Source organism: Carassius gibelio, chromosome A4 (assembly GCF_023724105.1).
Source record: "Carassius gibelio isolate Cgi1373 ecotype wild population from Czech Republic chromosome A4, carGib1.2-hapl.c, whole genome shotgun sequence".
Taxonomy (NCBI): Eukaryota; Metazoa; Chordata; class Actinopteri; order Cypriniformes; family Cyprinidae; genus Carassius; species Carassius gibelio.
In genome coordinates this window covers 17,775,947-17,848,035 of record NC_068374.1, presented here as the reverse complement: position 1 = coordinate 17,848,035, position 72,089 = coordinate 17,775,947, and the positions used below count along the sequence as shown (strand labels likewise).

The window sequence follows — 72,089 nt, the reverse complement described above, 5'->3', positions numbered from 1 at the left end:
TTATTGTGTCATGAAATGTAATAAAAAAAAATTCAGGTGAGAATGTAGTTGTTTAAAACTCAAATCTGTGGTTTATTTATAAAGACAGTGCCTATTTAAAAATGTGTTTCGCCGATCTCAGAGACGGTCAGCTCCACGCAATCAGCGGGAGCTCAGTGATCATCTATCCGACGAGAAGCAGCCTCATCTCGGACAGATCTTCTGATATGTGCCGCTGGCTCTGATGTCTCTTTCGTGGTTAAACATAAAATATAATTCAGCTGCGGGGTAAATCTAACAGGTTTTCTTTGGTCTGTATTCAATTTATCTAGATGTTAAAATGAAAATAAAAAAGGCAAATTTATATAATATTTCATTTCATTGCCATGTATATATATATGCACACATATCCCTGAACTAATACATTTCTGCAGCTGTTCTTATGTTAAAATGAAAACGAAAGGAGGCAGTAGTATTTGATATCCTATTTAGTTTAATTGTAAATATACAGAGAGGAAAATTGCAGTAACCAAGACGAGCTGACTGAAGTTATCAAGCACGCTTCTGTTTGCAGATTTACCGGACTTTGACGACGCGGACATCACACTCCCGAGATGAATGCACAAAGTCTGAACTACCGAGGACGTTGCACATCCAAAATCAGCATACTTTGTATTGAGAAACGCGCGCAGACCTACGTCACCAGTCTATTTGCCTAATCTTCCCGGTACTTTACACCACGGTGGAAACGCAGAAAGCAACAGGTCTGGGGGGAAAAAAGTTCCTGGGAAAAAAGTTCCTGGTACAAATGTTCCGGGTAATTTCAGTGGAAACACAGCATCGGTAACCGCACTACAGTGGTTTGAGTCTTATCTATCAGATAGGTCCTTCAAAGTATCTTGGAGAGGTGAGGTGTCCAAGTCGCAACATCTAACTAATGGGCTTAGTTCTTGGACCACTTCTCTTCTATGTCTACATGGCATCATTAGGTTCTGTCATTCAGAAACATGGCTTTTCATACCACTGCTATGCTGATGACACTCAACTCTACTCAACTCTACCTCTCATTCCATCCTAAAGGATCATCACCTTCAACTCAACCTTGCCAAGACAGAACTGCTTGTGGTTCCAGAAAACCATCACAACCATGTGGTTTCATCACAATTGCATCATCCAGTTAAGCACATGAACCATAGCTCCTTCAAAAATAGCCAGAAACCTCTTAGTTATGATTGATGATCAGTTGACCCATACTCAAAATTTGTGGTCTGCATTGAACCCATCCAAAGTGCACGCACACAGAGCAGTGAACACACACACACACTGTGAACACACACCCGGAGCAGTTTATCAATTTGCACTGGCTACCAATAGCTTCTCACATAAAATTTGCAAACAAAACCACCACTGTCTCTGCACCCCTTTATCTACTTCAGACTTATGTGACGTCTAGAAGCTTGCGTTCTGTAACTGAACATTGTCTGATTGTGCCATCCTAAAGAAGAACAAAGTCACTTTTATAGACTTTGAAATTAAATGCTCCCTCCTGGTGGAATGACCTGCCCAACTCAATCCTAGCAGCCTTAGTCCTTAGCCATCTTCATGAATCGCCTAAAAAGATATCTCTTCCATCTTTATTTGACCCTCTAATTTTAGCACTCACTATTCTAATATTATTCTTAAAAATAATAATAATAATAATATCTAACTAGCTTTCCAATGTTTTTGAATTATATCTGTTTTCTTTTCATTTATTATACAATTAACAAAAGCCAAAAAAGACCTCTAACACTAGCATTTTCTATTATTTTTCTATTCTATCTGTTTTATTTTTATTTATTATATTTAAAAGCCCTTGCTATGTGTACTGCATTAAGCTAACTGTGACTTGTTATAGCACTTGTATATCATTGCTCTTATGTTGATTTTGATTGCTTCCATTGTCCTCATTTTTAAGTCGCTTTGGATAAAAGCGTCTGCTAAATGACTAAATGTAAATGTGTATGAAGCACTGATCTACAGTATATAATGACTGGATTGCTAATTGCGTTCTAAACTGCTGTCAAGCAGTGAATCAACTAGAAGTGTTTGAGTGGCCACCTTAGTATTGCCTACCAATAGACAGCATCATTGATCTGATCACTGTCTGATTCATCTTATAACCAACCTACAGGCAGAAACTAAAATCAGCTAAACCTTTAATAAGGACTGTAAAAAGATGGACTAATGAAGCAGAGCAAGATTTACAATCTTGTTTTGACCTCACTCACTGGAGTGTTTTGAAGCTACTGCCACCGTTCTGGATGAACTCACAGAGACTGTAACATCTTATATCAGTTTCTGTGAGGATATGTGTATTCCTACCAGGACTCATCTAACTTACAACAATGACAAACAGTGGTTCACTGCAAAACTCAGACAGCTCCGTCAGGCCAAAGAAGATGCTTACATGAAGGGGGACAATGTCCTGTATAAACAGGCTAAATACACACTGGAAAAGGAGATCTGATTGGCAAAGAGGAATTATTCTGGAAAAATAAGGACTCAGTTCACTTCCAACAACTCAGCATCAGTGTGGAAAAGTCTGAAAGAGATTACCAAATACAAGACACCACCCCTCAGCACTGTGGAGAATGATCTGAACGAGTTTTACTGCAGGTTTGAAAGAACACCCATCACCTGCCCTGAACGCCTCTCCACACAACCGTTCACACCATTAACAACTCCTGCAACCCCCCCAACCCCCCCCCCCTGAACACCTCTCCAATCAAGCACTCTTACCATTCACACCTCCTGCATCCCCTCTCTACCCCAGACTTGCAATTCAGATAAGCGAGGATGCGGTGCGCCAGGTCTTCCGGAAGCAGAAAAGGAAAAAAGCACCAGGCCCAGATTGTGTTACACCAGCCTGTCTGAAATCCTTTGCTGACCAGCTGGCCCCCATCTTCACACGGATCTTAAACAGATCGCTGGAGCTGTGCGAAGTCCCTTCATGCTTCAAACGCTCCACCATCATCCCCATCCAAAAGAAACCCCAAATTACAGGACTAAATGACTACAGGCCTGTGGCTTTAACATCCGTAGTCATGAAGTCATTTGAAAAACCGGTGCTGTCCCACCTAAAAGACATCACTGGACCCTTACTGGATCCTCTTCAGTTCGCCTACAGAGCAAACAGGTCTGTGGACAATGCAGTAAACACTGGACTGCATTATGTTCTGCAACACCTAGACAGACCGGGGACTTATGTGAGGATCCTGTTTGTGGACTTCAGCTCGGCCTTTAACACGATCATCCCAAACCTCCTCCTGCCCAAACTAAATCAGCTCTCCGTGCCCACCTCCGTCTGTCAGTGGATCAACAGCTTCCTGACAGACAGGCAGCAACTAGTGAGGCTGGGAAAATACACATCCAGCACCCGTACAATCAGCACCGGAGCTCCCCAGGGCTGTGTTCTCTCCCCACTGCTCTTCTCCCTGTACACCAACGATTGCACATCTAAGGACCCCTCTGTCAAGCTCCTGAAGTTTGCAGATGACACCACACTTATCGACCTCATTCACGATGGTGACGAGTCTGCTTACTGACAGGAGGTTAAAGAGCTGGCTGCACTCTCAACAGCCTGGAGCTTAACACATTCAACCCTCCCTTCTATTCTAGAACTGTACTTCTCCAGAGTGGGCAAAAGGGCCGGCAAATCACTCTGGACCCCTCACATCCAGCACACTTCCTCTTTGAACTGTTGCCATCTGGTCGACGCTACAGAGCACTGAGCACCAGAACAACCAGACAAAGAAACAGTTTCTTTCCTCAGGCAATCCATCAAATGAACTATTGATAATAACTGTGGAACACACTACACTATTTATATTTACATATACATACACTTATTTATCTAACACACATACTTAGCGTATACTTAAATTTTTTGCACATAATATACCTGTACATATCATAATGCTCATTGTAATATACCTGCCATACATTTTCAATTTGTATATTTTCGTTCCTTATCTACCATTTGTATTTTTTTTTATTACATCTTGTGTTTTTTGTTCTGCCACTGTCATTATGCTGCACTGTGGAGCTTCTGTCCTCGTATGTGTGAACATACCTGGCAATGAAGCTCATTCTGATTCTGATTCTGATTCTGAAATCTACTTTTCCGAACTCCTCCTAGACTGTTAGTCCGATTTTCACCAAATTTGACGCAGATAATTTTTAGACCCCACACAAAAAAATTTAGTGCATCAACGAATTTGCTGGAAGGGTGCCAAAATGCATCTGAGGCTGTATTTCCTCCAAGCTTTGACAATTTGCACCAAACTTGCCACATCATGCCACATCAATTTGGTAATACCACCACCTATTGGTCAAGAGTAATAAACCATTCATTAACCAATAATAATTACATTTGTAAAAAAATTTTTTTTGTATTAGCCTATTGCAATGAAACCAGTCTCAAAATAATGTGTGGTTTATGTCGACAGCAGAGATACCAAATATGCCACAGTAAGCTGAATTTCCTGTCCGACATTTTGATTTATGTTAAAAACCTACTTTTTTGAACTCAACCGTTGGTCCGATTTTCACCACAAGTTCCTGCATGACCAGTTACTGTTGCTGCCTGTTCGTTTTCCCTACATGTCTGCCTTAACTTCATCAGTATCTCTCGGATTATAACTGCCGTCAACTTCCGGATCTTTGCCGTCTTCACTCATCTCTTGGGATCTTCACATCTGGACTGGGCTGTACTACATCGTCCCTGTGTCATTAAGTGTTTGCTTCCCTGGACATTGTTTCATCTCATCATCATAATTTCTGTTCCTGCATTTACCAATAAACTCACTTTTACTTGCAATTGAATCCATCTTATCATTTTATCACAGAACGGTCTGACCAATGCACCATGGATTCAGCAAGCAACACCGATCTCGAGGAGTTTTTTTTATCATGCAGCAGCATCCACATGGAACAACAGAAAGAGAATCTGGCCTTGGTGACACAAGTGTCCGAGCTGACCCAACGGATTCAACACCTCGCTGTTCCCGCTGCACCCAGCCCACCACTGCTACCCCACTCCACCAGCACCCAGCTCCCAGCCTGAACCATGTCTGCCCACTCCTGAGGGTTACTCCGGTGAGCCGAATTACTGCAGAACCTTTTTAACCAAGTGTTCAATGTTTTTTGCCCTCCAGCCACAGGCTCTGAGGAGCTTTCGGGTTTACACTGCTCTCGGGACGAGCGGCACTGTGGGGGACGGCAGTGTGGGAGAACCAACACGAATGCTGTTCCTCTTTCCAGACACTCAAAAGACTCAACTCAAAGCAGACTCGATGGGCACTTTTTTTCAGATGTTTTGACTTCTCTCTCTCGTACCGCCCCGGGTCCAAAAACATCAAACACATTTCTGTATCTTGTATCTTGTATTCTGTATCTGTATCTTCTGTATTTTTGATCCATCCAAAAGCCCGGTTACTCCCGAGTGCATTTTTCCTAAGATAGCTATCTCCACACTCACATGGGAGGTCGAATCGAAGATCAAGTTGACCTTAGAAGGGGTAACGCCTCCACCTGGTAGCCCACCGAGTCAGTTGTTTGTACCGGAGGAGTTACGGTATGAAGTCATTCGATGGGGTCATTGCTCCAACATTGCTTGTCATCCAGAAGTAAATCGGACTAGCTGGTTAGTTAAGCAACAATTCTGGTGGCCATTATTGGCTCGCGACATACGCAGTTTTGCTTTGGCTTTCTCAGTTTGTGCCATCAGTAACACGTCTAACCGACCTCCTGATGGGTTACTTAATCCGCTGTCTATCCCTTCAGACCCTGGTCCCACATTGTGCTAGATTTTGTCAACGTTCTCCCGCCCTCTAATGGCATGATGGTTGTTTTAACCATAGTGGGCCGGTTCTCAAAGGCGGCACATTTTATTCCCTTACCCAAATTACCTTCAGCCAAGGGGATTGCGGTGACTGTTGTAGATCACGTCTTTCGTTTACATGGCCTCCCGATGGACGTGGTCTCCGACAGGGGGTCCCAATTTGTGTCCAAATTTTGGAAAGAGTTCTGTAAATTATTAGGAGCTTCAGTCAGTCTGTCTTCGGGTTACCATCCCCAGATCAATGGTCAGACAGAGCGAGCCAAACAAGATTTGGAGAGAGTGTTGCGATGTTTGATGTCCAAGAATACTTCATCCTGGAGCCAACAACATTCTATTGTTGAGTATGCACATAACTTGTTACCAGTGTCATCCACGGGCCTCTCTCCATTTGAGTGTAGTCGAGGGTACCAGCCACCAATTTTTCCGAGGCTGGATTTCGAAGCCGCGGTCCCCTTTGCTCAAGCCTTCGTCCAGAGGTGTCACTGCACATGGACCAGAGCCCGTGAGACTCTGTTCCAGGTGGGGTCGTGCAAAGTTAAGGCCGATCACCATCAGTCAAAGGCTCCCGTATACGTCGTGGGTCAAAAGGTGTGGCTTTCTACCAAGAATATTCTGCTCCGTGTCTAGTAAGTTAGCTGCCAAATTCATCTTCCCGTTTACTGTCACCAAGATCATTAGCCCGGTGACAGTCTACCTCAAACTTCCTCTGGTGGAAAATTCACCCAACCTTTCATGTCTCCAAATTGAAAATTGTTTTTCTTTCACGCCTTAATCAGCCGGCCCTGGTTCCCCCACCGCCACCACTTGTAGGCACTCTTAGGGGGAGGGGTACTGTCACGGTTCATGAATTTGCCGTCTCTCTCTTGTCTATGTTTGTGTTGGTGTGTGTGTAGGTGGAGCCGCTGATCACTCTGTCCTACCCCCAGGTTCCCGTAGGTCCCCTTCTCCTTTCAATATGAATAAGGCTTTATTAGATACATCTAAGACATATAAACTAATCTAACACATAAGCACACGCACTCGCATATTCACACAAGTTGCAGGAAGATAGAAAGCTAGGAAAGGATGAGTTTAAGAGAATGAGAATGTGGAATCCCAAGTTTACAGTAATATGTGAAATTGCATAGACAGTCTTGCAACAGCCATCAATCACTTAATTAACACTTAAATGAGTTCCTCAATGAGGTTAAAATTATATTAGATACACCCCTACAGATCAGAGTCTGAAGGTTACTTGCGGTGCCTGTGTAAAGGGGTTCCCTTTGTAGTCATTGAAAAGGGGTTTCTCGAGGTTGCTGATTGGCTGGAAGTTCAGTCGTCATTGAAGTGACGTCTTGGGAAGCCCGTGGTTGGGCATCATCTGCAGACGCAGAGTTGTGGGCTGGTTGAAGTTGAACGGGCACTCGAGGTCAGACTCAGAGACATGGCATTACAAAACTTAACTCAAAACACAAAACTCTCAAATGGAAAAGAAACTAAAGTAAAAGAACAGAAGTAAAGTTTGATGAAATTAGATGGTGTTTATTCTCATAGTGACAAAGTAGCAGCAGGAGTGCAGGCCGAAGCATGCTATAACCGCACTCAGAGAACGCTAAAAGTGATGACTTAAAGGATGGCTAAGACCAAAAGCTAAAAGCAAAAGCTAGGAGCAAAAGCTAAAAGCAAGCTAAAAGCAGGCATGACTAATAGCTAAGAAACAAATGCTAAAAGCAAAATTTGATGGTTTCCTGAGTTTTTAAACTGGCCTTTTGGCCACACCTCAAATGTTGTCTTGACCAATTAGATATTGTCTTTGCTCGGGGTATCATAAATCATATGTTATCTAATCAAGCACGTGGTCCGAATTTTCCTGCTCCTGCAGGGTATAATTTTGGACATGATTCCTATAACAAAAATATTATACATTTGACAAATAACTGATGGTGAGAAACGTTTCAAGCAACCAGACTGAAACACATACTTACTAAACATGAATATTCATCCTTAAGCTATTCAATAGTTATTAAAAGGATATACACAATAAGTGATTAGAAACATGTTAGTCAAATGTGTGGGTTACATATAAATTATTATGGAGTTAAGCAATGGAATGATAAAAGTCTTTTTGAGTTCATTTTGGTGCATCTACATCTATAAAAGACAGTTCCTGTGCCATTCTCTGAAATAAGGATGTTCTGTGGAGAACAAAGGTTAAAAGGTCTCCTGAGGAATTTCAGTCTGGTTCTTCAAGGTGGGGGGAAGTCAATCCAACGATCTTGTTTACTCTCATGGGTTTACATCTGATGGCCAGGCTGTGCATCCATTTGACCATCAATCTTGATTACTTGCCACATACTGTAAATTATTGTTTCCCCTCTATGGCCCGGCTTTTTGAAAAACGTATTTTTTTTTCAAAGCTCATCATTCTGAAAAGCATGGTATGCTCTGATTGGCTAAATACCTCAAGTGTGTGACAGAAATGTTATGCCCTTGCCATATTGTGATGTGTGTTCTGGTCAGAAAAATAATAAAACCCATTACAAATTAGCCATTCCTTGCATCCTTTCGGGACATATTTATGAATTATAATGATTTATACTGTGTTTTTACATGTTGCGTTGCTTAGTGTTGCATTTCACTGCTTAAACACAAAAACGTGTTTAAAAGAGGCATTTTAGGAGGCCATGGACAAGTCTTAATTTTTATAAATAATATCTCTTTGGGATTTTATCTATGCATTAACAGCTTGTAACACTCCAAAGAGAAAGGAAAACTTGAAATTGCATCATATGACCCCTTCAAATCTTTTCAAATATCAATATTCAGTAAAAACAGTAAAAGGTGAGTGCATGAGTAATATCAGCAAATATACATAATGGTAGTTCAGACAGGAACCACTTTGGCAAGTTTACTTGAGTTTATTGAACACAATTTATCTTTGGCGGTATGGTTCCTTATGGGGGTTCTTGCTCCCAGAATAATTGAACGTAGAAGAGCTTTAGCATTAACCCCCTGGAACCATGAGTTTAAAAATACATAACAATTAAGACTTTTAATAAAGTCTTTAAAGCAAACAGTGATAATCATGTAGATGTGGCAGTGGGACGTATATCCTGTACCCTGGTTATGAAGATAGGTGTCTCTCAGCAGTGAGGTCCATGCCAGCTAAGATTTATGAAGCCTTTGTGATCTGAAACAAAGAAGACGACAGCCACAAGGTGCGCAGTAATGTGCTCATTCTTATAGTGGGGAGGGAGGGAGGGTTGCGAGCCGTTGAGCATACTTACCGAGCAGTAGTGCCACATATATATATGTCCCGTGTCTAATAGGAGAGAGGTGGTGATTGGAGCGATTTGACAGCTGACCGCATCAGCTGTTCACAGCTTTGCCTCCATGGCCTGACTGAACTAACGTTGCGCTCGATTAACAACAGCAATAACATTACAAATGTTCAATGAAAGGAAACAATTTGAACCAATTGTTCTCTGAGATATATATATAAGTCCACTAGATAGCTGCCTGTATAAAAATCTAATAGCTGAGGGGAAGAAGGAGTTCTTTAATCTGAAAGTCCTGCAATTTACACTTCTATACCTCTGCCCTGAGGGTAGATGTGTGAATAGTCTGTGTTGGTGACATTACTGTTCCAGCAGGGACAAGCTCAAGGTAATTTAAAACATAAAAAACTGCTTTGTGATTTATCACCCTTGTGGTTTGAGCTAAAAAGTTGTTAGTTGATAAAATAAATATTAATTAATGATGAACAACAGTATATTTATAAATTAAATGAATATTGGATGTGTTGTTTATCAAGACAAGCAGTAGTGTTTGCTTGAGAAAGCCAGGCCTGAAAGTTTACAATTATTTTAATATCTTGAAGATGTAATGCTTTATAGCTAAATCCAAGCTACAGCACAGCAGTTCTGACCAAAAGAAGAAGAAGAAGAAAAGGATTAGTATAATGGTACCAGCACATATTCAGAGATCTTCCTGATGTGCCCTCTTTTCTGCCGGCTATGTTTATAAAGCCTCTGTCACAACATGTTACTGTTCGTACCCTGGTGGTCTTGCAATGAATTTCCAGCAGCTGATAAGAGTTATCTGCTGATCATATAATACATTTACACCAAAACACACACAAAGCCTTTTTTGCTTATCTATAGTAAGACTAAATATGACTCCTTGCTTTTCTACAACAACAATTGACTACATGCTGTTAACAAATACAGCTCATGCTCTGCAGTGGCATCAGAAAGTTTTTAGACACATAAATTACACAAAATATCATCCGGATATATCCTTTTGTTTCTGTGCCATATTTTAAACTGATTTTTTGTAAATTATTTCGTTTAAAATAATTTTCACTTTTAAAAATATTTTGTTTTGTAAAGACAACACACTTAAAATAAGATAATGACCACTCAATAGCCAAAATTTCATAGTGCCCATGTAATCAGTCCTGGCTTGAGCCACTAATGCTGTTGTTTTTTACTTACTAGACTGCTGCTAGTTTGCTAATAATGAATGCATAAATACATTAACTGTGATTGCAACACACACTTTCAGCTAATAACCATGAGCTATAGCCAAAACCTATGAGTCACATGTTTGCAATAAAGAAGCTGGACCAAGCATATACTTGATTACATTATTGAAGTGAGACTAAAGAAACACTTCCTAACATCATAAAATGAATGTTAGCACAATCACTTGTGGACCACTTGAAATCCTTCAAGCGCCACCAGTTTAAGAGCCACTGTTGTACGTAGGATAAATATGTGACTATTTAAGATGCCACATATTTGTATAGGCTGCATTTAAAGTCTGAGGAAGTGCAGCATACTCAAAATGTTAATAAAAGTCTGTTAACTGAAGGACTTTAGGTAAGCAGTTCTCTATAATCCCGTTTATTGATGCACAACGGATACTGTTATTTAACTACATACTGACTAGAATTTAGCAATCAGTCTTCAAGTAATCCTTTATAACATATCCTTTGAAATCTTCATACTATCTTCAAGCTGAACTTTAAATAAAGTCTTGCCAACAGGAAGCGAAAGGTCTGTTCACATTTAGTTCATGTTTCATCTGATAGATCTTGTGCAGTCATGCACCACTACAAATTTGTGAAAAAAAAACACCCCTTTGTGTTTTTTGTTACTAGCTTGGTGGTGTTTCTGTGATTGTGATCTTGACATAGGCTATTATTGTGCTAGCAATGTGATTTAACTTCCTCCCTCCCTCTGCCTGCCACTGAACCATTACAGTCAGGGTACCAGCAACTCTGTTAATTACCAGCTCCTATTCACGCGGATGCCATTGACCACGCTTTGTTGACAATCTCATTCCACCTTGACCGGGAGCATCCTTCCAGCCTTTATGGTTCACTGGATTTCCCCTTTGCTGGTTTTCTGTCTCTCAGTGATTTCACATCACTTACTTATTATTATTATTGACACACTGTTTCCTAATGAATGTTGTTCAGTTGCTTTGACGGAATGTATTTTGTTTAAAGCGCTATATAAATAAAGGTGACTACACTTGACTGCAGTTCAGAGTTTGCTGGTACATTAACAAGAAAAGGACATGCATACCACTTGCCTGTAGTTAGTTTATATATATATATATATATATATATATATATATATATATATATATATATATATATATATAATTACCCTTTAATTCAGATTGCTATACTTTAGCTACATTTTGGCTATGCTGAAAATAAAATAAAATAACTTGGCTAGTAAAACTGAGGCTAGTTCTTAACGAACTTGGACCAAACAAATCTGTACCTGATACATGACTGTCAGTTACATTCAGTTACTGTCAGTGAGACAATAGAAACACTTCCTAAAATCATTGTAAAATAAGGATGTATATATCTTTCTTTCTTTAAATAATCAGAAGACGCATTCCACATAATTTTCTCCGATATGCTGTCTGTGCTTTATGCAGCCATTTCAGAAATTAGACAGCTCTGGCCCTGATCCATGCATTTGTGTCTTTTATTGCATTTTTCTAGTTTTAAAAAAAGCAATTAGAGGCAGTGCTGTCTTATGAATGCTAACAATAAAGTCTTAACACTAGGCTACTCTTAAATCATGACTATATTCAAAATATAGCACATCATTTCTTAAATTATTGCTTGTTTTCAAAGACTTCGTAAGTTCAATGTATATTGTGACCATTGGCTTGAGCTTTATCGAAGTAGTAATCTAAAAAGGTGAGCACTTTCTCTTTAATGATTAAATGAATAATTAAACATTAAACATATTATAATTTGTAAAAAATAGCTCTAATCTGCTAAAAGGCATATGGATATCTTTGTTAACATGATTTTGTTCTTTAAAGCTGCTTTGAAAGAGCAATAAAATCAAGTTGAAATCGTCTCAACATACAGCGACATTTAGACTGGTGTACTTTCAAATGTTACTTTCCATCTGTTCAACCGGCTTTTATCAATTAGATTTTCAGCAAAGGAATTCTTAACCTTAGAAAAGTAAAAACTAAAACAATCAAAAGCATTTAGGACCATTTAACCTTTATGTTTCGTTCAGTGGTTAATTGTTTAGTCAGAACAACACTCACATACATTTTACACAAAATTGCACAGAAATGGAAATGTTTCAATTTAGCATTTTTCAGGTTCAAACCCATACGAGGAGCTCTAAGACACCAGTTAAAGATTGCATCATCTGGAAAGCATTATATTTGCGTACAGTCATGTAATAATCAAGTGTCTTCAGCAGTAAAACAATAAGGAATGTAATGGCTAGTAAACAATACTTAGACGCCCAGATCAATGCCCTTCTCTGAAGACAGTCCCGACTTTTCCTGAGGTAGACTGACCTCCAAAAGGTTCTGCAGCTGTTTGATGTAGTTTATGGCAGCGCGCAGTGTCTCTACCTTGCTGAGTCTCTTATCCTCAAATTCCTGAGGCAAATGTTCGCGGAGTCTTGAATATCCCTCATTGACGCATCGAACTCTCTGCCTCTCTCTCTCATTACGTTTGTGGATGAATGCAGGCTCCAAAGAGTAGTTGTGCAGACTGAAGTTCCCGTGGCAGGACAGGCAGGAAAAGGATCCAAAGTACCGTTGACGGTTGACTTGTTCTTGGTAATTCTGGGGAGGATTTTTCAGTGCATCTTTGAAGGGGGAATACTGCTGGTTCAAAGACAAGCCAAATGTCAAGGGTTGAACATATGAGACTCGGTCCACAACCGTATAATCTGATCCCATTTCGCTGGCAATCAAAAGCTAACTTTTCTTCAGTTGATGAAACTATCTTGAATTAGGTCAGATAAGCTGATCCGCACCTTTGCACTGATGTAGTCTCTCTCGGCAGATGACATAAAACATAGACAGTCAGTGCTGAGGTTTTCGCCTTGGGTTCAGTCATCATCATCTTCTTTCTGCAAGTAAAAACATCTTCCTTCTTTCCTTCCTCTCATGAGGGTAGGTAAGTGATGTAAGTAGGAGGATGTCCTCTGTTCCTTTATGAGAATCATCTCATCATCAGCATACTTCTTGCAGAGAACCGTAACTCTTTTGTAGAGCTGTTGTAGCTTCGTGTTGTAATTTTGAAATTCTTATAGAGAACAAATCTCTGGAAAAATAGAGACAAGTCATGTCTGAACAGTGGGAACAGAGGCCCATGCAGTCAGTCTAGTTTTGTATGAACAATCTCATTTACAATAAAAAGAAATATGACACTTCCTACTAGTGAAGAAAAGAAGATAAGTGTCTTTCTTCTAGAAATTGTATTCAAAGAAATTATTTGAACATAAGTCATTTACTTGCATGCATTAAACAAACATTTAGTTTCCATTATTTACTGCTTATATTGTTGCATTGCAGTGATTTCTGGACATAATTTGCCATGATGGATTTACATGGACAATCTAAGACCAGCTATGTCTATAACAACCCGACTACTCACGCACGGATGAAAACCATCCATTTGTTTAAGGGCATAAAACTGAAACTTTCCTCTGTTTTAAGTGCTTTCGTTAACATGCTTTTACAAGGAGCATCAACTTAAAAATTTTATTGTATAATTGTTGGACCACTGAATAACTGGATAATTGCAAGTCTCATGAAATCATGTCTTAATAAATTATTATTATCATTTTTTTAAATGTCTATGCTTGATTGCTACTTTGCCCACAAACATACACACACACACACACAGGTTTGTTTTTGTGAAAAGTGGGTTCATCCCATAGGTGTAATGGTTTTTATACTGTACAAACTGTATATTCTATGGCCCTACACCAACCCTACACCTAACCCTAACCCTCACAGGAAACTTTGTGCATTTTTACTTTCTCAAAAAAAAAAAAAAACTGATTCTGTATGATTTATAAGTGTTTAGAAAAATGGGGACATGGGTTATGTCCTCATAAGTCACCCTCTCCTTGTAATACCTGTGCATACCCATGTCATTATACAGAGTTGTGTCCTGAGATGTCACAAAAACAAGAGCACGCACACACACACGCACACACGCACACACACACACACACACACACACACACACACACACACACACACACACATATATATATATATATATATATATATATATATATATAGTGTCTCTGAAATGTTATTTACATATTGCATTTATATACATGAAAATCAATACAATAAACACATTTTCCACTCATATAACACAACTTACTCCTAAAAACTGAGGTTATGACATGCAATCCCTGGGTCGGTTTGCATTATTTAATTTATTTATTTTTGTAAAATAGCAGTACATGAAATTTTCTTTAGAACTTTTGAAATGTTTTTTTATTATAGAAAAGAACACCCAGGTCTAAATAATCTGTATTCATATGGCAAATGGTGGCTAAAAGACAAAACTACAAAGTGTAAAAAAAATAATAAAAAAAAAAATAAGGTTTTATATATATATATATATATATATATATATATATATATATATATATATATATATATATATATATATATATTGGCGTTGCTCGTCCAGTATAGGCTACTTTGTAGCACGATGGAAAGCAAAGCAACTGTGCGCTAGCTGGCTGTACTGAATCCTATCCATTGTTTCCAGGTCGTAGTGCAAACACATTCGCCTGGACTGGATTGTGGATTGTGGATTGTGGATTGGAGCAGTGATTGGAGGATATGTTGGGAATCAGAACTGGAGGAGGCTGGGAAACAAACAGGGAGTGTTGTGTGGACTAGAGGCCGCATCGATATCACAAAATGATCGAATAAACGGCGCGTTTGGCGGATTGTAATGCACACTCAGTGTGCAGGGAAACGGAATACGATATTTACCGCTGATCTTTACTAAAGACAAACCGCGTCAATCAAGTCCAGCATGCGGCATTCTTACGCGCTGATCTTGCATATGAATTGAACACAAACGTGTCCTGAGACTGAAATATCTGTGGCATCTCCTCTCGGTGATTCTGACTGGATTTGTGAAGACGAATGACATTAAGGCGTTAACTTAGTTCTTCATTCATGCACCGAGCCTATCGCACGGATACTCAAGAGAACCTGTCGGTCATTTTGGATTGATTTTAGTGACGATAAAGGACTCGTTTAATCACAAGTGATTCAACATCACAGGTGAGACGGCATGCGTTGATATAACAGTCCTACAATTTGTTACCAAAAACACCTTTAAATCACATGAATGGTTGTTTCTTCTTGCCACTATGGCCCTTATGGACTCATTCTTAAACTCTTAAAACACTTCTCACACTCTCATTTGGTTATTTAATTCGCTCAAAAGTCAGACTTGCGTAATTTCCACTGTACCGTTATGGGTAAATATCTTTTTACATGTCAATTCACCAATCATTATGTGAGGGGAAATACATTTAAACATTTTTTATTTATTTTTTTGGTAATAAAATGGCCGACTCTTTTATCTTGCTACAGCTAAGTCCACTGTAATACCTGCGACATTTGAATGTGTGTATTGTTTTCATGCAAGAAATATTGAAATAGTTTATAAACACTGTGACGTCAACAGGAAAGGATGATTGTGTGAAAATCGGTTATAAAAAATATTAGTCGGTCTTATTAAATACATAGGCTAAAAGTCAAACGAGAAACACAAAAACAACAAAACAAATCAAAATGATAAAGTTTGTATATTCCTAAAGACAAAGTTCAACCCTTAACATATTTCTTCCATTTATTTTTTAAGCCATTGCTACTAGTTTTATTGCATTCATTCGTGGGATTTTGAGTAATTGTGATTAACTTAGTTTCAGACCTTGTTGGTATCGTAGTTCTTTAAATGGTAAACCAGTCACCTGAAATAGGCCCATTGTTTCCTTAAGCTAGTCATATAATAATATTTACATTGATTTATCATAGTTTAATTATCCACAGTCTGATGTTGTCACCATAACGTTTTATCTGGAGTCAGGGGCTCTTCAAACGGTCAACTCGGAGGGGGCTTTGTTTTTTATTTATTTATTTAATTTTTTATTTTTTTTTAATGAATGTTTTACTGATTGAGTATTAAATTAATTTGAGGAGAGCTGAATTACACTCTTGCGTTACAGTGCACACTGGTCAAACCACATAACTGCAGATTTTTACATTATAGGTCATATACGATCGAACACTACTAAACAAAAAGATTTGTCAACCATTTTTTTATTGTCGATGATGTCGATAATATTGACTAATCATTTCAGTCCTTATTCAAAGCAAAAGATGGTTTGGATTAGGGCTGCACGATTATGAGAAAAATCATAAATGTCAATTATTCCCTTGAAATTGTAATTGCGATTATTAATAATTATAAATGATTATTTATCACAATTTACACTGAATGATGTTCGTACCATTGTTTGATGCAACTGCATTCTGTATTTTTATTAATATTTATAAATATGTTAAAAATATGAATGGTAATATAATGTTATACTACAACTAACATTGAAGTAACTGGAAAAAAACTTTAAGATAACAAGTATAAAGAAAAAAACGCATCTTAAGCAATTTAGAATAACATAAGTGGACTTTGAACGATTAATTGCCGCTTTCAACGATTACGTAATTTTGGCATCAATAATTGTAATCGCGATTAGAAACTCGATTAATTGTGCAGCCCTAGTTTGGATCTGTTTGGACTGGCAGTGCTTGAATTCATTTCGTTGATGTTTGCACAGCATATTCTGGCAGTTGAGTATTTGTTGTGATTTTGTTGATGAGAGATGGGCATAAATACATGACAATTTATTTAAAATACAAAATACTGTGTGGAAAAAAGTATTTAAATACAAATGCAAAATACTGTGGGGTAAATGTATAAAAAAATGTTTTTCAAAGTCTTTAAAATGCAATTATTAGTCTTTTTTATTATTATTATCATTTATTTATTTATTTTATTTTGTATTCCAAATACTGTATCTGTAATACTGCCCATCACTTGTTATCATTATACTTATGCTATCGCTAACACTAATTGTTGTATTTTTTCAGAGCAGTGCCATGCAACCCCTGTCCAAACAGCTGATGCCCACATAGAGGTGTCTGAGTAGACACCCTCTGGCTGCAGAGGATGCTGGGAATGTGTCGTGGGCGCAGGAAGTTTGTGGCTGCCTCCCTCGCCCTGATCTTTATCCCAGCCCTTACCTGGCTCTATCTGTCATCAGCAAATTTCACGGGTATACGACTACACATCACAGACGTATTTTCTGTCACTGAGGTCTCAAACTCAAATCTGATTCAGATGGGGGTGGGAGGAATTCTATATAAACATAATAAGAGGTTCTATGTTGTAACTGATGTTGACTTAGTTAAAACCAAGGTCAGATCTTACTATGCGAGTAGACACCATGTACTCTGCTGAGCGTGATTTATATGATACCTTTTCCACCACTTCACTGGCCCATTCAATGTCTTAGAATAAAACTACTGACTGTTGTAAAACCTGCCATAATAACAGAATGTACACATTTTGATACATTTGGTATTTGGAATCTGTCACCTAATAGGCATAGTTTAAGAGTTACATTTTTTTTTGGACTAAACCACCAAATTACAATGTCCATAACCTGTAGCCAGAATAGTTTGGCACAACTGTATTCCCATATACTATGTAAAAGGGCACCTATTTCCAGCTGGCATTTCCAACTTATATCATAATTCATCAGTTAAATTCTAGTCAAGTCTTAATGGAGTATGGTAGCATCAATCTTAATATTGTGTGAACTTGGCCCGGCTTATATTATATATTTATTTACCACACCCAGATAAAATGCTAGACCAATTTTCAGTCATTTTCTTCACTGATGTGTCTCTGCCCCATGGTCTATGGTCCGTTTTTGATCAAATGCATTCTTATTACCACAACTGGTGCTAATTTTGAAAGCTAAGACAGTGAATTTAATGATCAATTTTGACAACGAAGTTTGTTTTTAAATACTTCGGTGCGTATCAAAATTTTGATGGCTATCCAAGTAATCTACGTTGTTGCAACATGATATTCTGGTAGACTTGATAGACAGCATTTTTTTATACACTATGCAGTAGGGCTGCACGATATTGGGAAAAAATTACATTGCGATATTTTATTTTTCTGCGATATATATTGCGATATGAAATAAAAAAAATATTCTTACAAACAAACATGGGGTGAGCAAACTTACATTCTCATTTTAAATTATTTAAACATCGACACCATCGTGTCAATTGATTAATATGCGCGAGGGAGAGAGAGCAAGACAGCGCTCGTGTTGTTTGAAGACATTGAGCGTGCGGCCGGGGCTCGCTTTGCGCGCGCGCTCTCTCTCTCTCAGGCCGGTGACAGGTGCAATATAAATAGGCGTCGGCTCTATTTCTAGCATGCACGTGTTTTCCGCGGGGCTTGAGTTGCGCCTGAGACGCGCGTCTCATGCAGGCAGTCTGCAAGCTCTAACCTGTTAACATGGGAGCCGAATTAAAAACGGACACGCCACGCAGCTGAGACGCTTGCGCCACGCATCTAGTGTGTCGCCGGCCGCGCGCTCTCTCTCTCTCTCGCGCGCGCGCGCTCTTTGGCCCATACAGTTAATGAATAACGGATCAACTACGACAGCCTACATCGCACATCCTGCGATGTGACTATCGTGGATTTGTACATCGCGATATCGATGCTTAAACAACACATCGTGCAGCCCTACTATGCAGATTAATAAGCACACCGATATGTTGCTATCTACCATCAATCAGCTTATCAAAATAACAAATTGTACTGGTTTACATTACATAGTTACACCACAACATCATCCTCCGTGTAGCTGCATTTTCCATTCATTGTGTGAATTGTCATATTAAAGCATTAAAACCCCAGAGTATTTCAAAATGTCCGCAGGAAACTGACTTACTTGCAAATACATTCTCCCCTCATGTCTGTAGTTTATATCACTGGACCTTCAAACACAGGTGTTTTCATGCCATTACAAAATTGGGATAATGGGCATAAATCTAGCTGTGTCAATCAGATTATGCTTTAACCATTTTTGACCTAACTCGATAAAAGTGTAATGCATTTAAATGAGCACATGCACTTCTAGCTTAAGCATAATTGGTTGGAGAATGTGCATGTATACAGTGCAAATTTGTTATCCTTGTACCAACAGATGTTTGAATCCATTTGAAAAACATGCAAAAACAAACTCTAAAGTTGTTTGTTTGTTTAATTTTGTAAAAGAATGTGAATGATGATTTTTGTTTTCTAAAAATTTTTTGTGTTTTGTGCTGTAAAATATATCAATATAAACATGTTTGAGTTCATTCCGCCAGTCCTTGTACTTTTCTAGTTAGTAAAGTACTATAGGTCCACTGAAAAATTTATGTCTAAAATTTATGATTTACTCCAGTGGCTTTTAATGACTTTTGGCAGACAGTTAAATGTCTTTGCTGTCACTTTATTAACTGAATTAATCTGTAATCCCCTCATTAATGCTCATTGATGTTGAACAGCTCAAATAATGTCTTAAAGTTTCTTTCTCTAGGGGTCATTCTGAAGTGTTCTTGCAGTACATTCTTACCTGTCAACTCTCTATAATGTCAATAATATCAAATACACTCTAAAAAATCATTCGGTGCGATTGTACATACCACAAAACTTAAAAACCTGTATAACTTTAATTAAATCTCTCAGTATAATTTAAGTGGTTGTTGTAGTTGATCATTTACTGAAATAAATGCAACAAAAGAGATTAGCATTTAATTAACAAATAATATTTTTGGTACATTTTAATCAAAATATGTGAAAATGGAAAGGTTACACTAATCTGTTTCAAGAATTATAGCTCATTCTCTTTGAAAACAGTATTCTTCAATTGTAACTTGAACAACTCAAAAATTTGAGTGAGTTGCATGGATAAACCTCATGACCTGGAACAATTAACTGTATTTCTCCATCATGCATTGCTTTTGACTTAGGTGTATACATTTTGAAGTAAAGTGTTGGTGTATTATCACACAAGATTGATATATTGGGAGATTTCTTAGTGTTAAATATTTGTGTATTGGGGATTCTGTTATTTAGCATTTTTGAATTAAAGAACATTGTAGCCGGATCTACTTCTCTCTGTTTATGTCTATGAAGAATCACAAAGGTACTGGGTTACTCCGCCGCGGTATCCCTGAAGCAATCTAAAATAGTCCGAATATAAAAACTTATTATAGGTGCACCCTAGTGATTCAGGACAAGCTAAAAACACGGTTTGGAAAATGGATTCATGGTGTACTCGCTTATTATATACATTTTTCTACATTTTGAACACAAACAAAGTTACGGACCGCAGCTCTGATTGGTTGTTTCTTACCGGGAGCGATGGAGTTTCTGCAAATGGCAATAGGACCACTGGGAGGAGCCAGAGGAGCTTGATTTTTTCACAGATTATCTGTCTCATATTCTACTGTCAGGACATAATGACAGGTTTAATAAATATGTAAAAAATATATTTTTACAAAAGTTACTTACTGCAGCTTTAACGGGATTTGCGGTGTACTCAATTTTTTTTTTACTATTCTACTTTTTCAGATCTACAGATGCTGTATGTTTATTTTTTTATTTTTTTTGAAGACAGACAGACCTCTTGAAGTGCAATCATAAGTGGCTGTGGCTGTGATTTGCTGGACAGATGTTTAGTGATCCTCGACTGTCTGTGTGTTTTCCCCTCAGTCAAACTGTTGCCTCTGTCGCCGCTGGATCCTCAGTCATCCCTGCTGATCAGAGCAGCTGCTGAGCATCAGGATGTGGATCTGCAGCTACGAGATGTGGAAGAACGTAACCTTGCACTGCGGAGAGAGATTAGCCTACCACCCAGGGTTCCAACACATAGCAACAGTCGCCAAGGGAAACAGTTACACACCCATTCCACAGAAGAGGGTACAGGTGATAGTGAGGCTAAAAAAGGAGCAGCCTCAGGCAACAGCTCGGACTGTGTGCCTCAGCCGGTGGTGAACAAATGTGAGGTTAGTATCCTTCCACTGAACAGATTCACTCATGATCAAGACTCTAATCAAGTCAAGTCACCTTTATTTATATAGCACTTTAAACAAAATACATTGCGTCAAAGCAACTGAAAAACATTCATTAGGAAAACAGTGTGTCAATAATGCAATAATGCACTCTAACCCTGACATCCTCCGATTCCTCAGATCAGATGATTTGTTGAGGAGAGATGTGCTGTTACTTAACTTAGTGATCAGCAAGGCTATTGTAGATTTGCTTTTTTAAATTAGTTTTTATTTTAATACCGTTTTCAATTTTGCTTTAAATTTAAGTTTAGTTTTAGTTAGTTTCATGAATGTTTTGTTAGTTTTAATTTAGGTTATATTTTGCCAACACATTTTTTTAGTTTTTCTTTTATTTAGTTTCAGTTATAGTTTTAGTAATTGTAGTTTAGCAGCTAACAGAACACTTCCAGTGTAGACCAAACTAATACATTTATTTTAAGCAAAATGTAATTTTTGCACAGTTTACAGTTAACTCTTGATAAAAATAACAAGGGTTTGAGATGCAAAAAAACCCCAAACAAATGCACCTTTTTTGTGGAATTTTTCCCCTTAATTTCAACACCACAAAGTGTATTACCATATTTTCCGGACTATAAGTCGCACTTTTTTTCATAGTTTGGCTGGTCCTGCGACTAGTCAGTCAGGTGCGACTTATTTATCAAAATTAATTTGACACAAACCAAGAGAAATGAACCAAGAGAAAACATTACCATCTAGAGGCCGCTAGAGGGCGCTCTATGCTGCTCAGTGCTCCTGTAGTCTACACTGAAGACATAGAGCGCCCTCTCGCGGCTGTAGACGGTTATGTTTTCTCTTAGTTCTTGGTTCTAAATAAATCCGTCTTATAGTCCAGTGCGACTTGTGTTTTTTTTCTTCGTCATGACGTATTTTTGGACTGGTGCGACTTATAGTCCGAAAAATACGGTATCCAGCGTGACAATGCATTTGCTTTTTCCTGTTTCGGAATTAAATTCGAAATAGTCCCAAACAGGACTCTGTCGTTTCCTACCCGCGCCATCATTCTTGTCTGTCGTATTTATCAGTTAAGGATGTTGCTTTCAGCCTCAGCTAAACTCACTTGCATAAAGCGCCATCTACAGGTAAATTTATTATAAAGCCTATTTGGTTTTAAACTAAACCACGTCAGATTTTCCGCCACGGGATGAGAGCTTATTGATTACGAAAACAAATACTTATTTTTGATAATTATTATTTTATTTCAGTTAGTTTTTCAATAACTGTTGCTAGTTTAGTTTTAGTTTTTCATTTATTATCGAAATATAATAAATGCTATCCCCCCTCAGTAGCAATCGGAAAGGTGACGGGGGCACAGGGACCGAAGCGGCCGGCACTGAATGCATCAATGCTGCTTCAAACTGTTCTAATTGCTATTTGTCTTTCTCATCACAGACAATTCATATCGCCATTGTGTGTGCGGGGTACAATGCGAGCAGAGATGTTGTCACTTTGGTCAAGTCAGTTCTGTTTCACAGGTAAATTTAAGTCTATGTCTGTCCACATTCACAGGATATTCACTGGTCCCTACAGTGAGTGAGCACAGATTTTGAACATAGCTCGAGTGTCCCCATGCTTTGTAATTGTTATTAATTAGACTGAAATTTATTTTATTCTTCAATGCAGTAGGGGTGTAATGGTATGCAAAAATCACGGTTCGGTACGTACCTCATTTTTAAAGTCACGGTTCGGTTAATTTTCGGTACAGTAAGCGAAAGAAATGCAAACATTAAACTGCAGGTTGTTTATTACTATAAACATTTTTTAACAATTTGTTTACACTTCTTTTAAATACTCTTTAATAAAATATATATAAAATAAAAAAAGAATAAGAAATAAAACACTCTCTCAAACCAATATCATATAATAAAATATAATTAAAATTTCAAATAAATAACTATGGTTACAGTGCAGCATTACCAATCCCCGCTTATATTTAAAAAAAAAATACTTTTTTCCAAAGTGTAAAGTGCAGCATCAACAGTTTCCGTTTTTAGACCTGCTCAGATTTCGTTATTGCGTTGGCCCAATCAGAATTGATTGTTTAAATGCCTACGGGAGCTGCGTTTGAATTACAATCGTTTTTTTCCTAGTTGTAGTGATGTTCACACTCGCGTGATGCCTTTTGAAAACCTTAGGCCGGTGACACACTGGCATATTGCACCTGTCAAACATAGTCTATTTTGCTGTCAATACTGTTGATGGTGTCCTTTATCAGTAGGCTTTATATTTATGCTCAACATGAAGTAGATGTTGTTGTCGTGAAGACAAGATCCTGGTCTGTCGGCGGCCTCCCTCTATGTCACCTACAGTAGCAGCAAGTCAGGCATGATTCTGGTGTGTAAAGACACAGAAAACGCGAAGCAGCCGTCACGCAACTGATACACAGCAGAAACGCAGGCTCACGCCACGCAGCCAGTGTGTCACCGGCCTTAGAATCAGCTGCAGGGCGGGATTTGCGCTGAACGCGGAGACTTCCGCCACTTAATATGTTCGTGTGGAAACACGAAAATGTACCTATGTTCTGCACAAAAAATGTTGCATTCGGTCATTCGGTACACATGTGCACCATACCGAAAGCCCTGTACCGAAACGGTCCGGTACGAATACACGTACCTTTACACCCCTACAATGCAGTGTAACAAGTAGTAATGCTAGAATTAAGTTTCATCATCAGCTTTACTGGTATGCTGCTCTCTGCTTATACACCCTCCAGTAATGCAGTGTATGAAATTACTTTTCACTGTTTTATCACATGCAGTCAAATTGCTTTACTGTGTTGTTATGGCTGCTACCAGTATTACACTCATCTTAGTTGGTAAGGATAAAAGCAAGAGTTCAGCCAGCATTGACAATTTTATCTTTTATACCTAATGATATTTAAAACTAATGACCTTTTTTGCACAGAACGTGAATTTCTGAATGTCCTGGCTTTTTGTATGTAATAAAAAATAACAAATGAAAAGTGAATGCATGATATGAGAGTTTTCATTTTTGGGTGAACTAGTTCAATATTAAATGCCAGAAAACGTTTGTTCTCTTTATGTGTCAAGACGGAATCCTCTCCACTTCCATTTCATCACGGACTCCATCGCTCGGAAGATCCTGGCTGATCTCTTCCACACCTGGATGGTGCCAGCCGTTCATGTCAACTTTTATGACGCTGATGAGCTGAAGGTTTGTGGTTCGCTCAGTAGACCTCCACAGTGATGCTCAGTATTTAAGCAGAATTGAGGATGAAGTATTTTTCTCTATGCATTTTCTACGTAGGTTTTTTTTGTTTGTTTGTTTTTTTAAAATTCCAATTCCTTAACTAAACCAACCATTGCCAGTCGTACAAGGGAGTAATAGGCTCTGTCATGAAGGCAAATAATTAAACAATGCGTCAGACCAGTGTTAATATTTGCTTTTTCTAACAGTAATCTTCTTCCGCTTTGCTGGTGCTCTGTAATGTGCATATTTATACATCAACAATCAGAAAATCATTGTTTTTTTTTCTTTGTTGCAGTTTTTGATCATTTGCAATTGTCGTATTTGCTCTTTGCGTGTTTATCAGTCTGAGGTCTCTTGGATCCCTAACAAGCATTATTCCGGCATCTACGGCCTGATGAAGCTGGTGCTGACCAAGACCCTGCCCTCTGACCTGCAGAAGGTCATCGTCCTGGACACTGACATCACCTTTGCCACAGACATCGCTGAGCTGTGGGTCGTTTTCCACAAGTTCAAAGGTACTTTTGAATATTCTGTTTATTTGTCATTTGAATTGAATAATGCAATGTAAACCGTGTGCATCCCATAGAAATACTTGCCATAACAAGACAACCTTTTGTCAGTTAATTAACGTTCAATGAGGCACGTGTTTGCAGCTCAGATCAATAATGTCACAGATTATTCCACCAGACACTGACCGCAGCAACCTCAGTGATCAATGATTTCAGTAATGAACAGCCTGAAGCTCTCATGCCTGAAGCTTTATCAACAGAGCAATGGCCCATATCACCAGCCGAATGCAGGTGTTGGCCAACTCAACCGGCCTTTGACGTGAAATCCTGTTGCTTAGAAACAACGACACACTGTTGTTGAATAGATTTGATTACTGTTTTGAAGGACGGATGCTAGGAAAGCTAGAGATGTGCTCGTCTTATTAACCATTTGTTCTGATCTTCATGTCGTGTGGTGTGCTACTTTTTTTTTTTTTCTTTTCAAAACACCTTTCAAAGCTTTAAATGAACTGCACAGATTTTTGTCCACAGTTCACTAAAGCTTCCGATCAGTCGGTACAGACGCATTGATGTCGCTGTGGGGGTGTTTGTGCGTTTCAGGTCAGCAGGTTCTTGGTCTGGTGGAGAATCAGAGTGATTGGTACCTCGGGAACCTGTGGAAGAACCATCGCCCGTGGCCAGCGCTGGGCAGAGGCTTTAACACCGGTACGCCATGATTCTGATTATCCGGCTTATCTGAAGGGGAAGACCAGTTTTAAAAGAAATACTAAAGTTCCTGATGAATTAAATCATGTATTTGTGATTTTGAACAGGACAATGAGATTATTTTAGTGTTTAATTAGTGTAATGGCCAACAAAAGATGTTTGTGTTGAAGGGGTGATTCTACTGTTGTTGGATCGATTGAGGAAGCTAAAGTGGGAGCAGATGTGGCGGCTGACGGCAGAGAGAGAGCTCATGAGCATGCTGTCTACATCCCTCGCTGATCAGGTAAACACGTGAGCTCTGTTTTAATCTGACCTGCTGTCTACTTAGACAGGAGAGCATAATGTATTGTGCTAGGGACATTGTCTGTCATGAGAAGCACATGGGAGACTAGGGCTGCGAAAACAAATCGAATGCGATTTTCATGTGCATCTCGACAGTAAAGGTGCTCCTGTAATTAGAAGTATAACTCCAGCACGTGCTTTAAGATCAGGGTTGCCAGGTTTTCAAAACAAAACCTGCACAATTGCTTCTCAAAACTAGCCCAATTACATTTCTTTGCGGGCGATAAAATACACGTTTTTTTGGCGGGGTTCCCTTGGTAAAATTAGCATTTTAGGGACTAAATATCATGCTATTGTGATTGGGGTCGCTTCGACTCACGGATGTGAAAAACAACCGCAGACTTGGCAACACTGGTTGCCATTTACTACACAGAGCCGTAGTTTACCGACAATCTACACGAAATCGATTTCAAAATCGCAGGCGATTCTTTGTCGATTTTGAAAGCGATTTTATGTAGCTTGTCAGTAAACTACGGCTCTGTGTGGTAACTGCCGCTCCACCTGAACCAATGTTGCCAAGTCCACGGTTGTTTTTCATGTGTGCAACACACAATACCAATAGTGTGATATTTAGCCCCTAAACCCTGCCAAAAAAAACGTGTATTTTATCCCCAGGTCGCAATTTGTATCAGGGAACCCCCTGGAAACGCGATTGGGATAGATTTGGACTAGTTTTGAGAAGCAACTGGACAGGCTTTGTTGTGAAAATCTGGCAACCCTGATCTGAACACACGTGTTGGAGATATACTTCTAATTCCAGGAGCGTCTTTACTGATGAGATGCGCATGAAATCGCATTCGAAATTTTGCACAGCCCAATGGGAGACTCTAAAATTTGATGTTATTTGGTTGGTAAGCTAAACCTGAGACACCTACGAAAAATATGGAACACAAACATTAAAGGAACTTCATATCAAAATGCCAGCTGACAATATTTTGCCTGCAGGACATCTTCAATGCTGTGATCAAGCAAAACCCATTCCTGGTGCACCAGCTGCCCTGCTTTTGGAATGTTCAGCTGTCGGATCACACCCGCTCCGAAAAGTGCTACAAAGATGTGTCCGACCTCAAGGTGACATCACAGTGGAGACACAAAAGGGAGCTCACACTTATACTAGACGACAAACAACAATTTCTTCTGTAGCTGCCCCGTGTATATGTATATGTGTGCTTTATATGGAATTGTTACTTACAACACAAGCAGTTCAGTTTGAGACAGAGGTCAAGCAGGTTCCACATTTTCTGAACTTCTGCATCTGATTGTGCAGGTGATTCACTGGAACTCTCCGAAGAAACTGCGTGTGAAGAACAAACACGTGGAGTTCTTCAGGAATCTCTATCTGACGTTCCTGGAATATGACGGGAATCTGCTGAGGCGAGAGCTCTTCGGCTGTCCCAGCGAAACGGACCACAACTCAGAGAATGTGAGTTTCACCTCACTGTGCTTCATGTTGGTAACTGCTGCTTTTATTGTGTCAGAGGTCTGTATTTTTATGGGGTTTTTTTTTGCTCAGGGAGCATGATGGAATCATTTTTGTTTTCTTAATATCCCTGCAGCTCCAGAAGACCCTGTCTGAGCTGGATGAGGATGACCCATGTTATGAGTTTCGTCGGGAGCGCTTCACAGTCCACCGCACACATGTCTATTTCCTGCACTATGAGTACGAACCAGCCTTAGATAACACTGACGTGACACTCGTGGCCCAGCTGTCTATGGACAGGTAAAAAAACACTTACATTAACATTGACTTAAAGACACCAACAGCGCACAAATCACCTCACCAACAGATATTTAATACACTGTGCTAAAAAAGAGACTTTTATAAGGCACGTTAAATCAAGTTGATCCAAACTTCCTGGAGGATAATGTAATTTAAGAGCTTTCAAAGTAATAGCTGGGTTCATTTATAGAAGTTAAGCTTAATTGACAGCATTTGCAGCATAATGTTCATCGTCTGATCGCGCCTTTGCATTGACTTTGTATGTAATCTACTCGCGCAAATCGTTGAACTCGCGTTGAATCCATGATTTATCTTTCCGTCTGATTGATGGCCGTCAGCGGTTGGGTAGAAGACAACCACATCCCATCATGCCACGCGTCATCAAACCACGCGATTCTTATTGTTTTGGTAGTGCGCCCTCTAGTGGCAGGTCCTACAAACCTGTACCTTTAACCATTTTGTAATCATTAGATTTTTTTTACATCAGCGTATTTTGTGAAAGCAGAAAGATGTGTGTCGACCTATTGCATAAAATTGTATGTTACATGTTTTTGGTGAGTTACTGGACTGTTTCTTTGTTCCAGACTTCAGATGCTAGAGGCCATCTGTAAACACTGGGAAGGGCCCATCAGTCTGGCTCTCTACCTCTCAGACGCTGAAGCCCAGCAGTTCCTGCGATACTCTCAGGGCTCTGAGGTCCTGATGAGCAGGAGCAACGTGGGATACCATATAGTCTATAAAGAAGGCCAGTTCTACCCTGTTAACCTGCTGCGTAATGTTGCTATGGGGCAGGTCAACACACCCTACATGTTTCTGTCGGATATTGACTTTTTGCCCATGTATGGACTCTATGAGTACCTCAGGTGAGACGAAACCTACATTTAGAAGTGTAAAATTATGTCGGGGCAATTTTAGATTAATCTCACGTTTTAAATTCATATATTATCATTTTCATAGGAACTGAGTACATCCTGGTACTGTCACTGCCATTTTGGTGTTTTGCACAACAAATCACTCATTATAATTCAACAAAACGGGACAGTTTTCAAAATATTTTCTATTAAAGCAAATAAAATTTCAGTATTCAACTCGATGTGGGGCATTCTCAGATGCAATTATTATTTATTTATTATTTTTAAATCTTTTTTAAAAACGATCATACAATAAATCATATTTTTTCACTTAAAGCTGATGTAGGTAACTTTTGACGCTCTAGCGGTTAATAAACAGAACAGCTTGCGTCTTGCGGAAGAACATTGTAGCCGGAACTACTTCTCTCTGTTTATGTCTATGAAGAATCACAAAGGTACTGGGTTACTCCGCCGCGGTACCCCCGAAGCAATCTAAAATAGTCCGAATATAAACACTTATTATAGGTGTACACTAGTGATTCAGGACAAGCCAAAAACACGGTTTGGAAAATGGATTCATGGTGTACTCATTATATAAATATATTTGTAAATTTTGAAACACAAAAATTTGTTACTTTAATTTTATCTTACTGGGAGCGGTAAGAAACAACCAATCAGAGCTGCGGTCCGTAAACTTTTTTTGTGTTCAAAGTATAAAAAAATGTATATAATAAGCGAGTACACCATGAATCCATTTGCCAAACCGTGTTTTTAGCTTGTCCTGAACCACTAGGGTAAAACTATAATAAGTGTTTATTATATGTGTGTGGGGGGGGGGGGGGGTAATTCTTCAATCGTACACAGATCTGTGTCTGAAAACAAACTCTGGAGTGCATGTTTGCTTCAAACAAAGTGAAGATAGATACTAAGTGAATACTGTTGTATCTGATTAAAGCTGATCGCAAAACTCATTTTGCTCAGAAATCATAAGAAATACAAAAGTGAAAACCCATATACTGTATATTAAAGGAGGTTGTTGTTTTTTTTTGCCAGCAAAATGTTCTTAGGTTGTGAATGTGATTTGTACAAGAGTACGATCCATTACAGTCCACTCTACAAACAATCCATCTTGTTTCTGTCTCAGGAAATCGGTTGTTCTGCTGGATATGGGGAACACTAAAAAGGCTCTTGTGGTTCCAGCATTTGAAACCCTGCGCTATCGGCTGTCCTTTCCCAAATCAAAAGCAGAGCTCCTGTCACAACTCGACATGGGCACTCTGTTCACATTCAGGTGATTAATCTAAGAAGAACGAAAAACTGATGAAAAATAATGGCAGATGAGATTTTCTCAGATGTGACTGAAGCATTCATGATTCTTTTAAATCAGTTAATATCAATTGTACCAACCAACCAATCACAAACTTATCTAAATATATATATTTCATAGTTTATTTAGTGGATTCTTCACAGTTTTACAATGACTTAATAAAGTCAATATCGACTTAATAAAGTTAAGTAATTTGCTTGTCCATAGATATCATGTTTGGACAAAGGGTCACGCTCCAACAGACTTTGCCAAATGGAGAACTGCTACAACACCATACCGAGTTCAGTGGGAGGCCGACTTTGAGCCGTATGTGATGGTCAGACGAGAAAGCCCAGAGTATGACCGGCGCTTTGTGGGGTTCGGGTGGAATAAAGTAGCTCACATAATGGAGCTGGACGCTCAGGTAACACTTACATTCACCCAAAAATGACAATTTGCTTACCGTCAGGCAAACCAAGAAAGTAGATGAGCTTTTGCATCACTTGCTCAACAATGGATCCTCTGCAGTAAATGGGTGCCGTCAGAATGAGAGTCCAAACAGCTGATAAAAAACATCACAACACTCCACAAGTAATTCACATGACCCAAGTTCATCAATTGATGTCTTTTATGCATTTTTGCAATAAACACATCCATCAAGACATTTTTAACTTCAAATCATTGTCTCAGTCTAAAATATATGGCACAAAACGTCATTAGACGTTGATATTTGGATAAATTTCGGTTGCGACGTCGGGTGACCAAAATTCAAAGTAAATTCAACGTCTGATGTCAGTGTTAAATTGATGTCCAATACCGATGTCGACTGACGTTGATATTTTGTTCTTTTTAGATTGTGTTTTATGGATTTGTTTCTTACAAACATACAGCTTTTCACTTTACAAGATGTTAATGATAGATCTGTTAATTGAAATATTTGAAACGTGAGGATTATTGTGAGGTTTTTATTAGCATTTGGAATTTCATGCAGCGAATCCATTGGTAACCAAGTGTCATTACATAATGGGTAATTTTTCCAAATCTCTTCCGATGAAGACAAAAATCATTTACCTCTCAGATGGCTTGAGGGTAAGCACATTTACAAAATAAATTTAAATTTTTTTCATTAACTGTTCCTTAAATGAACCTTTTCACAGATTGCCATGATGCATTTTGACAGTTATTAACAATCTAAATCCCTTTTTGGTTTCGTTTCTGGTCTTATTTTCTGGAAATGACCTGATCTGTCGGCATGCAAATGTTGTTTTTCGTGTATTTTCAGGAGTACGAGTTTGTGGTTCTGCCCAACGCCTACATGATCCACATGCCCCACGCGCCCAGTTTCGACATCACCAAGTTTCGCTCGAATAAACAGTACCGCGCTTGTCTGAAGACGCTGAAGGAGGAGTTTCAGCAGAATATGTCTCGGCGTTATGGTTTCGCCGCGCTCAAATACATGACAGTGGATAACAACAGCTAGCCGAGCACATTGTTCAGTGAACCGATAAAATAACCAATAAAATAAGCTGATCAAGGAGTGCTGTGTGACAGCACCTTTATGGATGTGTTCAGTGAAACTGAGATTGCAGGGTCATTAGGAGACACGGCTCGTGATCATCCATTCATTCAGGGATCCGATAAGACGTTTATCAGTGGTGTTTGACAGAGGTGCCGAGAAATAAACTGATTAGAAGTCATTGATGAACTTTTGTGAGAAGGAAAGCAGATCCTATGAAGGACAACAGCACTGATGCACTTCAGATTAAAGCCTTGAATCTGTCTATCTTTCCGCCTTTCTAACTATTCGCTTGCCTGTCTGTCAGTCTTTTTGTTTCTCTCTGCCTCTGCTTCTAACCATCCATCTGTATGTCTGCCTGTCTATATAGTACTTGTTTGTCTATTTAGCAATATGTCTGCATCTTTCTCTCTAAAAGTGTCTATTGATCTGTTTGTGTCAATCAATCTCATGTCATTCTGTCTAGTTGTCTCTGTCTAACAGTCTGTTTTGCTGTCTATCTAGCAGTATCTTGATTTCTACATCTGTTTGTTTAACAATCTGTCTATATCTCTAACAAACTGTCCATCTAACAATCTGTATGTCTCTGCCTCTCTAGCTGTCTATAAATCATTCGGTTTCATGTCTATATCTAACAGTCTTTCTATATTTTCAGTAATATTTTCATATTTTCTATCAGTCTATACCTTTCTGTCTATTGGACCATCTAACTGTCTCTCTATAGTGGATATAGAAAATAATCACATTTTTTTGCTTTGCCAATGGAAATGAAGGACACAGTTTTTGTTTAATCCAGCTGTATTTACTCAGTGCAGCTTGTAACATCCAATTGAAAGATATAATGCCAACATGTCCGAAAAAATGTAATAAACAAAAAAAAAACAAAAAAATACAATCAACGCATTGGAAAAAGTATTCTAAATACTTTTTCCCCACCTTCTAAAAATGATCTGTAAACTCAATCAAGTGTGGCTAATCACCTTCTCAAAGGCCCACAATGCCATTTGAATTTCAGCTGTGGTCATTTTGATTAGATCGGCATGAAAAGAGCTTTTACTGGAGCATTTCAGTCCTTGGTAGTGCAACTGAAGCAAACAATCATCTGACAAGGCACTGTCAAAAGAGCTCTGGTATAAATTTTTGGACAGACACACGTCAGGAGATGTATACAAAAAAACTTTAGCATTGCTACTGATCAAGAAAGGCAAAATGCAGTCAATACTGAGCTTTGCCAAAACACACCTAGAAGATTCTGAGGCCAATAGGGTGTTATGCTCAGATAAGACTGAAATTGAACTATTTGGTCTCATCAAATAAAACTGTATGTCTGGTGGAAATCCAACACCGCTCACCATCCGAATATCACTATTCCTCCAGTAAAGCATGGAGGTGTTATGGGAGTGTTCCTCTGCAGCAGGGACTGCAGCACTTGTCAGGATAGAAGGAACAATGGATGGGGCAAAATACCATCATATTCTTGAGAAAAATCTGCTTTCCTCTGTCAGAAAGATGTCAATGGGAAGAAGGTTCTGCAAGGCTGCAAATCAACAAATGTGATTATTTTAAAGAGGGTGAATCTTTTTCTATACCCACTGTATATCTCTCTCCTTGCGTTTCTGCTTGATATCTTTATCTAACACGGTCTATATCTCTAACAAACCCTGTTAAACTATATCGAAGCATTATCTATCTCTCTTCCATTCTGTCTGCCTATATCTTTAATAATGTCTATGTTTGTTCCATTATCTAACAATCTGACTATATCTCTTTACATCTGTTTGTATGCATCTCTCTCTCTCTCTGTCTCTTTCCCTCTGTCTAACAATATTATCTATCTCTTTTAACAGTCTCTGTCAAACAATCTGGCTAGATTTCTCTGTCTCTCTGTCTGCCTGTCTAACAATTCACCTGTATCTAACAAACTATCTCTTTATATCTGTCTGTCTTTCTTTATATCAACTATTTCTCCCACAGCCTGTCTTTTTGCTCTCTCGTTCTTCCTCTTGATTCAAGGTTTCTTTCTCTGTGTCGACAGATGTTATGTGTGGTGAAGCGATTTGGATGTGTGTTCATTCTCAGTGCAGATGTGAACAAATGTAATAAACAGGGATCTTCATTCATCGGACTGGCAATAATACGTGATGAGAGGCCAAAGTGAACACATCATTGACACATTAGAGACGGTTATTCAAGTGCTACTGACTGCATCACACTCCATACTAATAGACTTGCGCGCTTGATCACAGGCTTAATTAACAAAGACTCAGTCATGTACTTCATCATTTGTAAAAGACAGTGGAGTTGACGCTGATGCAGCGGCAGAACATGTCATGAGTGTGTTTCGTGGTCACTTTTTCTACACAGACGTTCAGCCAACATCAAGTCTGACTCAGGCTCTTGTTTTTACTGAATTATCAGCTGATTTTTTGCCACCCTGACAGCACACAAACTCAATGCTGCAGAGCCATCTATGTATTAGTTTTCATATGCCATATGTCTCTAAAACATTTCTTGTCTGGCATTCAGCAGTTTATCACATTTATGATTGTGAATCTTGGTGAATCAGATCTTTTCAAGATGTTTGACCACAATGTTTAGAACTTGATGCGTTCTTCAGTGTGTTTACTGCGGTATCAATGAAGTGCTTTTAATAGGCTACAGTCTGTGTTATGTGCATTACAGTATGCCATTTTTATTTTATTTTATTTATTTTGTGTTATTTTATTATTTGGAATGGACCATAGACCCGTTTTTTCCTATAGAGCCCCTAGTGGCAAAGCTGAGAACGCATTCGCACTTGCACTGCATCACCAGTTGCATTTTGACTAGTGCTGTCAAACGATTAATCGCGATTAATCGCATCCAAAATACAAGTTTTTATGTAATATATGTATGTGTGCTGTGTTTATTTATTATGTATATAGAAATAAAAACACACATACAGTATATGTATATGCATGTATATTTTATATATTTATATTTTAAATTACATATAAATATATGCATGTATAATATATACATGCATGTGTTTGTATTTATATATATATATATATATATATATATATATATATATATATATATATACACACACACATAATAAATGCAGTACACACTTATATATTATGCAAAAAAAAATACTTTTATTTCGGATGCGATTAATCGCGATTAATCATTTTACAGCACCAATTTTGACACATTTTAGAATAAGTGTTTGTGTTTACATACTGGGAGTAAGTTTTGGGCCTAATGCGAGCTGATAAAAAAAAATTGTCTCTGTATACAACGCAATGAATGTGTGCTGCTCATATTCAAGAGTTACAGGTCCATTAAAGCAGACCTGGACTAGTTGTCCTTTTTTGTTTTTTTATAACTTTAGTGACCGTTTTCTCAGGGGTGGGTTTATTTTTAAAGTCAGTTTCTATAAAGACATCAACTTTATAGTCTTAAGAAAGCTATTGAGACATTTTCACCAGTACTGTTCTGAAAAACAAAGTACAGAGGCATGTTGTCGCACTGTATGGAGTAATATGTCAGGCTGTTTAAATTCTTTTTCATCAGAATTTAAATCTTAAAGCATTTTGACACATACACATGCGCCTAAATCATAGAAAACAATGAATGTCATAATACTTTTCTTGTTCAACCTGTATTACAAAATGACAGTATTCTCTGTGACAACTAGCCCCAGTCTCCTGAATTTGCTAGGCAAAATAAAACCAGCAGATGAAGTTATTAATGGACAACATTTGTTGTGGCTGCTGCTGCTTTTTTTTTTTTTAAGTAAAATCTTCTAGCGCTGATATGTTCTGATGTGGATACAAGTTACTACTAATGTTCTGAGCGCTCGCTCAGATGGTTGTCGTGAAGCGGTGTCATTATTTGTCAGTATTTTCTGAGGTTGTGCTTGAGTGCTGATGTGCAGAGCTGTATGTGCACATGCTGATTGAAGTGTGTGTTGAATATGAATATAAACAGCCACATTTCCAGGATAACACTGATAAAACGGCTCATGAATTAAACATTGTAACATTGTGTCTTTGCAGCTTATTTTTCTGTCACACACATGATGTTACAATGCAAAATAATGGTTTTTTTTTTTTTTTTTTTTTTAAATGCAGCACACCGTTTGAATATTTCATACATTCACTGCATTTTCTTTATGTGTCTGGTAACCACTTAAAGCATAAATTGTTAAAAAAGAATTTGAAGTGTCATTCTCTGAATTAATGTGTCATCAGTTTATATATATAAAAAATAAAAGATTTCAAACAGCTGCCATTTTTTTCTTTGATATTTATTAAATTAGCATGCTAGTAAGGTCAGTGCCAAGAATATTAAATGTAACTGAACATCACATTAGAAAAATCTGTCAGCCAATTTGAAAACTAAATGTCACAACACTAGACTGTAAATTAGAATGAAAGTCTTCAGAAATACTATAAACTGTTCTAATTCATTTTAGAGAGAACGTGTTAAAGAAAACAGACAATTGAATAGAAGATAATGCAGTTGTCATGTGATAAAGGGACACTGTGGTTTAAATTATATATCAAAGAATACTTTAAGTATTTTAATTACCAGTTACTACTATTACTAGCAATAGGGATAACTAATTAAGTAATCATTTTATCAGGTTACGCTTTATTTTAAGGTGTCTTTGTAACATTGTATTTATACATTTAAGTTCTGAGTAATATTAATTAACTATATTATAGGGTTTAGGGTTAGGATTTGGCTTCGGGTTACTTGCATGTAATTATGCATAAGTCATTTTTATTATAATAGTAAGTACATGTAACGTGTAACAGGGACAACTTTAATGCATTTTATTTATTCGGATTTATTAATTTATGCATGTTAGTTTCAGTGGCATTTTGTTTTGAATGTTTCGTTTCTTTCATGTCCATTATTAATATTGAATAATTAACAAAATATTTTTTAAATATAAAATGGACTGACATTTACATAATTATCATATTATTGCACTTATGAGGTGAGAGCGATTAGTGATATTAGAAGTGGCTCCTCGGCGTCCCCTTTAAGTGACGCCTACGGCGTGACATCACGGGCCGAGCACGGGGTGTTCCCGACGCGACGCGTCGCAGCTGTCGGAAGTGCAGAGCAGAGCGCTTGTGTTGTTGTGCTCGGCTCGTGTCTGTGAGATGAGCGGTGAGCTCGTGTCGTGACATCCGCGCGCATCATGGCAGCTCCGTCGAGTCAGAGCGATGATCCCGCCGAGCCGGACCAGTCCCTGCAGCACATGCTGAAGGCCATCGCGGACGAGCGGAACCGCCTGAGCGTCAGACAGGACCTCAGCGGACTGGGTCAGTACATACAGCCGTCAACACTCGCCCCTCGAGCCTGACACAGCCTCTGTCCTTCACGAGCGCCGCAGACGCGTCAACGGAAACTGATTTGATCATGACGGTCAAAGGCGAAAACGGGCCGCGGTCATCTGCTATTGTTTCTGCTCGTGCTCCTTCGTGACATCATAATTCGCGAGGCGTGCCGCCGCTTTCTCGCGTCTGTGATGTCATAGTCCTGTCATCCATCCATCTATCTATCGATCTATCGATCTATCTATCTATCTATCTATGTTCTTTCTGACTACACGTCTGTCAGTCTGTGTAATCATGTAAGGTCTAGATATAGATGTTTTACTTCATGTAATGGTTGATAAAATCACAAAACAACAATTTCTTCGCTAACACCTGTTGAAAAACAGCCTTGCTGTAATGTATGACTGATGATATAGACCAAATGTTTAAAAAATTACATTTTGGCTTATTGATTTCATTGACATTGCCTTTGGCTTGGTTTGTTTCCCCCCCATCCTATTAACATGCAAATGATTTGCAAGGGTTTTGATGATTTGTTTATTTTATTTTAGTATTTTTTTTATCATGTAAGGTGGTTTCTACAGTGTAATCTGAAGAGAAGATGAGGTTCTACCGACCCTATTTGTCTTGTATTGTCAGAGTTACATGTTTGACCCCATTCAGACCAGCTCTCCTTTCTGAAATCCTGAGCGTTCCCCGAGGAGAGATCCCAGAGCTGCTCTTACAGACGACTGTCGTGTTGTCAGGGGCAGAGTTCTGCTGATTACTGAGTAACTCAAGTCACACACAAAATCATCATCTTAACTCGCAACAAACACATATCATTCGAGATCATGTACTAGATATTTCAGTTCTCCTCTCCAGAATTTTTGATTTTGATGTGGTCTTTGTGCTTCATTCTCTCTCTCTTTCTCTCTGTCATCTTTCTTTGATGATTTGTCTCTTTTAAATATTTCATTCTCTGTGCAATACACGGTTAATGTTTGCTGTTTTGCACAGCTCTTCACTTCTGCTTTTGTGCACATCTTCCTTCGGTTACAACGGACACGTCTAGTCTCTCTCGCTGTCTTTGCCACATGTCTTTTTTTTTTGGTAACACTTTAGCATAAGGTTCAGTTTGTTAACGTTAATTAATAATGCGCTATAAACTAATAATGTACTTTATTATTATAGAAGAATGTTGTTCATTGAGCTTGTACATAATACAGTGACTAATGTTAATTTACACAACAGAAATTTTAAATGGCAAAAATGTAGATATACAACATTTATTAATGTTGGTTAATTATGGTAATAAGTACAATATTAACCTACTCCATTAACTGAATTTTAAAAATGTTACATATTTTCCCCCCATCAATCCTGTTATTTGAGCACAGCTTGGTTAGCTGGATAAATATTCAGGATATGTTATTAATAAACCAGGGGTTTTCTGTGCTTCAGAGCAGTAAAAAACTTTATCCAGTTGTGTAACCATTTGAATTATATATTTAGGAAACATGTTTGTTGACCACTGGGTATAAATTTGGCAGTAAATATTGCAACTTTATGCCAAGTTATCCAGAATTTAGCCAGTTAAACAAGCAAGCTCTGTTTAAGGAACGGATCTGTGATGTTACTGAAACCTTTCAGTCCAAATGGTTCAGTTAGTGTCTAATGGAGGCATTCAGTACTAGAAATTACAGTATCTGTTAGTAACTCAACTACTATACAATTGATCCAACAAAAGGCCCAAAACCCAGACCTTTAGTACAAAAAAACAACCAAATCCTCAGTGATTTATACTGTTTACTCGGATTAAATTCCAACGAAGTTGCCATTTGATTCTAGCTCTAGTGGAATTAAAGAGAAGAAAGAAGTACACACACAGTGCACACTGTCTTGACATCAGACTTATTTAATATTGTTTGTTATAAAAGATGCATTAATCTCAGCTCATGGATTTAAAACTTGGAAATGGGAAGTATATCTGTTCAGTTCTCCCTGAGGATCCTCCTCTCAACAAGCTTACAGGGGTAGTTCATGTGTCATTATTTACTCATCCTCAAGTTGTTCCAAACCTGAACTTTCTTCTGTGGAAGGCATCGGTGACCAGCAACAGTTTGGTCACCCACAATCTTCTAAACAGCTTCTTTTGAGTTCAGCAGAAGAAAGAAATTCATACATTCATTGCAACAACCTGAGGGTGAGTGAATTATCATTTTCATTTTTGTGTGATCTACTGTATGCCTCTAAGCTTGCTGAGTGTAGTGGACCATCGTGAAGAACTGAACCGATATCAAGCTGTATCTTCCTCTTTCTAAATGGGGATGTGGAAGTCCAGGTCCTGTGATCATTTCTCCTTTTTTGTAGGTTGAAAACCATGGAAGTAAATGTCATGGTAGGACCTTACGCAGCACTGCAGCTCATTTTCAGCTGACAGGGTGCTGGAGCAGATCTGGAAGTGTTCCAGCTTTCAGAACAACACTCGGTCTCTGGATTGACACTCGATAAAACTAAATGGTTCATTTACTTCAATAAAGATGCCAGCGTTCACATGTACAGTGCAGCTAATGATCACATACAGACACTGACTCTAATTTCTTTAGAAATATGTTTTCAAACCTTGTTCTATCTATGTTATTTTTTGCGAATTGATTAGATCGTGAAAAGTGGGCTTTTCGTAAAGGAATAAATGCAGAAATTAATGCTTAGTTGCTAAAACAATTTCAGAGTTTAAGCAAAATTTTAATATTGATGAAAGATTATAAAAATGTAGACTAATATGTATTAATAAATAGTTCACAGTAAGACCAATAATGTGTATTAAGCAAGTAAATAGATACATTTAGATTTCATGTCGACTGTAAATCTGTTTAACTGTTTGTTAAACTTGCAGTAACATTGAAAATCACCGATAACATCTGACAGCAATGGTCAAAATGTTTGCTTCTTGGGGTGAAATCTGACCAAAAAATATGTTTGCAGTCAGTTATTGTTTTTCTAACACAGAAAAAAAAAATATATAGTAGATACAGCTGAAATTTTGCGCTGCTTTTTCGCTACATTTGATTAAAATGCTTGTATGATTTCACTGTATTTAATTAGAATCTTCTTTTTTTCTTCTTTTTTTTAAGGGTGCTTCAAGGATGACCGCATAGTGTTCTGGACATGGATGTTCTCCACATACTTCATGGAGAAATGGGCACCACGTCAGGATGATATGCTTTTCTATGTGCGCCGTAAGCTCTCCTACGTCGGTGCAGACAACACAGAAGGGAAGAAGGTGAGATGAACTTGTTTATTCTCATTGAGTGAGGTGTAGAGTTGACAGAGAAATGGTTTCTAAAATTTCTCACCTGGGGGTTGGACAGTTTCATACATGCACTAGATTTTTTTGTGAGCACTGCATCTTATAAACGGTAGCATTTATTCATTAGGGCCTTAATGTAATAATGTGTATTATATTGTGGGTAGTTCACCCAAAAATGAAAATACCATCATTTATTCACCCTCATGTGGTTCTAACCCTTGCATTTGATTTGTTACGATTTGTGTTTGTTTCAGGTGGAGGTGGAGGTTTACAGAAGAGACTCTAAAAAGCTGCCTGGACTCGGTGATCCTGACATCGACTGGGAGGAGAGCGTCTATCTCAATCTCATCCTGCAGAAAGTAAGCAAACCTCAATGATCCGACGCTATGAAGTGCAATGTAAACACAATTAATTGCTCTGAAACAGAGTCTCTCTGTGACTTAATGTCGTTATGGTGTAGTTTTGCCCATGTAGTCTTCTTGTCCCACAGCTGGACTATGTGGTCACATGTGCAGTTTGCACACGCTCAGATGCAGGAGACATCCACATCCACAAGAAGAAATCACAGGTAAGACCACATTTGTTCAGTTCGTGTGATGGGATATAGCTATGCAGTTCAGACACAAGATAACACAGTTAGCCATCTTTAGGTTATGATCATAGAAGTCTATTATTAAAAAAGGAGTTGTCTACACTTGTCAATAATCAGGTGTTTTCTGCACAAAATCATAGTAACAGAATAGAGAGTCTTGTAGTTATCCATTATTAGCTTTAGCTGAAGATTGACACTAGAAGGTGTTTATTATTAGAGCAGTTATCGCAATTGTAAGTACCGTATTTTTCGGACTATAAGTCGCACTGGACTATAAGTCGCATTAATTTAGAACCAAGAACCAAGGCTGGAGACGGTAATGTTTTCTCTTGGTTCATTTCTCTTGGTTCATGTCAAATTAATTTTGATAAATAAGTCGCAGCTGACTAAAAGTCGCAGGACCAGCCAAACCAAGAAAAAACGTGTGACTTAAAATACGGTAATCAGTTCTTTAAAAAAAACAAAACTGTAAGTATGTGACTTTCTTCTTCCAGACAAATCCAGTCAGAGTTATATTAAAAATTGTCTTGGATCTTTCAAACTAATGGCACTCAGCGGGTGTTGCATGCATCAGTCCAAAAGAAGTTAAATAAAAAGTGCCCATTCATAAAAAAGTGTCTCACATGGTTCCCGGGGGGTGAACAAAGGCATTCTGTGATGAATCGATGTGTTTTTGTTAGAAAAATACCCATATTCAAAATGTAATAATCACTTTAATCTAGTTTGCGCTCACTGTTGTGAACAGAAGCAGTTCCGGGTGGATGAAATATGAGGTCAGCTTTGCTTTGTTCGTTTTTAGGTGAACTAACCATTTAATCTAATGTCTGGTTCACACAAAATCATCGTAAAAGTCTGGCTGTTATTAGGCAAATCATAAGGTTATACAATACAAATTATAGTTTGCTACTTAAAGTTTAAAGCATGAAGCATCAGTTGTTTACCACACTAATACTCATTACAGGGTTGATAGTCTTATCATTCAGTCAGCTGTTTTTAGAAAAAAATAATAGGATAATGAAACTACAAGCTACATTACAATCACTGCACAAAATCATGGTAAAAAGGTTGACATTTCCAGCTCAGTCCCTAATGACACACCCAGACAGCACACATACATCTCCAAAAACGTCTGATAGACGTTGATTAAATTCTTTCCATACATTCTACATCAACCGAAACCCAAACCAAACTGATAAAAGAAACTTGAACTAGTCCTTGAAGAGTTTACTTCCTTGTAGGGGTGATGACACACACATATCATAGCTGAACAATTTCATGTTATTTTTGTGAATTTGCAACTGAAAACAGAGGATCTCTTTCTTTACAGCAAGTGTTCGCCTCTCCGAGCAAACACCCAATGGACAGCAAAGGGGAGGAGTCAAAAATGAGCTACCCCAACATCTTCTTCATGATTGACAACTTTGAGGAGGTAACCTTTTTTTAGGCTTTTAAATCCCATCGTGGTGCTTAAACAAAACTGCTGGTAGTTTCAAAAGCTTTGTACTGCAACATCTACTCGTGTCATCTAACATAAGGAAATAAACACCTGTATATCTGTTCTGAGGTCATATCAGGTTGGACAGGTTTATGTGGTTTTCATTGAAACCTAGCTCAGTCAGGTTACTCAGTTTTAAGTCAGAAATGTTCAAGCAGTCAATTGTATATTGGTTTCAGAAGATATAGGTTTATCGATGCATAAGCTGCATCCCAAATGATGCGCTAAACTCTGTGCACTTTTACACTATGTACTCAACCGTGTAGTGTATGAAAGCTATGGTAAGGTTATTTGTCATTCATAATCAGAATCTGATAGCCCCTACCCCTCCCACCACAAAGTGTGTTTTTCTTCCGTTACACACAGCTGGGTGGCTGTCATATAAAAATTAAATGTGTTGAACAAAACGGAGGGAGAGAAAACAAAGGGAATTATACCTCTGGTGAGCTGTACTGCATAAACACATTAACTAACAGCCCTAATAATGAGTGATTCTGTATAACCAGTGCTGTAATTGTTGTGTGTGTTGGTCAGGTGTTCAGCGAGATGACTGTTGGAGAAGGTGAGATGGTATGTGTGGAGCTGGTGGCCAGTGACAAGAGCAACACATTTCAGGGCGTCATCTTCCAGGGCTCCATCCGCTACGAGGCGCTCAAGAAGGTCTATGATAACCGGGTATGCTTCCTTTTACATTTGTCCAAAGTGTTCATTGTTTTGTAAAAGCTTCTTGTGTGTATTTCATGGTGTTTATATCTTCGTAGGTGAGTGTGGCTGCTAAGATGGCCCAGCGGATGTCATTCGGCTTCTACAAGTACAACAACATGGAGTTTGTGCGGATGAAGGGTCCTCAGGGGAAAGGTCATGCTGAGATGGCTGTGAGTCGAGTGCCCACTGGAGACACCTCACCCTGCGGCACTGAAGAGGACCAAGACTCCCCTCTTCACGAGAGGGTCAGTTAAACCCATTTTCTATTGCCACTTCAGTAGATGTTTTCAATTAATGCACAAACCATTAGCATTTTGTTCTCTTCACTGAAAATCTCTTCATTTCTTTTCATTTACGCTTTTGAAGTAATTGATAGCCCTGTTTTCCTCATAGGTGACATCATTCAGCACTCCCCCAACCCCGGAGAAAAACAGGCCCTCCTTCTTCTCACCGTCACTCCGACGGAAAGTGCCCCGAAACCGAAACGCTGAGATGAAGAAATCGCACTCGGCAAACGGCAAACGAAAATAATCGCTGGCGCCGATACAGGATGGCTGCCTCCGTGACGAGCTCCGCATATGTTTTTTGTGTTTTTGTTAGTTTGTCCTGTCTTTAGTTATATTCCTGCCATCAGTTTCACCAGGGAAGAACTGCTGAACATTCGGCAGAACGCACCACAAGATGTTTTTCCGGATTTCAATTATTCAGATGTTTTAGTGAACGTTGTTATCGGAGGAGCGGCGGCGCTGATCAAGCGCTTCAGGACGCGCAGACGGGGGAAGCGAGCGGGAGCGCTCGTCAGACTCAGGAAGCGCGGATTTCGAACGCCGTTGCCTAGCATCCATCTGGCAAATCTCCGCTCTCTACCCAACAAAACGGACGAACTCCTTCTGCTTTCTCGGACTAATAAGGATTTCACACACTCTGCTGCTCTGTGTTTCACGGAAACCTGGCTGAATGACACCATACCGGACAGCGCGCTCCATCTGCCGGGCTTTCAGCTGTTTAGAGCGGATCGCGAATCAGAATCCACGGGGAAATCGCGCGGCGGCGGGACATGCTTTTACATCAATGAACGGTGGTGTACAGATGTAACTGTGTTAAAGAAGACGTGCTGCTCAAATCTCGAAACACTCTTCATTAACTGCAAGCCGTTCTATTCGCCGCGGGAGTTTCACTCGTTCATTCTGGTCAGTGTTTACATCCATCCGCAAGCTCATGTGAGCTCAGCTTTACAGAAACTCGCTGATCAGATCACAGAGACAGAACAACAACACCCGGACTCTGTTTTAATCATTCTCGGGGACTTTAATAAAGCCAATCTGTCCCGTGAACTGCCAAAATACAGACAGCATGTTACATGTCCCACAAGAGACAGTAATATATTGGATCACTGCTACACCACAATAAAGGATGCATTTCATTCTGTTCCACGAGCAGCTTTGGGACGTTCTGATCACCTTCTGGTTCATCTTATACCGTCTACAGGCAGAAACTAAAATCAGCTAAACCTGTATCAAGGACTGTAAAAAGATGGACTAATGAAGCAGAGCAGGGATTTACAATCTTGTTTTGACCTCACTGATTGGAGTGTTTTTGAAGCTGCTGCCACCGATCTGGATGAACTCACAGAGACCGTAACATCATATATCAGTTTCTGTGAGGATATGTGTATTCCTACAAAGACTCAACTAATTTACAATAATGACAAACCGTGGTTCACTGCAAAACTCAGACAGCTCCGTCAGGCCAAAGAAGATGCTTACGTGAAGGGGGACAATGTCTTGTATAAACAGGCTAAATACACATTGGAAAAGGAGATCAAAGTGGCAAAGAGGAATTATTCTGAAAATATAAGGACTCAGTTCACTTCCAACGACTCCGCATCAGTGTGGAAAAGTCTAAAGAAGATCACCAATTACAAGACACCACCCCCCAGCACTGTAGAGAATCAACGACTGGCAGACGATCTGAACGAGTTTTACTGCAGGTTTGAAAGAACACACCATCACCTGCCCTGAACGCCTCCCCACACAACCATTCACACCCTTCACAACTCCTGCAACCAGCCCTGAATGCCTCTCCAAACTACCGTTCACACCGTTAACAGCTCCTGCAACCCATCCTGAACACCTCTCCAATCAAGCACTCTCACCATTCACACCTCCTGCATCCCCCCTCTCCCCCACACCTGCAATTCAGATCAGCGAGGATGCGGTGCGCCAGGTCTTCCGGAAGCAAAAAAGGAAAAAAGCACCAGGCCCAGATTGTGTTACACCAGCCTGTCTGAAATCCTGTGCTGACCAGCTGGCCCCCATCTTCACACAGATCTTCAACAGATCGCTGGAGCTGTGCGAAGTCCCATCATGCCTCAAACGTTCCACCATCATCCCCATCCCTAAGAAACCCAAAATTACAGGATTAAATGACTACAGGCCTGTGGCTCTAACGTCTGTAGTCATGAAGTCATTTGAAAAACTGGTGCTGGCCCACCTGAAAGGACATCACTGGGCCCTTGCTGGATCCTCTTCAGTTTGCCTACAGAGCAAACAGGTCTGTGGACGATGCAGTAAACATTGGACTGCATTATGTTCTGCAACACCCTAGACAGACCGGGGACTTATGTGAGGATCCTGTTTGTGGACTTCAGCTCGGCATTCAACACGATCATCCCAAACCTCCTCCTGCCCAAACTAAATCAGCTCTCCGTGCCCACCTCCATCTGTCAGTGGATCAACAGCTTCCTGACAGACAGGCAGCAGCTAGTGAGGCTGGGAAAATACACATCCAGCACCCGTACAATCAGCACCGGAGCTCCCCAGGGCTGCGTTCTCTCCCCACTGCTCTTCTCCCTGTACACTAATGATTGCACATCTAAGGACCCCCTCTGTCAAGCTCCTGAAGTTTGCAGACGACACCACACTCATCGGCCTCATTCAGGACGGTGACGAGTCTGCTTACAGACAGGAGGTAAAAGAGCTGGCTGTCTGGTGCACTCTCAACAACCTGGAGCTTAACACCCTCAAAACAGTGGAGATGATCGTGGACTTCAGGAGAAACCCCCCCTGCACTCCCCCCACTCACCCATCATGAACAGCACTGTGACTGCAGTGGAGTCATTCAGGTTCCTGGGAACCACTATCTCTCAGGACCTGAAGTGGGACATTCACATTGACTCCATCGTAAAAAAGGCCCAGCAGAGGTTGTACTTTCTCCGTCAGCTGAGGAAGTTTAACCTGCCACAGGAGCTGCTGAAACAGTTCTACTCCACCATCATTGAATCCATCCTCTGCACTTCAGTAACTGTCTGGTTCAGCTCAGCTTCTAAATCTGACCTCAGAAGACTACAGAGAGTAGTCCGGACTGCTGAGCGAATCATCGGTTCAACTCTCCCATCTATTCAAGAACTGTACTTATCCAGAGTGAGAAAAAGGGCTGTCAAAATCACTCTGGACCCCTCACATCCAGCACACTCCCTCTTTGAACTGTTGCCATCTGGTCGACGCTACAGAGCACTGAGCACTAGAACGACCAGACATAGGACCAGTTTCTTCCCTCAGGCAATCCATCTTCTGAACAGCTGATAATAATGGCGAACACACTACACTTTATATTTATATGCACACACACTTTATTTATCTAACACACATACTTAGTATACACTTAATTTTGCACACAATATATATGTACATACATAACTTCACTTTGTAATATACCTGCCTACAATTGTCATTTGTATATTGTCATTCACTGTCTACATATTTGTATTTTTATTCTTTTATTATGTGTTTTATGTTCTGTCGCTGTCATTCTGTTGTACTGCGGAGCTTCTGTCACGAAAACAAATTCCTCGTATGTGTAAACATACCTGGCAATAAAGCTGATTCTGATTCTGATTCTGATTCTGATTCCGACAGTGAGGAGTTTTTTAGAGAAGAGGATGATGAAGGTACACAAACACACTGGGACAGTACTTACATTTAACAACACTGAAAAGTTACTTTCTTAGTTTTTTAATGGTGCGTTCACACCAGATGTGAATAGAGCATCTGGCGCGAGTGATTTCAATGTTAAGTCAATGCAAAGACGCGAACCTGCGGTGCGTTTGGCGCGAGTTGAAAAATCTGAACTTTGGCGAAATTTAGTGCCGCGTTAACCAATCAGGAGCTTGCTCTAGTAGTGACGTGATTACAACGTAGCGAGCGGAGGGAAAATCCGAAACAACTATGGAGGACAAACTGCTCATCGCTGTATGTGGACACCTGGAGCTGTATGATACTTCTTTTCATACTAAATAGGAATAAAAAGGATCTTGCTTGTGTATATATAACATTAATAGATTAAGTGAATAATGACCAAAGATTAGATTTACCCCAAACGAGTTATATTTTATTTTCAACCACTAAAGAGACATCAGAGTCAGCGGCACAAGTCAGAAGGTCTATCAGAGATGAGACTGCTCTCGGGTGATCACGTGGAGCTCGTCTCCGAAATCGGCGAGAAACGTTTTTAAATGGATGCTGTTTTTATAAATAAACTGCATATTTGAGTTTAAAACAACTACATTCTCGTCTGAAATACTTTTAAAACTACATTTCATGACAGGATAACAGTAATATTTGGAAAATAATCCGAATAAAAATGGTGGTTGAAAATGCTGCGTGAATTCAACTGGCAGAAGCCCCCCCCCCCCATGATGAGATCTGCACATCTGTTGTGAAGTTAATTTCACGCGCGAATGAAGCGTCTACACTCAAAATTTCAAGCGTCCAACTACACGCGAATAGCGCGATTTATTTGCACAAGTCGCATCTGGTGTGAACGCACAGTTAAACTGGTTGTTTTGGTTCTTTATTTATATATATATATTTCTTATTCTTATTTATTTATTTATTTATTTTTTTTTAGCTGTGAATATACGAATTTAAAAAAATTCAGCTTTCATTTTCTGATCTATTAATGATGATATCCTGCAGTCTGAAACTGCGAATTACTGCAGCAAATAATAATAATAAATAAAATCCATGGCCTAGTTTTGTATGATCTGAATTAAAATTTCAAACTAAACGTTTAATTTTCATAACTTATAATTTCTGAATTTCTTCATCTGAAAAATAATTTAAAAAAGATTACCCAATACTGTTAAATTAGTGATTAATTGTTAACAATCAATCACTCACTCATATAATATAACATTTGATTAATCTGCTAGAAAAAAGTATTGTTTATATAATTATGCTTTATATAATTATGTTTGTATTCAGACTCAAATCTTGAAATCACATGTGTCTAGCTTATTGATAGTCCTAGTTTTAACAGGAAGAGATAAAAACAAATATTTATGCACTTCTGTGGGTGGAAAAGCATTCCTTCCTTGTAACAGTGATGGTTTCAGTCTGAAGTGAAATTAAAGGTACTTTCCTCTCTCCTCAGACATGTGCAACGCCACAAACCTGCGCTCCCGCTCTCTGTCAGGAACGGGCCGCTCGCTGGTGGGTTCATGGCTCAAGCTGAACAGAAAAGAGGAGTATTTTCTGTTGTATTCTCATCTCACCTACGTCACTCTTCCTTTGCATCGCATCACCACAGGTACAGCACACCTGCCATCCATACAATCATGCTTCTTTTCCATCTTCTACACTAGCTAGTTGCTAAATGGCTCTGTTGTCTCTCTTTTAGATATTCTGGAGGTGAGACAAAAGCCCATTCTGATGACATAGCATTTACTAACTCCCCAAAAACCACATGACCAAGTGCCTCCTCACATCAGGCCTCCGAGGAACCGCTGTGTGGCGTACGGACAGATAACCAAAAACACAAACCATGAACAATACGCGACAGTTGAGCGAGAAGAGGAAAAGAGAAACCGAAAGGAACAAACTCCCATCAAGAAGTGCCTCTTCCATATGTTCTTCAGAGAAAGAGACGCCATCCAGAATGGCTCCAGACCTGGATCTAAAGTGGCACTAGACTGTGACACGAAAGGGAAATGTTTATTGGGAGATGAAACGAATGTCGTTGTTGTAAATACACTGCTGCTTAGAAACTCAGTGAACTGTACCGACCACAGCCGTCTCCCTTCAACCCTCCTTCAAAAGACACTCGTAGGTTTCACAATATTACTGATTTTGTGTGTAGTATATTTTCCGAAGGACGTTTCCTTGCAGCTCCAGGCCTTAATATTTCGCTAACCAGCTAATATATATCACACGTCGTCCTTTTGATAGCCCATAGCTGAATGAATCACAGATGTCCAGCAAATGTCCTCCTGTACTTTACACGATATGTTCGAGGGGATTCCTGATTTCCAAATACTGGTGAACGTGACGTATCTCCTGAGAAGACTCTGACGCAGGTTTCGCGGGCCGATGAGGACACAACCTGAGCACAGTTCTTGGAAACATCTCCGTCCACAAAGACACTTTGTCCTTGACACTAGATCACATGATCCCACCCAGCAGACATTGCTTTTTTTAAATTGATTTTTGGGTTTGTTCAAGTTTCGTGACTGTCCAGTTTTTGAATACTCTTTTGCACTAAAGGGCTTTTGGAGTTGAACATGTATATCCAACCCAAAGTGTCAGTATTATTTAGTTTTGTACGTGTGTGTGTGTGTCAGCTGAATGTAATTGTAACTGATCTGACAGCTTTAATATCTATTTGATATCAGCATTTGAAGATGTTGCTCAAACTATTTTAAGATCCTGGTCTTCAGTTTTAATTCATTGTTTGGCTTGAGGTGCAAAGCTTCAGAGGAAGGCTGTTTTTAAGGAAGTCCCAGTTGGTTAAACGCTTTACATGCGCTTTTGTATCAAGTGGTAATTAGGCAGTAAATGTGCACGTTGTCGTATTTATGTTGTAATATATAAACTCCTTTTCTGTACATCTTTATGAAAATACACATTATAAAAAAAGCTCTTGTTCAAATTTATTGCCCAATTGTGGGATATCGCACAAATTCTTGCAGACTGCAAAAGGTAAAGGAACCAGTATTGGTTGTAAAGACTGACGCAAACTTTTAATACAAATTTTAAATCGGCTGTTCGAAAGATACAATGGTTTATTATTTAGCTCAAATCAGTGTAGTGTTGATTGAGTGCAATCCAATAACTGTAAAGTTCAGTAAAACTTATAATAAAAGAGTTTAAATAGTATCTGTGCAATAAAGTCGATTAAATTGCTGGAAATTAAGGCGACGGCGGCAAGGAACCGAAACTCCATCGGTGACCGAATGGAGAAAAAAGACTTGGGAGAAACCAGGCTGAGTTGGGTACTAAATATTTTAAATATTTAGGCAAGAGTGAGTAACAGCGTAGCCAAACCAAATAACCAGCAATGACCAAAAACAACAGAGGGTCAATTTTTACAATATTTTTAATCTTTAAGCCAGCAATTAAGATACCCATTTGTCCACAGATGTGATTTACATCACCATGCGTTTACTGGAAATGAAAGAAACCATGTTGGGTTTATTTGATTTATTCACCACTGAATTAACTGAAGGTAGATCTAGTGCTGCTCAACACTTAAAACACACACCTCATCGTGTAAGGCAGTAAAAGGACACTTACAAGGGAAAGGAAGAAAAAAAAAAAAAAGACCAAATTTAGGAGATCATCTTCAGGACAGATTGCCATAAAGCATTCATTCTCAGCCTCCGCCTATATACATCGGGTCATTCAATCTACAGAAAACAACATCCACACGTGCCATAACCCAAAATAAATACCGTCACAGGAAACCACTGTGAGTACAGTACGGTTATACATGTATAGAAAATAACTAGGTCTATCTGCTCACGTCCTCATATGAAGAACTGTGAGGAATTACTTTTGATTAGAGCGGTGGAAATCTTCAGGTGGCTATTTTGTTCTCCAAAAAAAAAAAAACATTAGGAGCAAATCGAGATCTTCAATGTAACACTGACCCCTAAACAATTCCTCCCGCAAGCCTGGAGAACTGATCATGAGTCACAGGATTAAAAACGAATCAACAGGCGATCCTCGTAAAACCATCGGCTCCATCTAAATCTCCAATAGTTCCTTAAATAGCAGCTAAATTAAAACTCCGAGGAATGTCGATGAATACAGACTCGTGTCATTGCTATAACAAACGTGGCCTTCTCTCGACCACCTCTGATACTATGAGCAGCATTTACAGTAGGACCACGAGTGATTTCACAGTAGGTCGACCGATTGGTTTCCATCACTCTAGACGATTTACAGGACGTAAACGAACAGTTCTAGATCAGACAGAGAGAGTAAATGTATGAGCGGGGGGCGGATGCTGCTTTAGGCTTTCTTCTCTTGCAGGGTTCGGTGCAGCTCGTCTGCGTCCTCTGCCGTTTTCACACGGATCAGCATTGGGACGGGCGTGCTGGGGTTCTTGTCGTCCACAGGAGGGTTTGGCACACACACCACCATCACGTTGTTTTTGCCAGTCCGCGAGCAGGGCATGGAAGAGGGCACCATGATGTTCAGCAAGATGTTCCCTATGAGAAAGCAGGGGAAGCCAGTAACTACACATAGTTCTGTTATTGTTTATCCATTTATCTGCATAATTAAGCTCACTGGTATAATAATATATGTATAATAGTTCGTTCTGATACAAGAGCCTTTCAGAGTTGTTGACGTTTCAGTAGTATGAGTACAGTGTTCATTTTACGCTGGCTGTCAGTCAGTGCAGTTGCATTGTTCTGCCAGGAGGGGGCGGCAAGGGACAGTCTTTACTAAAACATTTAAAAAGGCTTAATTCATGAATGAAACGAGGTGTTGAAATGGATTTAATTTTGAACACCTTTTTACATGGCTCAATCGATGATCAACGCATCACCTGGGTAAGATAAGCCAGTATACGCTAAACCGGTTTGAACGGCACTTTAAAAAATTAATATCAATAGTGCAAAGGCAACATTCACAGCGTTGTTAATTGATAACTGATCCTGGTTAGCTACATACAATTCTGACTAATAGTTGGAAAACATTTATAATTAGTAACTATTAATAGCACACAACTGATTCTTTAACTGGGCAAATAATCAAACTGCAAATGGCCGTTAACAGAAGCCAGAGATGCTGAAAGATATATCTGTATCGCAGTATCACTGCATCGCAGCTGTTCCTTCAGCACCCCCTGCTGTCAGAAGCCACGGTCACACTAGACTTTGAGCGTGCTAAATTTTCTAATTAATATATAACCTTGTATGAAAATACCATATGAAGTAGGGTGACCATATGCGCGGTTCATACGGGACACGTCCCAGCCAGGATTTTAATAATGCCTAAAACATCCAGAGCAGTTTAACTGATAACATGCAGGTATTGTACATAATCGACCAATCGTGGAGCTGCGTGTGAGAAGGTGAGATCAAGACGGGAAAGATCAAAGCGATGCAAATATGCGCACATGTTCGTTCGTTCGTTCGATTGACTTGAAGCGTCGCTGCGCACAAATCCCCCCCCCCCCAAAAAAGTGCGCCACAATGCTTCAAGTCAAACGAACAAACAAACACGTGAAAGTGATTCGAAAGCATAAGTAGCCATCTGCTCTGCTCTTTATAGCTCTCATGTATGTTACACAACGATCAACCTGCACAGTGCAAATAGCCAAAACCTGGATATTTTAGGCAATATTAAAATCCTGGCTGGGACGTGTCCCATATGAACGGCGCATATGGTCACCCTAATATGAAGTTAATGCAGGATATGAAAATGTTTTATTATGTGACACATTACGTCACGTGTGTGGAGCGGCGTGAGTCAGGGTGTTTTCTGTAGTTATTGGTATTTCAATTTTGTCATCATGGTAAATTATTGCGTTTGTGGATGTTGCACTAACTCCAGCCTATCAGGACATCGAGTCCCCAGGTTTCCTGACAAGAAAAAGGACGGTATCTTCAAAAAAAAAAAAAATTTGGTCTGTCCAGTGATTGTAAACAGTCATTAAGTTTAGGCGTAATGTGACCAAAAATATTTAATATTAAAGACTTTAAGGAACCGTGGTCACCCTGGACCTAAATTATGATGACTGAGCATTCAATAGACGTGCATTAAGTGTAAAATGAAGGGCACAGCACATTGGCAAAGCGTGAACATCGCTCATCATACTGTGTGGTTTGTCTGTATCACGGCATTACAATATTGCAGTTATTGTTCCAGCCCTAACAGCAAAAACGGTTTTCAACACTGATAATAAAACTGTCTCTTGAACACTGAATCAGCGTATCAGGATGAGGTTTAGGGTGTGCTCAATGCCATCATTACGCTGATAGTTTAACTACAAACTAGTTGACAGCGTTACATGAAATGCCCTGCAGGGGGATCCCGATTTCAGCTAATAATTTGATCTGTTAATCATACACACCACTTGCCTCATATCTATAACTGCAACTATTTCTTACCCCCTTTCAGATAAAATGGCAGTGATAACTGTCTTTACTTCTTGTGACGGTGACTTTATAGCTCACAATTCACATCTCATTAATTATGATCTCATTAACACAGAGCTCAACTGTTGTCATCAATATCAGCCTGAAAACGTTTCTTGAAAGATAAATGTGTATGGGGACTGAGTTCACGGATGACACACAGATGCAGACACTTACCCAGGTTGGTGTCGGCTCGCACCAACAGCTGAAGTTTGTTCTCAGACACCATCTTCAGATGCAGTGTTCCCACCCCTTTCTCTTTAAACTCTCCGTCCTTCTTATAAAACAACTTACACCTGCGCAAAGATCATTCTCAAATATAATTTAAGAGAGAAACAGATGTTTAAAGGTTGACTGAAAAGGACGTGATGTGTACTTTTTGGAGTAGAAGGCGTCTTTCTCCTTGATCTCTTTCACCACAGGAACAGGCGGCTCCTCTGATTCCTCCCCATTTTCATCTAAAACAGAACAACAAAATAACGCTTATAAATGTTAGTTCTGTGTGAACTTCGTTTTGTTAAACTATGCATCAACTGCAACTTTTAACCGATAAAATCGATAATGAGAATAGCACAAAGGCAATTTCATTATCATTACGAACCTTCATGAGTATCGAACCCCACACCATACACATACTTTAGTACACCGTCATAAGATATACAAGATTTAGCCAGTGGATATCGGAAAAAAACATAACACATCACTCCTATCGATAGATTTTAAACCCGAAAACAACCCAAAAATTATTTGAAACAAAATATTCAAATAGGCGCTCGTTTCTTGAACTTAAGACTTCAAATCTGCATGAAATCAAAACGTACACTATTAATTTTGTTAGCACCTAGTCTTGAGCTGAACAATGTATGTGCAAGTTAATCCGCTGAAAAAAATAGTCTTGGTAAACTTTAATCTAAATCTGAACATTAGATTCAACTCATTTCTTCTCTGATGACTAACTGCACTGCACTGTATTTCTACATCTCTACTGAAAGAATACATTTTCTCCCACATTTAACTAAATTGTATCATGTTTTGTCCATTAGACAGCACTTCCCAATAACATTTAATAAATCACAGAAAATACTGTAAACTGCCTTGAAATACAGACTAAATGACAGCACTGAGCTGTGAATGTGAATCAGTGTTTTCTGCATTAGTGAATGTGTGAAAACAATCACCTGCGGTCTGACTGTTGCTGGCTGTGTTCAGAGAGGACGACGCCGCAGGACTGACACTACTGACCGCTGCTCCAAACACAGATACGCCTGAAGAGGAGGAGGAAGAGGAAGAAAACGAGAAAGACGGTGCTGCACTGGATGCGAGTGCACCGAGCACAGAGCTGTCCACCTTCTGGCCGAAATTAAAGGAGACGCCTGGAGGAGCTACGGCTGCTGGTTTGTCTGCTGCAGCCCCATCCTTGTCTTTGAAAGAGAAGAGCTGTGGCGCTGCACCGCTGACAGACACTGTAGCACCCGTGCCGGAAACTGAAGCTCCTGTTCCGCTCATCAGAGGCTGCTTCTGCTCCCCTCCAAATGACACGCTCTCCGCCCCACTTTCTGATGCAGCGCTGCCATATTTCTTCTCGATGCTGGCCAGGTGTCGCTCGTAGTCACGAAAGATAGGATTGAGGTCACACAGGGGGTTGTCATTGACATGCTTGGTGATCCAGTCGCGCACAGAGCAGTTTAGTGCGGTGAGCTGCCGGCTGTATTCTTTATTGTTGGGGGTGGAGCCATTAGACGTGACATCATCTGTGGGCTTGGAGGAGGCGGAGCTGTTGAATGTTAAGAGACCTGTGGAAGAAAGGAGACACATAATGGTGACTAACTGCTCATTCTCCCTCTCTGACTGCAGAGTGTTGTGTCAGTCATACCACCTGATTTAAAGTGCCCCTATATATTAAGTCATTTTTATGGTTCCTAATATTGTTTTGAAAGTCTCCTACAATAGGAATTGTAGCTTTTGTTTTCTCAAAATATGCATTTAATATCACTTCATTTTCCAGGGATTCTCAAACGATTCGTTCAAAATAAATCGGGGAAGTCGTGGCCTAACGGTTAAAGAGTTTGACTCCTAACCATAAGGTTGTGGGTTCAAGTCTCGGGCCGGCAATACCATGACTGAGGTGTATAAAATATAAACCTCTATTATTTATCATACTCGCAGGATGTAATTCAAATGTAAACAGGATACTGATCCAAGTGTTTATTAGAGAAGCAGTGGTCAGTAGAATTATGTGTTTGTGGGCATGGTCAAGTAGTTCCAATGACTCGTCTAGGCTGTACAGATTTATTATTAAATAACTATTGTGGACTTTCAGCTTAACAACTTTGCAGACAACTTTAGATACTGCATGAAAGGCAATATTGGAAATAGCATAATAGGTGCATTTTAATGACAAGAATAGATAATTGACCTACAAGAACAATGAAAGTTGGCAGCTACCGACAAAATCTGGTTTTCTTAAATATGTTAAGCAGGGGAGAGGGATGTGCCAGAAATACTATGCCACATCTCAGCAAGAGGGTCTGGCTGCAGACTTGCACTTGCACTCTCAGACACTTGCACTTCCGTTAGTGACGTCACTTGCAGTCTTTATTTTTTATTTTATTGATTTTTTTTACGTTTTGTTTGAATTTCCCAACATTTTATAACAGTAGCCAGGTGGAGAAGGCAAGAAAAAAATACACTAAATTACAAATGTCAATTGCAATCTCTACTTTCACTCTCTGCTACCTGCAACACTTGCAATCGACACAAATCGTGCTTGTTGCCAATGGAGACAAGAAGCTGTGGTGATGAATAAACGCAATGCGCAAAGTTTCGCGTTAAGCATTTTTCCATATAGAATAAACTGTCTACAACTCGTTTATATCACTGTCTTTGTCCATTGAGCTACATTATGTGTTTTATTTATAATGATTTTCTATAGGAGGAAAACGTTTAATGTACAATTTAATGCACTGTGTTCTGTACTCGTCTGCCTGCCTGTACAGAGCTGATCCTTTTAAAATCACTTAATGCATAATGCCCGTTCATATTTGCTGGTCTGTATATACTTTGAGTCAACAACAAGACATATAGGCTATGCCTACTGAATTGTCTTTATCATCTTAGTCTGTTATTAGGCCACATTAAGCGTTCGCATTGTGTTCATAGCCATCTGCTTGCCTTATTGTACATTAAATAATAACTATATATCGAATTTGGTCTTTTAATTGAACTTAATGTATCCTAATAGATTATGCCATATTAGGTGTTTGTTTTTTTCTACAAGAGGAAAACGCTTAACGAAAAACTTTGTGTATAGTAGTAGACCTACTAATTTAGTTTTAATCGTTTAATCACCGCCACAGCGTATTGTCTCCATTGGCAACAAGCACGATTTGTGTTGATTGCAAGTGACATCACAGGTAGCGGAGAGTGCAAGTAGCGATTGCAAGTTACATTGTAATTAGTTTCTTTTTTCTTGTCTTCGCCACCTGGCTACTGTTGTAAAATTCCAAACAAAAACTAATAAATAAATAGAACAAAAAAAATAAAAAATAAATAAAGACTGCAAGTGACGTCGCTAGCGGAAGCACAAGTGTCGGATAGTGCAAGTCTGAGAGTGCAAGTAGCGATTGCAAGTGACATTGTAATTTAGCTCCTTTTTTCTTGTCTTCACCACCTGGCTACTGTTGTAAAATGTTGAAAGATTCAAACAAAAAGTTATCAATAAATAGAAAAAATAATAATAATAATAAAGACTGCAAGTGACGTCGCTAGCGGAAGTATAAGTGTCTGGGAGTGCAAGTCTGAGAGTGCAAGTGCAAGTCTGCAGCCAGACCCTTCTCCATCTCAGTGTAGTATTCAGTGACTAATAGACATTTGTAAAATGATTTCCCCGAGTAGATACTAGATGAACACAGCAATCAATCATATAATTATGTTTTGTCAAAACTTGTTTCATAGTAATTTCCTTGGTCGTGTTATTGTTGAACTCATGAATTGAAAGGAAGCCAATTCTCAATGTGCTAAGAACTGGGCATTATCAGACTGGGTTGGTGCCACAACACTAAAAATACCAGTTTGTGGTTTATAGGGCAAACAGTCGCTGGGATTGCCAAATGAAGAGCTATAATAATGCACAAATACAAAAGCAGCTGAGAATACTTCTGACCAAAATAGACTATGAATTGAGAACAGATCCAGAGTGAGCCACAAACAGTCTGATTATTTTTATTAAGGAGTAAAGAACCCTATCAAAGAATTATTTGTGAATGTAGACCAGTATTGAAAACCCCTGTGTTAGACCAATCTTTCCAAATAAAAACTGTCAGTGAATTATTAATCAATCCACATCTGCATTTGACATGGTTTTGTCTGATCTATGCTTTTAAAATTATATATATATAAAAAACAAGTGAACGAACAGTGGGGCACTGAACTATCTATCTGCCTCACTTCATTAAAAATTTGAATTAAAAAAAAAAAAAAAAAAACAGTACTCAAATATCTAAAACCTAGTCTAACTATAAAGTCTAATTAGGTATGCTTCAGAGATATTGTACTCTGGCATAAAGGAGGATTTAGCAAAAAGTTAAGGCTGAAATACACTACATGGCTTTTAAAATTAGAACAGACTTTAAAATGCTTGGCTTCATACATCATTCCACTGGAAATATGGATATTTTTTCTTACAAAAACACATGGATTCGCTACAGGGGGCCTTTATTCATCCCCGGGAGCCATCTGTGGCACATTTTGTTATGAATGCGCAAGCTTTATTTGACGACATGTGGACTGTTCAACTGCAAGTACAACGACACAGCTTGGAATAATTTTTTTATAGAACTCTGAGTGGACTCATCTGAAAGAAGATAGTCATATACATATAGGATGCTTTGAGGGTGAGTAAAACAAGCTAATTTTCATTTTTGGGTGAACTAACCCTTTAAAGAGCTTTATATTAAATTAGGGCTGTGCAATTGATTGGAATCATAATAAAAGAACGATTTTAGCGTGCGCAATTTCTAAATTGCTTTATAACAATTTGTTTCTGAATAGCAGTGTGTATCTGAGTACACTAGGGCTGCAACAAACGATTATTTTGGTAATCGATTAATCTAATGATTATTAGAACGATTAATCGACTAATCGTTGATTATTTCACTGATTAATCAGTAGAATTTGATTGATTATTCAGCTCTTGCAATTAGTTAAAATATTGTTATACGTAATAAAAGAAAAAAAGTCTAATTACTTCAGCTTTGAGAAATAATATTATGTAATTACAATTATAATACAATTTATACAAATAAATATATTTGACACAAAATGAAATGACAGAGAAACCTTCTTATTTAACATTTAATTAATATATTAATTACTTATGTTACCAAAATTAACTGAATGACAGCTCATTCTGCCTAACATCTCCTTTTGTAAGTGTATGCTATGGATAAGAAACAAAATAGAGGTACGTGATTAGATGTTTTATTTTTGAATTTATTTTAAAATGTAATTTATTCCTGTGATTTCAAGGTTGAATTTTTATCATCATTACTCCAGTCACATGATCCTTCAGAAATCATTCTAATATACTGATTTGCTGCTCCTAAAAACATTGTTATTATTATTATTATGTTGAAAACAGCTGAATATAATTTTTTCAGGAGTCTTTGATGAATAGAAAGTTCAGAAGATCAGCATTTTCTGAAATATCAATCATTTGTAACATTATAAATGTCTTTGTCAATTTAAAGCATCCTTGCTAAATAGTAGTATTCATTTCTACAATAACCCTCCCCCCACCCCAATAAAAAAAAATTAAAAAAAATATATATCGACTCAAAGCTTTTGAATGGTATTGCGTATAATGCTACAAAAGCTTTTTATTTCATTTCAGATCAATTCTGGTCTCTGGATCTTTATATTCATCAAAGAATCCTAAATTACTCAAAAATTACTCAACTGTTTTAAATATTGATAATAATAAGAATATTAATAATAATAATAATAATAATACAATAATGCACTCTCGCTGCTGCTTCTGAACCACGTACACAAGCACTGCACACGGACTACGTGCGAATCTTGGGCAATAAATATATTTCAAGACTGCAAAAGATGTGATAACTGACTAAAATATTATAATTAATTAAGAGACAGCCCAGTAATTCTCATAAAAAGAGTCCATGTGCTATACAGGTGCATATCTATAAACTAAAATGTTGTGGAAAAGTTAATTTCAGTAATTGAACTCAAATTGTGACACTTGTGTATTAACTAAATGAAATGAACACAGACTGAAGTAGTTTAAGTCTTTGGTTCTTTTAAATGTGGTGATTTTGGCTCACATTTAACAAAAACCCACCAATTCACAATCTCATCAAATCAAGACCAATTAAAAAAAAAAAAAAACACATTTTAAGTGAATTGTTGGCTTTCTGGAAAGTATGTTCATTTACTGTACATGTACTCAGTACTTGGTAGGGGCTCCTTTTGCTTTAATTACTGCATCAGTTTGGCCTGGCATGGAGGTGATCAGTTTGTGGCACTGCTGAGGTGGTATGGAAGCCCAGGTTTCTTTAACACTGGCCTTCAGCTCATCTGGACCACTTGGCAACAGTCCAGTTCTTCTCCTTAGCCCAGGTAAGACGCCTCTGACGTTGTCTGTGGTTCAGCAAATTCCTTGACACTTCTGTGTGTGGTGGCTCTTGATGCCTTGACCCCAGCCTCAGTCCATTACTTGTGCAGTTTACTTAAATTCTTGAATCAATTTTGCTTGACAATCCTCATAAGGCTGCGGTGCTCTCGGTTGGTTTTGCATCTTTTTCTTCCACCCTTTTTCCTTCCACTCAACTTTCTGTTAACATGCTTGGATACAGCACTCAGTGAACAGCCAGTTTCTTTGGCAATGAATGTTTGTGGCTTACCCTCCTTGTGAAGGGTGTCAATGATTGTCTTCTGGACAGCTGTCAGATCAGCTGTCTTCCCCATGATTGTGTAGCCTAGTGAACCAAACTGAGACCATTTTGAAGGCTCAGGAAACCTTTGCAGGTGTTTTGAGTTGATTAGCTGATTGGCATGTCGCCATATTCTAATTTGCTGAGATAGTGAATTGGTGGGTTTTTGCTAAATAGGAGCCAAAATCAACACAATTAAAAGAACCAAAGACTTTTTGCAATTCATGATCAAGGTACCAGCTAGCAGTAACTCATTTTATTTACTATTAAAACTCAGTTTCACTTACATTTAATCTGAGGCAATGTGTTTATTTTGGAACCTGAACTTACTACTGAAACGGCCCGGCTCATGTAAAAGACTTACCACTGTTTGTTTTAGCAGACGTGGGAACGTTAAAACCAGCAAAAGATGGAGCCACCGATGCTACGCTGCCATTGGTCAGGTTGGACACAGGTTTGAAACCAGCTCCATTACCGAAGCCCGAGAATAATGTTGACCCTGTGGCGGAGGTCAGAGAGAACCCCTTAAATGCTTTGAAAGCCCCTCCACTCTCGCCCTGTGACAAAACAACAAAGCTCATCAATAAAACACACACAGAACGCATAATTTGAGGTCTGCTGGGACACAAGAGACGCGTTACCTCTGCTCCTACGTTACGACGCTTGGCTTTCTTGATGGCACGATTTTTCATCACATCTTCACTCGCAACTGAAAATAATCCTGCCTGAGGACACAAGATAATATTTCCCCCTCAAAAAATCATTCTTGGTTAAAACTTTCATATACTGGAGTGTTTCCACAGGGAAACATTGGATGTTTGACAGTGAAAGTGTAGTAGATGCTGAAAGGTTGCACACCTCCTCTCCTTCATCTTCCTGATCCCAGTTCCTGTCCGTCAACTCTTTTTCTGCAATCCGCTTGGCCATCACAGCTCAGCTGTAAAATACAAATAAAAAGGAGAAATACCAAATTAAATTGTAATCATAGATATAATATACATAGATTATATTATATTTCTTTAAATTTAAAGAAAAAAAGAATCTTAAGTGATTTTTTTTTCTTTCACCACAGATCTATACTCATAACTTTGATTTGAAAATGGATAGTTTTGATGCCTTATTCTGTTAACTAGCTTTATGTGACGTGCACAAGCAGGATCAGTTCCTGTACCAAAATTCAAACCGGAGTCTTCTGTTCATAACCATAATATTACATGTGACTTATTAAAGACAAGATGACATTCAAAGCTATATCACAATGACTTAAACAACTCAAATAGTGCTAAAATCCCCTCAGATTTAAACATGACTTATTAGTTAATGTCAGGTCTTTGAAGAGCATTTCATTTGAATGGCCTTACGGATTGCGCAAACTACCGGCAGATAAATATTAGACAGGTCAAACATGATTTTAATCACTTAGTTTCTGATTCAAATCGTATTATACTACACTCGCAGTGTTTCTTATATGTTTATATAGTGTGTTTATGTGAATGTGATGCTTTAAATGTGCTAATGACGGGCCGGTTTTTGACTAAATATGAATATGATGTAACAGGGACCAGTGTGGAATAAACCACTATTTACTGAAGTTTGTTACATACCTCACGGCGTCTCCCGCCAACCGTTCGCGCCACGCACACAGTATCGAGTGTTTGAATGATGACCGCGGGGATCTCGCGCATACAGGAGCAGGCCTCGCACTCAAACCGCCATCTTACAAACGCGTCCCACACCGCGCCTGTGCAGTGCGCACAGAGCAGCACACTGCGCATGCGCACAGAGAAGCAGCACCCAAGCGCGCCTCATACTGCGCATGCGCACTGAGCAGTAGCGGACACAGGGCTCTGTGGGAAATGTAGTCTCTCAGTACAGCATCGGGTATGGAGTCGTGAACAAATGTTTTTATATTTATTTCATAATAACTTGTAAGCTAAATAATGTTGTATTGTTTAAACTTCTTATAATTAAGTAATAAGGTTTAGTATTTTTTAGATAGTCACCCTGCTAGTGACAGCACACATTAGAGTTACTATGTTTACTAGGCTATAAACAGTACACACAACTTCAGATATATTGCTGTTATACTACAGTATAATAACCACGGTTAATTCATCCAGCATTGTTTCCTCCTGTAGACAGAGTTGCAGGTACTTTTGATTACAGCGGCGCGGAGGAACAGATGGCTGTGTTTCAATCTCTCAGGATCCCACACTTCTGTGCCAACTCAGAAGCAGGTGTTTCAGACATCAGGACGTGATGCCAGAGGTCCTGATGGCCACAGGAGACCCCTGACCAGCTGGATGTGAGGAAGATGTGTAGACAGCATATGAGGCCAACTGCTGTGTCCAATCATCTCTAATAATTAAAAGTGAAAAAGACAGTTCATTGAAGAATATAGAAGGTTTTCGGACAGCATTTCCCCCCAAAAGATTTTAGGATGCATGCTGCGTTTAAGGTAGGTTAAACACTTTATTTGTTCATGCTGTCCAGCTATAGACAGGCTCTAAAAACTGCTAGGGCAGAGCATATACACAAACTCATTGAAAATAACCAAAACAATCCAAGGTTTTTATTTAACACAGTGGCTAAGTTAACAAATTACCAGATGCCACCTGATTCAAATATTCCACCAACGTTAAATAGTAATGACTTTATGAATTTCTTCACTGATAAAATAGATAACATTAGAAATACAATAGCGAATGTAGATTCTACAGCATCTAACACTTCAGTTTCATCCATCGCACCCAAACATAAACTGCAGTGCTTTACAACCATAGGACAGGAGGAGCTAAATAAACTTATCACTGTATCTAAACCAACAACATGTTTATTAGATCCTGTACCCACTAAATTACTGAAAGAGCTGTTACCTGTAGCCGAAGAACCGCTTCTCAATATCATTAACTCGTCGTTATCTTTAGGACACGTCCCAAAACCATTCAAGCTGGCGGTTATCAAGCCTCTTATTAAGAAACCAAAACTAGATCCTAGTGTACTGGCAAATTATAGGCCTATTTCAAATCTTCCATTTATGTCTAAAATTTTAGAAAAAGTTGTGTCTGCTCAATTGAGCACCTTCCTGCATAAAAATGATCTGTATGAAGAATTTCAGTCAGGTTTTAGGCCCCACCATAGCACAGAAACTGCACTTGTTAAAATTACAAATGACCTGCTCCTTGCGTCAGACCAAGGCTGCATCTCATTTCTAGTCTTACTTGATCTTAGTGCTGCGTTCGACACCATAGATCATGACATACTCATAGATCGATTACAAAACTATACAGGTATTCAAGGGCAGGCTCTAAGATGGTTTAGATCCTACCTGTCCGATCGCTACCATTTTGTTTACTTAAATGGGGAGTCATCTCATTTATCATCAGTAAAATATGGAGTGCCACAAGGATCCGTCCTAGGTCCCCTTCTATTTTCAATATACATGTTGCCCCTTGGTAATATTATTAGAAAATACGGAATTAGCTTCCACTGTTATGCTGATGATACTCAGCTATATATATCAACGAGACCAGATGAAACTTCCCAATTATCTAAGCTAACAGATTGTGTTAAAAATGTAAAAGATTGGATGACAAAGAATTTTCTCCAATTAAATTCGGATAAGACGGAGATATTAATTATTGGACCAAAAAACACTACACAGAATCTTGTAGATTACAATCTGCAACTAGACGGATGTACTGTAACTTCCTCTACAGTCAGAAATCTGGGTGTTATATTAGACAGCAATTTGTCTTTTGAAAATCATATTTCCAATGTTACAAAAATTGCATTCTTCCATCTTAGAAACATTGCCAAGCTACGAAACATGTTATCTGTTTCTGATGCAGAAAAGCTAGTTCATGCATTCATGACCTATAGACTGGACTATTGTAATGCACTTCTAGGTGGTTGTCCTGCTTCTTCAATAAACAAGCTACAGGTCGTCCAAAATGCAGCAGCGAGAGTCCTTACGAGGTCAAGAAAATATGATCATATTACCCCAATTTTACAGTCTCTGCACTGGCTACCTATTAAGTTCCGCATCAGTTACAAATTATCATTACTTACCTATAAGGCCCTAAATGGTTTAGCTCCAGCGTACCTAACTAGCCTTCTACCACGTTACAACCCATCACGCACCCTAAGGTCACAAAACGCTGGACTTTTGGTAGTTCCTAGGATAGCAAAGTCCACTAAAGGAGGTAGAGCCTTCTCACATTTGGCTCCCAAACTCTGGAATAGCCTTCCTGATAATGTTCGGGGTTCAGACACACTCTCTCTGTTTAAATCTAGATTAAAAACACATCTCTTTCGCCAAGCATTCGAATAATGTATCTTTTTAATTGTGAGTGTAGTTGCATCTGATCAAAGGTGCATTTTTATTCATTAGCTTGGGTTAAACTAATTTTACTTTGTTGGATCAGCAGCTATGCTAATGATGTCTGTATTTTGTTTCTATGTTTTGCCACGGGATTCACATCCCGTGGTAACTAGGATTTACACAAGCTCCAGTCTGGATCCAGAACACCTGAGAAGAGATGATGCTGACCCTCAGAGGACCTCAGATGATGCTAACCCTGAATGAACAAACAGAACTAACAATTATTCCTAAATGTGTGACTTAATCATATAATAACTTAATTAATAATATTGATAGTTCATCGTCTAGCTGACTACGTCTTGTATTATTATTATTTTTTAGTTTTTCTAAAATCCTGTCAAATGTGCACAAACTACTAGCTACTACTAAATATTGTAGAAACATAATTTTCTGTAAAGTTGCTTTGTAACGATTTGTTTTGTAAAAAGCGCTATACAAATAAACTTGAATCATGCATTTCCTTGTGACCTTGGCCCTGCTAGCACCATGCTCTACTGTTTAGGGTACAGGAATGTGTATGGTTTCATGACTTGTCATGTCAACATTTAGGCCACAGCTGTATTGTTATTAAGCACTGAAGTGATTGTGGATGTCTGGACAGGATCTCTGTTTATAGCCAATAACCTTTAAGTTAATTTGTTTGTCAGATGCTTTTATCCAAAGTGACATTTAAGCAAAACAATACAGGTAATGATCATATATTTGAGTAATATTGTTTATTTATACCTTAGGTTTAAATTGAAAGTTGAATTATAGTATCATAAAAAGAGTACCAGAATAGTACATTCTTCTAGTGCATCAATAATCTTTATTTTCACTGTATATGGTTCTTTTCTTCTTTGGAGATTAAAAACAGGGGGTTCAAACTGGGGTCTGGGGGACCCCCATGGGGCCACCAGGGGGTGCAAGAATTTCTGCCAAAAAAAAACCTATATATTTTCTTAGATTTTTAATGCAATTTTCAGGGCTGTCAAAAAAAAAAAAAAAAACGTTAACTAAAGATATTAATTAAATGTTTAATGTGGCATTAATGCATTTCACAAATTGAATACTGTTTCATGTCGTTTTCTAAAGGCTGAATGGGCAAAATAAGATTAATAGCTATTGTTCTATTCTATTGACATCAGCTTTTAAATGTAAGACATAACATTATTTTTTATTATTATTATTATTTTGTTCAAAATTAGTGTTTAAATCTTTCTTTGTATTTCACATACGTTCAAGAATAGTTTTTGTCATAAGCAAAAAATGTGATAAAATGATTTCAGCTGAAAATGTGTTTAACTTGTTAGGTCTACATAATACTAAATAAATATCTTCCAGATATATAATATCAGAACAATAAGCAACAGTTTGCATTACAACAAAAACAAAATAAAAGCCTCTTATTTTATAATAAAAAAACAACAACAACAACAACCAACAAACATGTCTTTATGATATCACAAAAACAAAATAAAAGCCTGTTGTTTTATTTTTGGAAAAACCAACCAAGAAACATGTCTTTATAATATCACAATATTTTACTCAAACATTGGGTCTTTGTAGATGAAAATAGATGGCTGAATGTATATTATAGGAAGGGGTCCTTCATGAGGAATCTTTATATTTGGTTGGCCTCAAAAAGTTTGGAAACCCCTATTTTTAGCGCAACAGCCCTAAAACAGGCTAAAAATAACCTTCATCCATGATATTGAGCTATCAAAACTTTTTTTTTCAGTCTAAATGGAAGCTTTTTATTAAAAAATTTAGATAAGTATAAGCGAACAAAACAGTGGAGAATGTGTTAAAGGTTTAGGTAAGCATTTTAAAGCATTTCTGCACTGTTCTGAAGATTTGAAAGATCTTGGGAAGAGGCTCTTGGCAGGCCTCACTTTTCCAGTTTCCATTAACAGAAGGATTAACTAAAATGTTCATAAATCTGATGGGAATAATCTTCCATTAATCTCACCTTTACTATAAACATAAGATTGAGTCCATATCGCACCTTATTCCAGCCAAGATCCACCCACTTAGACAGAAACTGCTCTAAATATAGCAGAAATGGGGGAGACATCCTGACTTTAAAAAAAATCTGAATTTCTTTCAGTCAATAAGTAATAATGCAGACCATCTTTCTGTGATCCCAACATGATTCTGATAATTTCTGTCACCTTTGACTTGACTTATCTGTGACCTTGACTTGAAGCAGTCATGGGTTCCCCCCTCACTAGTTTCTGAATGACTTTACGAGGGCTCTTTATTATTATTATTATTATTATTATTATTATTATTATTATTGTTGTTATTATTATTATTATTATGCTGTCTGCATCTCTAATGGTTAATTTGTTCAGAGGACATATTTAAATGTCAGTCAGGCAGCACAGATCAGTGAGAGTCTAATTATGCAGATTTAGTTAACATGCTGTAATTAGAGGAGTGAATGGACAAATTAAGAGGAAATTTAATTGGTTTCTTTTAATGGAACCATCTCTCTGACATTATCTGCTTGTCTTTGAACATTATTTCGGCACCATTAAGCCACTGCAGTACAATCGGTGTAATCTTTTCAATGAAAGTTGTCATTGGAAACAACGATTACATTAAAATGGCCTGAAGATGTGAAATCTAGAAGTGGTTGTGATGGATTATTAAAACTCAACAGAACTCAGTCTACAACTATGTATATTTACACCCATTAAATATGAATGTTAAAGGACCACCTCAGAGTTTCAGGAGAGCTTAACATAACTCTAAAGGATATTTAGCGTATGTGTCATAGGTTTGAAATGCATAATGGATGGCACGCCCCTGATATTGATGTATTTGAGTGATTTCATGTTTGTTTTGTATGTTAAATCCATCCGCTGACAGCACATGAGTTCACTGTATGATAGTCATAGTGCTGGCATCTGAACATGAAGGTTACGGTGTGATCAGATCTGATGCTTACAGTAAGAGCTGAGCTCAAGTGACGCACTCACATCTGTTCCAGGAATCTCCCTTAGTCAAGTCAGAGGGTCTCTCAGGACAAGATAATGTGCTGGCAAATATCTGATGCCATTTATGTCATGACCACTCATATACACTAAATGTAAAGGAAACTTGGAAAGGTGGAATTTATGTTATATATTTTATGTTATATAATGCTACATATATTGGCATTGCTAGTTTTCATACTTAGTGTTTGGCACCGTCTTCTTTTTGTATTTTAGGGGTTCGACCCAATCCTGGATTGTTCCGTTCACATCTTGGAGTTGTTGTCATAGTAACAGCTCCAGAGCTTTGTTTAATGTAAACAGGATTAGATTGTGGATGTATAAGAAGAGTCGATACGGTCTGACCCAGATGCTGCTTGAATCATATGAACAATCTGTTCCTGTAGCTCAATTGGTAGAGCATAGCACTATCGAGCATAAGGTTGGGGCTTCAATTCCCCGGGAACACATGATATGTAAAAATTGATAGCCTGAATGTACTGTAAGTTGCTTTAGATAAAAGCATCTGCTAAATGCATACATTTAAATACTGTAAGAGTGCAAGCTTATACAAAAGCTTTAATTTAGCTATTGTGCAAAACTAATATAGTTATAGTAAAAATATTTAGTTAATACACATGCAATAAATTAAAACTACCCCCCCCCCAAAAAAAATAAAATAAAAATAAATAAATAAAACAAATTAAACAAATAGAAATAGGATAAAATAAAATATAATTTTTAATTATAACTTATTATATTTCAATTATCTACAAAACTAAATTTCAAACTAAAATAACTAATATATATATATATATATATATATATATATATATATATATATATATATATATACATACAATAAAATGACAACAAAACACAACAAAATCACTAAAACATAACTAAATGCTAAAATTAAAATTAAAATATACAAATAAATACTAATTAATAGTTACAATACACGTCAGTTTTGTCACGATCATTAGATGGAGTGCCCATGAACTTCAGTAGAGGGCACTCCAATCAGGACCATTCCACATCAACCACCAGATGTCACTCAAACTCTAGCACCTCTCATCTGTTGCACCACACCCGAACTACATTCCACATGAGTCACTGCATCACAATCACCTTGCCACACCTGCACATCATTCATCAGCCAATTTCCTTGCCAAACCTGCACCTCATTTACACACACATAAAAGCAGCACACTCACTCCCACTCTCTGCGAAGTCTTGTTTAGCCAGTCTGACATTTCTGAGTGGTTTCCTTGTGTTTTTCCTTCTGTACCTTTGGATTGTTTATACCGACTCTGATTCTCTGCTGCTTGCCCCCGACATCTGCTTGTTTCTGTTATCGATTCTGATTATCCCTACATACTTAACGCCATTACTGATCATTGCCTGTCTGACAATTCTCATCATTAAAGTTCTGCACATGGATCCGAACGTCTCTGTCTCTTCATTACAGAAGACTTCGCCATACCAGGATCCAGCAGCCCGGTATCCCCTTGTCACTGAGGTATCGGTTCCTGTTTCAATGTCAGCATATCACCAATCCAGTCTAACCACAGATCCAGTTGACTTGCTGTTAAATCTAAAGCAAGGAGATCGATCTATTGAGGACTATGTTCAACAGTTCTGTGAATTGGACGATGAAGTCTTGTTTAAAGTTTATTCCGTTTTGGACTCAATGAACCAGTAAAACCATGGTTACCTAGAGGGGAGTTTAATTGCAGCTTAAGGGACATAATGGAGTTTGCACTCTTGTTATGTGGTTCTCCTTTCACTGTGGGAGAGGCAGAGGACTTTAAAGCCCCAAAACCGCTGCACAATATGGCCGCCAGCCCAGCGCCACTGCACAATATGGCCGTCAGCCCAGCGCCGCTGCACAAGATGGCAGTCTCAGTTGAATTTCCAGAGTCAAGTCAGGTCCCCACTAACACCCAAGAGTCAAGTGAAACAACAGTTAATCTTCTTGATTCTAGTTAGGTCACCATTGATCAGGTCCCTGTTGATTTTCTGGAGTCTAGTAAGGTCACCATTGACCATCCAGAGTCCGGTCAAGTCTCCACTGACCGTCCAGAACAAGGTAAGGTCACCACTGACACCCAAGAGTCAAGTAAAACAATAGTTAAACTTCATGAGTCAAGTCAGGTCCCCGTAGACTTTCCAGAGTCGAGTCAAATTCCAGTTGACTGTCCAGAATCAAGTCAGGTTCTGGTTGACCCTCCAGAGTTGAGTCAGGTGCTCGTGGACCCTCCAGAGTCAGGGCTAGTCACTGTTGACCTTCCAGAGTCCGGAATAGTCACCATGGACTTTCCAGAGACCAGGCTAGTCACCGTTGACCTTTCTGAGTCAAGTCACAGTCACCGGTGATCTTCAAGGACACAGTCAAGTCACCGGTGATCTTCAGGAACCAAGTCAAGTTACAGTCGATCTTCATGAATCCAGTCAAATCACCACGGATCTACCAGAGCCTCGTCACATCTCAGCCGCACTTCCAGAGCTCTCGTCCTATTCTGTCACGTCTATGAGCTCTCATTCGTTCCGGTCATAGCTACGGAGGTCCTCCATGAACTCACTGCCTGCCCTGTCACGGCAACGGAGGCCGCTATTAACTTGTTTATGTTCCCTGTTTCAGTCCCACCTGACCAGACTTGCTTTCCTGTGCCATCAACTCCACTGTGGTGGTCCTCTGCTCCGCCCTGGTGGGCCTCTGTCATGTCTGTTCAACTATGGTGGTCATCTGGTCCGCCCTGGTGGGCTTCTGTCCCCTCTTCTCAGCTGTGGTGGTCGTCGGCTGTTCCGCCTCCGCTCCACCGCCCTCCTAGATTGTTTTGAGCGTCTGGTAGCCGCTCCTTTGGGGGGGGCTTATGTCACGATCATTAGATGGAGTGCCCATGAACTTCAGTAGAGGGCACTCCAATCAGGATCATTCCACATCAACCACCAGATGTCACTCGAACTCTAGCACCTCTCATCTGTTGCACCACACCCAAACTACATTCCCCATGAGTCACTGCATCACAATCACCCTGCCACACCTGCACATCATTCATCAGCCAATTTCCTTGCCACACCTGCACCTAATTTACACACACATAAAAGCAGCACACTCACTCCCACTCCCTGCTAAGTCTTGTTTAGCCAGTCTGACATTTCCGAGCGTTTTACTTGTGTTTTCCTTCTGTACCTGACCTTTGGATTGTTTATACCGACTCTGATTCTCTGCTGCTTGCCCCCGACATCTGCTTGTTTCTGTTATCGATTCTGATTATCCCTACATACCTGACGCCATTACTGACCATTGCCTGTCTGACCATTCTCATCATTAAAGTTCTGCACATGGATCCGAACGTCTCTGTCTCATTACAAGTTTCTTCTAAATTCTGCTTAGAAATAATAAATATTGGAAAAAATAAATTGATAAACACAAAACCTGCAAGAGTAAAAAAAAAAAAAGTTATTTTTTTTGGAAATTTTATTTACAAATAACTTACCAGGATAAGTGTTTTGCTTCATGTCAGCAATTCTGTTTACTGCCAAAAAAAGTGGAGAGTTGAAATAAAGTTGTTTTCGAATTTTGTAATGTCCTGCTGTATGGAATGCTTTTAAAAACTCTTTTAGTAATGTGATACATTATTTTATAGTTACTGCATGCAGCTTTCATATCAAACAGGGACCACATGACCATTTGAAATGAACTAGTAGAAGAAAAAAAAAGCTTTTTGACTTCTTTCATATGGACATGCATTACAAATAAAAAGATTTACAGTCAGTTGTAAGTAAATGCACTGGACTGTCCTTTCTACATCACATTAACTTCCACATCACATTCACCCTGTCCTGAAAGCTGATTGGCTCTCATTCATTCGGCTGGTGTCAGTCTGGATGCATATGCTACAGCCGCAACTCCTGATAGGGCAGCAGGGCAGAGCAGCGCATGAACACGCCGTAATGCTCCAATGACATTTTGACTTGTGTTTAGAGGACTGAGAGGGGCGGAGGGCGGATGAGAGAGGGGATGGGGGTTGGTGTGGGGGCAGGGTGGAGTAAACCCTTTAACTGGGATAAAAATGATCAGCTGGAGGGGAGAGTACTGTGAATTGCAAAACACATTAGTATGGATGTTCATTTTATAACTTTGCTGTCAGGGGGTAAATCTAATAATGTTAATACACGGTCAGGGTTTTGGTTCATTTATGTTATACGAGTAACTGAACAAAGCTTTTCATAGAAGTAAACACAATAAACTTTATATTCAGTGATAGACATCAGATGCCATGTTGAATAATGTTAGCAAGAAAACAATTTGTCAAAGAGATACATTAGGTAGTGTACCAATAGCAGACCAATAGAAGTAGAAGCACTGTTAGACTGCCAATAAAGGCAGTATAGGGGCTCA

At 38.8% G+C, this 72,089-nt stretch overlaps 3 protein-coding genes across 3 annotated transcripts; 2 read left to right on the top strand and 1 right to left on the bottom strand.

The window, feature by feature from the left end:
• The first annotated feature begins 14,972 nt into the window (after positions 1-14,972).
• Positions 14,973-35,557, top strand: LOC127972208 (xylosyl- and glucuronyltransferase LARGE1). The gene is made up of 15 exons (XM_052575556.1): positions 14,973-15,454; positions 17,330-17,514; positions 21,024-21,316; positions 22,772-22,854; positions 24,430-24,553; positions 24,933-25,104; positions 25,699-25,803; positions 25,974-26,086; positions 27,091-27,216; positions 27,413-27,568; positions 27,702-27,865; positions 28,450-28,728; positions 29,861-30,007; positions 30,251-30,446; positions 31,305-35,557. Exons 2-15 carry the CDS (start codon positions 17,409-17,411, stop codon positions 31,500-31,502), a joined length of 2,262 nt encoding a protein of 753 aa, XP_052431516.1. The 5' UTR covers positions 14,973-15,454; positions 17,330-17,408; the 3' UTR covers positions 31,503-35,557.
• A 1,042-nt stretch (positions 35,558-36,599) lies between these two features.
• LOC127972290 (uncharacterized protein KIAA0930 homolog) lies at positions 36,600-49,892 on the top strand. The gene is made up of 11 exons (XM_052575708.1): positions 36,600-36,862; positions 39,994-40,142; positions 40,424-40,528; positions 40,660-40,737; positions 42,089-42,190; positions 42,791-42,931; positions 43,018-43,206; positions 43,355-43,478; positions 46,875-46,910; positions 48,395-48,550; positions 48,641-49,892. The coding sequence occupies exons 1-11, from the start codon at positions 36,739-36,741 to the stop codon at positions 48,679-48,681; spliced, it is 1,245 nt and encodes a 414-aa protein (XP_052431668.1). The 5' UTR covers positions 36,600-36,738; the 3' UTR covers positions 48,682-49,892.
• A 425-nt stretch (positions 49,893-50,317) lies between these two features.
• Positions 50,318-62,111, bottom strand: LOC127972287 (nuclear pore complex protein Nup50). The gene is made up of 8 exons (XM_052575694.1): positions 61,942-62,111; positions 61,196-61,274; positions 60,979-61,062; positions 60,702-60,894; positions 54,566-55,180; positions 53,764-53,845; positions 53,565-53,683; positions 50,318-51,452 (listed from the first exon to the last, which is right to left on the bottom strand). The coding sequence occupies exons 2-8, from the start codon at positions 61,262-61,264 to the stop codon at positions 51,253-51,255; spliced, it is 1,362 nt and encodes a 453-aa protein (XP_052431654.1). The 5' UTR covers positions 61,265-61,274; positions 61,942-62,111; the 3' UTR covers positions 50,318-51,252.
• Between the last annotated feature and the right edge of the window lie 9,978 nt (positions 62,112-72,089).

Excerpts from the sequence above, each read along its gene's own strand:
- LOC127972287 (XM_052575694.1), bottom strand. The coding sequence starts at position 61,264 with ATGGCCAAGCGGATTGCAGAAAAAGAGTTGACGGACAGGAACTGGGAT. Across the intron at positions 53,846-54,565 it reads CAGCAACAGTCAGACCGCAG|ATGAAAATGGGGAGGAATCA; the intron begins GTGATTGTTTTC and ends GTTCTGTTTTAG. Across the intron at positions 53,684-53,763 it reads GACGCCTTCTACTCCAAAAA|GTGTAAGTTGTTTTATAAGA; the intron begins GTACACATCACG and ends ATCTTTGCGCAG.
- LOC127972208 (XM_052575556.1), top strand. The coding sequence starts at position 17,409 with ATGCTGGGAATGTGTCGTGGGCGCAGGAAGTTTGTGGCTGCCTCCCTC. Across the intron at positions 25,804-25,973 it reads GGGCAGAGGCTTTAACACCG|GGGTGATTCTACTGTTGTTG; the intron begins GTACGCCATGAT and ends TTTGTGTTGAAG. Across the intron at positions 30,008-30,250 it reads GGCACTCTGTTCACATTCAG|ATATCATGTTTGGACAAAGG; the intron begins GTGATTAATCTA and ends GCTTGTCCATAG.
- LOC127972290 (XM_052575708.1), top strand. The coding sequence starts at position 36,739 with ATGGCAGCTCCGTCGAGTCAGAGCGATGATCCCGCCGAGCCGGACCAG. Across the intron at positions 36,863-39,993 it reads ACAGGACCTCAGCGGACTGG|GGTGCTTCAAGGATGACCGC; the intron begins GTCAGTACATAC and ends CTTTTTTTTAAG. Across the intron at positions 40,143-40,423 it reads ACAACACAGAAGGGAAGAAG|GTGGAGGTGGAGGTTTACAG; the intron begins GTGAGATGAACT and ends TGTTTGTTTCAG.